At 60.2% G+C, this 66,299-nt stretch overlaps 9 protein-coding genes across 12 annotated transcripts; 2 read left to right on the forward strand and 7 right to left on the reverse strand.

Moving 5' to 3' along the window:
* Positions 1 to 1,442: 1,442 nt before the first annotated feature.
* On the reverse strand, positions 1,443 to 1,868 carry LOC137142824 (ribonuclease-like). Its single transcript, XM_067532290.1, has one exon. The coding sequence runs from the start codon at positions 1,866 to 1,868 to the stop codon at positions 1,443 to 1,445; it is 426 nt and encodes a 141-aa protein (XP_067388391.1).
* A 6,804-nt stretch (positions 1,869 to 8,672) lies between these two features.
* Positions 8,673 to 11,407, forward strand: LOC137142785 (HLA class II histocompatibility antigen, DP beta 1 chain-like). Its single transcript, XM_067532245.1, has 6 exons — positions 8,673 to 8,804; positions 8,934 to 9,209; positions 9,768 to 10,037; positions 10,141 to 10,428; positions 10,657 to 10,761; positions 11,119 to 11,407. The coding sequence occupies exons 1-6, from the start codon at positions 8,735 to 8,737 to the stop codon at positions 11,199 to 11,201; spliced, it is 1,092 nt and encodes a 363-aa protein (XP_067388346.1). The 5' UTR covers positions 8,673 to 8,734; the 3' UTR covers positions 11,202 to 11,407.
* A 364-nt stretch (positions 11,408 to 11,771) lies between these two features.
* Positions 11,772 to 14,249, reverse strand: LOC137142825 (mast cell protease 1A-like). The gene is made up of 5 exons (XM_067532291.1): positions 14,192 to 14,249; positions 13,582 to 13,738; positions 13,087 to 13,219; positions 12,594 to 12,857; positions 11,772 to 12,512 (listed from the first exon to the last, which is right to left on the reverse strand). Exons 1-5 carry the CDS (start codon positions 14,247 to 14,249, stop codon positions 12,342 to 12,344), a joined length of 783 nt encoding a protein of 260 aa, XP_067388392.1. The 3' UTR covers positions 11,772 to 12,341.
* Positions 14,250 to 31,091: 16,842 nt separating this feature from the next.
* Positions 31,092 to 34,625, reverse strand: SDR39U1 (short chain dehydrogenase/reductase family 39U member 1). Of its 4 annotated transcripts, none has more exons than XM_067532190.1 (6): positions 34,541 to 34,625; positions 33,921 to 34,027; positions 33,556 to 33,610; positions 32,719 to 32,836; positions 31,828 to 31,904; positions 31,092 to 31,533 (listed from the first exon to the last, which is right to left on the reverse strand). In XM_067532190.1, the coding sequence occupies exons 1-6, from the start codon at positions 34,623 to 34,625 to the stop codon at positions 31,118 to 31,120; spliced, it is 858 nt and encodes a 285-aa protein (XP_067388291.1). In that variant the 3' UTR covers positions 31,092 to 31,117. The 4 variants fall into 4 exon arrangements, with proteins under 4 accessions (XP_067388291.1, XP_067388289.1, XP_067388290.1 ...); XM_067532188.1 differs by having other exon boundaries at positions 31,771 to 31,904; positions 32,715 to 32,836; positions 33,528 to 33,610; positions 34,541 to 34,622; XM_067532189.1 differs by having other exon boundaries at positions 32,715 to 32,836; positions 33,528 to 33,610; positions 34,541 to 34,621.
* Positions 34,626 to 36,864: 2,239 nt separating this feature from the next.
* On the reverse strand, positions 36,865 to 37,317 carry LOC137142826 (ribonuclease-like). Its single transcript, XM_067532292.1, has one exon. The coding sequence runs from the start codon at positions 37,315 to 37,317 to the stop codon at positions 36,892 to 36,894; it is 426 nt and encodes a 141-aa protein (XP_067388393.1). The 3' UTR covers positions 36,865 to 36,891.
* Positions 37,318 to 45,755: 8,438 nt separating this feature from the next.
* Positions 45,756 to 47,478, reverse strand: LOC137142738 (ribonuclease-like). The gene is made up of 2 exons (XM_067532186.1): positions 47,338 to 47,478; positions 45,756 to 47,022 (listed from the first exon to the last, which is right to left on the reverse strand). The coding sequence occupies exon 2, from the start codon at positions 47,014 to 47,016 to the stop codon at positions 46,573 to 46,575; it is 444 nt and encodes a 147-aa protein (XP_067388287.1). The 5' UTR covers positions 47,017 to 47,022; positions 47,338 to 47,478; the 3' UTR covers positions 45,756 to 46,572.
* Positions 47,479 to 49,042: 1,564 nt separating this feature from the next.
* On the reverse strand, positions 49,043 to 49,520 carry LOC137142775 (ribonuclease-like). Its single transcript, XM_067532230.1, has one exon. The coding sequence runs from the start codon at positions 49,518 to 49,520 to the stop codon at positions 49,071 to 49,073; it is 450 nt and encodes a 149-aa protein (XP_067388331.1). The 3' UTR covers positions 49,043 to 49,070.
* An 11,506-nt stretch (positions 49,521 to 61,026) lies between these two features.
* On the forward strand, positions 61,027 to 61,573 carry LOC137142778 (ribonuclease-like). The gene has a single exon (XM_067532233.1). It carries the CDS (start codon positions 61,027 to 61,029, stop codon positions 61,462 to 61,464), a length of 438 nt encoding a protein of 145 aa, XP_067388334.1. The 3' UTR covers positions 61,465 to 61,573.
* A 3,969-nt stretch (positions 61,574 to 65,542) lies between these two features.
* Positions 65,543 to 65,959, reverse strand: LOC137142791 (ribonuclease-like). Its single transcript, XM_067532260.1, has one exon. It carries the CDS (start codon positions 65,957 to 65,959, stop codon positions 65,543 to 65,545), a length of 417 nt encoding a protein of 138 aa, XP_067388361.1.
* Positions 65,960 to 66,299: the final 340 nt, after the last annotated feature.

The raw sequence follows: 66,299 nt of genomic DNA on the forward strand, positions 1-66,299 counted from the left end.
GTCCCTGGACCGCCCCCCTGTGCCTCAGTTTCCCCACAAGGGGGAGAATGGTCGCGCGGCGCAAGGGGAAGGGAAGCCGGAGCATCACGCCCGCAGACCGCCCTGCGAAACCCCTCGGCTCACAGGGCCCAGCGAATTGTGGCAAGTTGTGGGGGGCTCTGCTCTCAGAGGGGAGCAGGGGTAGGTTGGCCTCGTTTTCCAGGTAGGGAAACTGAGGCATGAAGCTTTTTTTAAAGACAACCCCGCCAAAACCCAGGAACTAGCTGCAGGGCGGGGAAGGCAGCTCGTGGGCGAGGGAGGGCTGGTGTGCTTTCCAGGATGCGCCCCGCCCTGCACGGCCCACGGCGCTCATCCGGGTTGGCAAGGCTGCCGTGGGGCAGGTGAGCCCCACAGGCCCCATTGTTTTGGCCGTGCCAGGCCTGACGGCAGAGGTCGGCAGGCCATTGTCCTTCTCCAGGCACCGGAACCGGCGGCCGCCTCGCCCAGCCCGCTGGGGGGGGAGCGGACCCGAGTCAGCCGCTCCGGTTCCCGGCCAAGAGGCCGGCTCGGGAACGGGTCCCCGGCCCGGGCGAGGCAGTGGGTCAGGTGGCATGGGGGGGCCTGGCTGGTTGGGGACCGACTGGACTGAGGCTGGCTGGGAGGGTGGAGAATACAGCACAGCCCCTTCCCCGCCCCCTGCCCTCGGGGCAGAGCAGAGCCGGCAATGCCTAGGGGGGAAAGGCCCCCTGCCCCATTCCCCCACCCCCCTGAGCCGGCCAGACCCCCAGATCTGGGGCTGGAGCAGAGCTGGCGATCTCTAGGGGGGAAAGGCCCCGTGTCCCATTCCCCCACACCCCGAGCCTGCCAGACCCCCACCCAGAGGGAAGGCTTGACTCCAATGAAGCCACGCTGAATGGCACCGACAGGGGGCCTGGCCCCAGGACCCCACCGCGGCGGTGCACGTCTACACCAGGAGGGGTGACCAGCGGTCCCGATTTCATAGGGCCAGTCCCCACGTTTGGGGCTGTCTCTCACAGCGGCGCGTCCCGCTTTGCCCCGCTCGCTCCCTGGCCGGCCTGATCTGTCCCCCGGGCGGCGGGACGCGGCTCGGCCCGGGAACGGGGAGGAAAGAGGGGGCGTGCGGGAAACACAGACTCAGCCGCTTGGCGGAAGGGCAGGTTTATTGCAGAGGACGAGACACATGAGGCCCTGGCACTGGGTCCCCTCCCTGCCCCACGCCTTTTGCAGTGCGTCCCGTGGCTGGGCTGCCGGGGGGGGAGGCATGGACGTGGCCCGGGCAGTCCCTCGGCGTCTCTGGCGGGATGGGACGGGACGGGGGGCGCCGGGCGAGGCGCACCGCCGATTTCACCAGCCTCCGGGGCGTCTCCCCCGCCGGGCCCCGGAGAGCCACCCGAGCAGGGCTCAGTTCAGTTCGGGGCGGGGAGGGGGGGTCCCGGCCCCCCTCACATGATGTGACTCTCGTCGAAGTGCACGGGCCAGCCGGCCGGGTCGCAGCTCACCACGAGGAAGCGGTGGTTGGCGTGGGCCAGGTAGCTGCAGCGGCCCCACGGCGGGCCCCGCAGGCTGCAGGTGGTGACGGGGAACTGGGCCCGGCTGCGCCGCCGGCCCCAGTACTCCACCCCCCCGGCCCCGCAGACGGCCTGGATCTGGGGCTTGGGGGCGTGGATGAAGGTGTGGGTCTCTTTGCAGGGCCGGGCCAGGCCCCGGCGCTGCAGCATGGCCCCGCAGTAATCCCGCCCGGCCGGGCTCCGCGGGTGGTCGTGGTGCTGGCGCAGGAACTTCTCGTAGCCCGGGCCCTGGCCGCGGGCCGGCGGGGCCAGGCACCAGCCGAGCAGCAGCAGCCAGACCAGCGGGCGGGAGGCAGCCATGGCGGTCGGCCTGCGAGAGAGACACACGGTGACGAGGAGTCGAGCCCTATCCCGGCCCTGGGGGGCAGGCGGGGAAGGGGCAATTCCCTCCTTCCCGTCTGGGGAGTCTGCCCCCATCTCCCCTTCGCCCAGCCCAGCATCCTGCCCGGGCCCTGCTCTCCCTTTCCCTGCGGGCGCAGCTGGAGAAGTCATTGTGGAGTCACTCCAGATTTCGGTTAGAGAGAACAGAAGTTGGTGTCTAATCTGAATTAGTGCCGAGCCCGGAGCCCTGAGTCCTGTCCTCCGCCCGCCAGCCAGACACACGCCCCCGTGAGCTGGGGATAGAACCCAGGAGTCCTGGGTCCCACCCCGTACAGCCCCCCATCCCCTAAGGTCTGCACGGGGGAGGTAGGTCTGTATAGCTATGTCTCCCCCGGAAAATCCACGCCCCCGGCGCCGTGGCGGCGTCGACCCAACCCCGGTGCGGGCAGGGCGGGGTCAAGGGCCCCTCGGCGGGGCGGGCGGCCAAGGGGCAAACCCCCTCCAGCCGCATCTACACGTACATGCACCGCGCCGGTCGTGTGTAGACAGCCCGTCTCGGCCCTGGGGTGGAAACCAGGGACCGCCAGGCCCTGCCCCTGTCTGCAAAGGGGGGCCCAGGCCAGATTCTGTTCCCTGCACCCCCACCCCCCGGGGGGTCAATCCGCAGCCACCCGCCCTCTGCATTTCCCCCCGGCTGGGTCTGTTCCCGGCTTACCCCAGTTCTGGGACTCCCCTGGGAGAGGCGGATCCGGGGACTGAGCGGAGAATCTCTGGTTCCTTCCCCTCCGGCCCGGCTATATACAGCCCGGCTGCGGGAAGGGGCGGGGGGGACGCTCCTCCCACTCAGGGGCCAGGGAGATCCTGGGTGGGGCAGGGCGTCCTGGGTCACTGGGGCACTGGCCAGGGGAACCGCAGGGTAGCTGGAGACTCCAGGGGCCCCACAGCACCCTGCCATCCAGCACGACCCCAGAGCTGGGGCTGGAAGCCAGGAGTCCGGACTCCTGCCCCCGCTCCTGACCCACCAGACCCTGCGCTCCCGTCCCCAGCTGGGGACTAGACTCCCAGTCCCCCCCACCCAGTGCTAACCACTAGAACCCACTGCCCTCCCAGAGCCAGGGAGAGAACCCAGGAGTCCTAGCTCCCAGCCCCCCCACGCTCACCACTGGACCCCACTGCCCTCCCAGACCTGGGAACCCCAGGAGTCCTGGCTCCCAGCCCCCCCCACTCTCACCACTGGACCCCACTGCCCTCCCAGACCTGGGAACAGAACCCAGGAGTCCTGGCTCCCAGCCCCTCCCCGGCTCTAACCACTAGGCCTCACTGCCCTCCCGGAGCCAGGGAGAGAACCCAGGCATCCTGGCTCCCAGCCCCCCCCCGCTCTATCCACTGGACCCCCTTCCCCCCTTCCCAGAGCCGGGGAGAGAACCCAGGCGTCCGGGCTCCCTGTCACGTGGGTGCTTCCCCTGGGCCGGTTTGTTTGCCAAGGGACTGTCCTGATGAAAAGCCGCCGGCTCCCTGCTGGCTGTTATCTCGATGCCTGGGAGAGATAGCACAGACCCTGCCCACCTCGTGTGTGTCCCCCCCCCCCCGCCCTGCTCTGCCCCCTACACAGCACCTCGCTCCCCCGCTCGCCCCCCGGGCCCTACCCCACATCAGCCATGGGCTGCCCTCACTCGCAGATGGGGGGCCTGAGACCCTGCGTGCTCAGCTCCCATTCAAACCAGTGGACAGAGAATTTGGTTTGGGGGGCAGGGACTGGCAGCCAGGACGCCTGGGTTCTTTCCCCGGCTCTGGGAGGGGAATGGGGGTTATTGGAAGTGGGCCAGGTGCCCGGACTCCGGGGTTCTTTGACTGGCTCTGGGAGGGGAGTGGGGGCTAGTGGTGAGCGCAGGGGGGGCGGGGTGCTCGGACTCCTGGGTTCTCTTCCTGACTCTGGGAGGGGAGTGGGGGTTATTGGCAGTGGGCCGGGCGCCCGGACTCCTGGGTTCCCTTCCTGGCTCTGGGCAGGCGAGTGGGTCTGAAGGGTTTAAGCAGTGGGCCCTGGCCGCGGCAGAGAACGAGGCGCCGCGGCTGGAGCATGGCGGATGGGGGGGCCCGGCTGGCTCATAGACTAGAAGGTCAGAAGGGACCTGACCTGTCCTTGAGGTTTGTGCCTCAGTTTCCCCACCTGCGGGACCAGGAGAGCAAAGTACCAGGGAGCCGCCAAGGGGGGTGACCATGAGGAAGCCTCGGCCAGGGGCTGCTCTGACCCCGGAGGGCGAGGAGGCGGGGGGGGCGGGTGCCTCGGGGGGTCACGTGCGGGGCAGAGCAAAGATTCCCGGGCTGGCCCCCGCTGAGCCGTGATAAGCAGCTGCCAGGAGGACAAGGCCCATGTTTGCGGTGGCTCACGGGCTGCTATTGTTCCTCTGCGGCTGCTCCCCGTGACCCATTGCACAAGGGCGCGGGCGGGGACGCCGCGGGGAAACCCCGGAGGGCCCTGGGCCCAGGAGTGTCCACACAGAGGGGGCTGGGGGTTTGCCCCGGAAACCCCCCTGCAGCAAGTGGCACAGGGGCCAGTGGCGGCCGGGCCGCGGGCAGTGAGCAGCTACCCGGACGCCTGGGTTCTGTCCCAGTTCCGGGCGGGGAGTGGGGGGCCAGTGGGTTACAAAGGCAGAAAACTCTGCCCCCCTTCCTCCCTGCTCCCTGGGGCCGGCTCCTGGACTGGACCCAGAGTGTCCCAATCCCTTCAACCAAGGGGCCTTTCTGCCCTGAGGCCGGGGAGGGAAGGAGCCGGGTCCCCTGGCGGCAGCCGGTCCCCATGAGTTGGGCCCGGACTAGAACAAGCCCCCAGCCCGGCCCAGCTGCGTCCGCTTCCATGTCACACACCCCAGAGGGCAGAAATGCCCCTGCTCCTCCGCTGGCCTGAGCAACACCGGCGGGGACGAAATACCCTCCCTACGCTGCCTTGGCAGAGACCGCGCTGCTCTGTTTGCGGGAGGGCGATGTCACGGGGCCGGGGGGGGGCAGACGCTGCTACGGCCCCACGCGCTTATAAAGATTTCCCAGCTTCCGAGCCGGAAGGGGCCCTGGTGTGCGTCTCGTCTGACCTCCTGGGAGACCAGCTTGGAATCGGTACAGGTCGGTAAATCCCGATTGCACCCGGCGCACGCCCAGGGGAGCACATTTCCCTCGCGGTGAGGCCAAGCCAGCACAACGCCGCCTGAGGACGCTGCCGCGTCTGAGTGAAGGACAGCGGCTGTGCATCGGTTGACGTCAGACGGGCTGTGACGGGGTTTTGAGCTTTATATTTTAGCATGGCAGCGCCGCCTCGCGTTGAACAGTTCTGCGCCTTCTAATTCCCCGCCGGCGCCAAATTGGAAACCAATAGACGTTGAAAAGAACATGCGTAAGGCCCCGAATTTGGACCAGCGCTGAAAATTTAATTGGAGGAAAACCAGAAAAAATAAACTTAAAAAAAATATATGGCTCTCATCTGCTGAAATTACCACCAAAAAAAGATCAAACTCAAAGGCTACCAGGCCTGGAGAATGGCCCACAACTAATCCCTAAAGCAGCTCGTTAGAAAAACACCCAGGCTGGATTTCAGAATTGCCACTGATGGGGAATCCACCGTGACCGTTGGAGAACTGTTCCCATTACATTTTTACATGCCTTACAGCCAGTCTGAATTCGTCCACCTTCAGCTTCCGGCCAGTGGGTTGCATTAGCCCTTCCTCTGCTAGATCGAACAGCCCGTCAGTGATTGATTGGTCCCTGTGTAGGTCGTTACGGGTTGGGATCAGGGCACCCCTTGCGTCCGCACGGCTCAGCCCCGTATCGCTTCGCGGCACGTTGCAGGTCGCGATCCTGGGCTCTGTGCACGCTGGGGACTTTTTGTGTTAAACCCCCTGTTAATACGTGTTAATTTCGTGTTAATACCTCCCCAGAGTTGGGGACTCTCCCCATTTTACTGGGAGTCAATTGGTATTTGATGCTTTTCGGCGAGCCCCGGCTCCTGGTATCATGGGAAGATGCAAGAATCTCTGTGTTTGCTTGGCTGGTATTTAAAAGTAACTTTCCAGCCCTCGTGTCTGTGGGGGGGAAAAGCTCACAAATGGCTCGGGAAACACAAGGCAGATAAAAACAATCCGGCCTTGATTATTCTTATTCTCTGGCAGGGAAAAAACTGCAGGATCTGGAAGCAAAGCCGCGGATTTGGGGCGACACCCTGGGGCGTGGTTTTTTGAAGGTTTGGGGTCGGCCAGGCACGTGTGTGATTGAAGATCCCCTCCTCTTTCTTGCTAGGTTTTTATGACGTCAAACACCCCCACTGCTGGCCCAGCAGTCCCGCTGGTTCCCTTCCCTCGCCCTCTCCAGGTAAGCTGCCAGCGAGCTGGTTTTTAAAATAAAGGAACAATCGTGCGGAGCTAGAAATAAACCTGCTGTCGGCCGCTTCGCTGGCTAATCCAGCCCCGTCTCCATAGCATCTCACAGGCTTCACTCTAGGGAAGGAAGTGCTCTCACCCCCCATTACAGATGGGAAACTGAGGCACGGAGGAACGACGATCCTCCAGGCTATTTAGGCGCCTTACTCCCACTGGAATCCGTGGGCTTCGGGCGCCCCAGCTCCATTCCTGTCTCCATGTTGTCGGTTGTGATTGTGCGCTCGGCCCAAGCGCTGGTACAGCACCTAGCACCTCGAGCCCCTGCCCGTAAGCCATCCTCCAGAGGATGCTCGAAGTGCAAGACCGTCGCCGTGAGTTGAATCAACGGGGAGAGAGCTCAGCAGGCTGCGGCCGTCACACGGATTTCAGTTTCTCCGCCTCGGGCCGTTCAGCACCAACAGGGGAGGGGGCCCCTGGACCCCACTTCAGCAATCCTGATTTGCCCCAGCTGGGGCCAGGCGGTTACTTGCCTGTCATGGCAAGGGAGGCGTTGAATACCACTGGCCGTCCCTCCCCAGACAACGCCTCCAAAGGGCTGGAAACAGCGAGACTGCGGCTGGTTCCTGACTGGCGGCCAGCAGGGATGGCATGCGTGTTGCCCTCTAGTGGTCACTCCATGTACTGGACAACAGCCTGCTACTGCTGCCCGCCTGGACATTTACTGCCCCACCCCAGAGCTGGCTGCATCTCAGCACCAAGCGAGCTGTCCCAGGGCAGCGTTATAGGCAGCTGTTCCCCAGCTGCCCCACCCCAGAGCTGGCTGCATCTCAGCACTAGGCAAGCCATCCCCACACTTGGCTCCTCATGGGTTTAGATCTAGGGGGGTCAGATCTAGCCAGGTCCCGTGCCCACGCTCCTACAGGCCATGGCGTTACTAGGGTCCGTCCCCCCCAGCGCTTGCTGTGCGTGTTTCCCACCTGGGCTGGGGGGGACACTGTGCGCCCAGGGAGATACTGCAGCCCACGTGTCCCGGGACGGTGCTGGAGTGGGGGGCACCGTCTCTGTGGGCGCCTGGGGCGCTCCGGGAGAGGCAGGCTGGTCCCCCCCACTCACGCTCGACCCCCAGCCCCCTGTGTCTCAGTTGGATGGGGGCTCTCAGACCATCAGGGCCTTTCGCTTCTATTAAGGGCTTTCCTGAAGGGTCCCCGGCCTGTCCTCTAGCGCGAAGGGGGGGGAACCGATCCTTGGCGATGCTCCAAAGCACCCGTTGGCTGCCTTTGCCCAGGCTTCTCTGACGCAAAATTAAAAAAAAACCCATTCGGTTGCCCCACTGCTGTGCGGAAGGGACATTCATGCCGCCCCAACCAGCATCCTCCAACCCTGTCCCGAGCCGCCCGCCCCCGGAGGTCCCACCGCAGAGCCGGGCCTGGCCTCGTCCTGGCGGAAAACAGCAGGAAGCGGCTCGCAAGCGCCGGCTCGGCCTTTCAGGGGAAGCCCCGGCTCTCCGGCTGCCAGCCTCTCTCGCGCTTCGTCAGCAGGCGCCGGATCTGCCAGCAGCACTTCAGCTTTGAGCTTCATCTCGTGGGGGGGGCCTCCAACACGGACATCCCCATTGCCCGGTATAAACCCAGCCCCCCCAGTGCTGCGCCCTCCGGCTCGTCAGCTGAGCTCTCCCATGTCCCTGCTTGCCCGGCCCGTGATTATTTATCGAGGCCAGGTGCCGGTCCCGGAGATCTCCCCGCGGGCAGCCAGCCGGCTATCCGACAGGTTGGCCGGCTCCAGCAGCAGACCCTGCCAGTCCACGCGCTAGCATCTGGGCTTTAATGCCTTAACAGCGGGGGGGTTAACGCATTAACATCTGGGGCTTTAACGCTCTAACACCTGGGGGTTTAATGCCCTCACATCTGGGGCTTTAACGCCTTGACATCTGGGGCTTTAATGCCCTGACATCTGGGGGGTTAACGCTCTAACACCTGGGGGTTTAATGCCCTCACATCTGGCCTTCGTCACACGGCGAAGGGCTGAAATTCCTGGCAGAGACACTCGCCCACTGGCCCTTTCTGGCCCCCTCCGCCCCGGGCCTGGTGCGTGCCGTGTCCCGAAGCCGGCTGCACGAAGGAAACCCCCCCGGCTCCCCGCCGCTGCCACCCTTTCCCGCCCCGGAAAGCCGCTGGGCACGATGTGCTGCCGCAGGGCAGAAGTAGGGCAGGGGGCGGGCGCGCTGCGGTTCGTTCCTCCGCACGCAGCACGACAGCCAGGCCCTTCGACTCATCCCCGGCCCCTCAGCCCAGCCACGCCCGACGCCAGCCCCACCTCCCGCCCCCTCACAGGCGGGCGGGCGGGCGGCTCCGGGTCGGTTTGTGGGTCCGGGTTTCCTCGCAGGTGTTTCCTGTTGGAGCGGCAGAGAGCTGAGCGCAGGCAGGGCCGGGTCCCAGCCCCACGTCCCGCCCCGGAGAGCTGCCAGCCCCGCTCTGCTGCCTGATGGCTCCCGGGGCCCACCCGGCTCTGCTCGCTGCCTGGCTCTTCTCCCTCGGCGCCCTCGTCTCCCCGGGTGAGTGACGCCTGGGTCCCGTTCCCATCCCGCTCTCTCTCCCCCAGGGCTGGGAGCTGCAGGGCCCCCAGGGGTGCTGTCCCGGACGCCTGGGTCCCATTCCCATCCCGCTCTCTCTCCTTCCCGCAGAGGTTCACCACTTCACCCATTCCCAGATCATCTCGCCCCAGGCGGCCCCCGGCCTGCCCAAGCGCCAGAGCCTGCTGCAGGTCAACGACCTGGCGCTCTCGGCCTACGACAGCGGCAGCCGGCGGATGGCCCCGCGCAACGGCTACGCCCAGGCCGACCGGGAGAGCCACCAGTTCTGGAGCGTCAGCAGCGCCCGCTGCATGTTCTGGGACCCCTGGGTGGAGACCGAGTACCAGGCCCTGGTGCGGGCGGTGAACGCCAGCTCCCCGACGGCCGGTGAGTCCCGGGCCCCAGCACCCGCTTCGGGTGGCTCAAAGGAGGCAGGAGGGAGCTGGGAGCCAGGACTCCTGGGTTCCCTCCCCAGCTCTGGGAGGGGAGTGGGGACTAGTGGTTAGAGCAGGGGGGGCTGGGAGCCCGGACTCCTGGGTTCTCTCCCTGGCACGGGGAGGGCAGTGGGGTCTAGTAGTTAGAGCAGGGGGGGCTGGGAGCCCGGACTCCTGGGTTCTCTCCCCAGCTCTGGGAGGGGAGTGGGGACTAGTGGTTAGAGCAGGGGGGGCTGGGAGCCCGGACTCCTGGGTTCTCGCCCCAGCTCTGAGAGGAGAGTGGGGTCTAGTGGTTAGAGCAGGGGGATGCTGGGAGCTTGGACTCCTGGGTTCTCACCCCGGCTCTGAGAGGGGAGTGGGGGCTAGTGGTTAGAGCAGTGGGGGGCTGGGAGCCCAGATGCCTGGGTTCTATCTGAGCTCAGGGCAGGGGGGAGCTGGGAGCCCGGACGCCTGGGTTCCACGGAGGGGAGAATGTCGCTCCCTCTCTGCTCACGCCCCCTCCCGCCCCCAGAGCCCTACTACATGCAGGTCCAGCAACGCTGCGAGCTGGACGAGGCCAGTGGCGCCGTGCGGGCCGTCACCCGGTACGCCCTGAACGGGGAGGACGTGCTGCAGTACCGGGGGGAGCAGGACCGCTGGTTCTCGGTGCACCGGGCGGCCTGGCGCGTGGCCGAGCGCTGGAACCGCGAGCGGGAGACGCTGGCCGGCATCAACGCCCACACGCCCCAGCAGTGCGGGACCTTCCTCCGCATCACCGCGCCCTTCGCCGCGCGGACCACAGGTGACCCGGGGACCCCCACACCACCCTGCCCCTAACCCTGCCCCACCGGTGCCCCCCCTCTCCCCTGTGATGCTGACCCCTTTTCTCTCCCTCACCCCCCCAGCCCAGCCCACGGCGAGCGTCTCCCTCGTGCCGGGGGCCCGGGGCCGGCCACGACGCCTCGTCTGCCATGTGACGGGCTTCTACCCCCGCCACATCGAGGTGACCTGGAAGTGGGGGGGCCGGGGGGCCCGGGGGCAGCAGACGACCAGCGGGATCCGGCCCAACGGGGACCCCACCTTCCAGGTGCGGGTGGCCATCGAGCTGGGGCGGGGGGGCCCCGGCCCCACGGAGCTCGTCTGCGTGGTGAGACACGCCAGCCTGGGGGGCGCCCCCCTGAGGGTCAGCTGGGGTGAGTGCTGGGGGGCAGGGGCTGGGAATGGGGCACCCCCTACGGAGGGGCGGGGCGTGGGGGGGGGAGGGATGTGCAGCGGGGTGCTTTGGGGGGAGGGGACGGTGGGGGGGTTCTGGGGGGCTGTTTTGGGGGCTCTGAGGGGGAGGGGAAGGTGGGGGGGATGGGCACAGGGGTGGGGGGAACGAAGGGGGGGCCCCGGCTCAGTCTGTCTCGGCTCCTTTCCAGAACCCCAGGCCCGAGGCCTGGCCGGGTCCCTGGGCGCCCTCACCGGCTGCGTCCTGGCTGCGCTGGGAGCCGCCGTCCTGGGCTGGTACCTGAGGGGGAGGCCAGGTGAGTGGTGCCCCCCCTGGTGTCCCCCCAGTGCCCCCCACCCCGCCCCCAGGGCACAGTGTCCTGCAGTACCCCACCCTGCGCCCCCAGCCCCCCACCCCGCCCCTGCAGCACAGCACCCCCTATTACCCCCAGCGCCAGTAGCGCTGCACTGGGGTGGGGGGGGTCAGCCCTGCCTGGCAGGGGAGCCGCCCCCCCCCCCGGATGATTCCCCTGCAGCACCCTGGGTGTCCCAGCCCCGGACGGACCCCGCTCCCTGGGCTCTGTGCCCCCCACCCTATGGCTGTGACGCTCCCCATCGGGCGCCCCCCCACACCAGCCCCACTGAGTCGCTCCCCGCTTGGCCTCCCCCCGCAGGCCGCCTGGAGGGGCCGTACCTGGAGGCACAGACACAGCCCGGAGCCGGCGACGCTGCCCCACCAGAGCCAGGAAGCCGCTGAGCCGCGTGCCCGGAGCTGCCCCGCGGCTGGGTTGGAACCGCACGGACCAGCCTTTGGAGGGGGAGGGGCGTGGCTTTGGCCAAAAGGGGGTGCACACCTGCCGAGCCCCATCCTCCAAACACCTCTGTACCCCTTGGTGCCCGCCATCCTCCGGCCCCTCAGCCGCGTGCCGGGCGGGAATTTTGGGGTGGGGCCGCGTTCGATCCATGACCCATCAATACAACTGTAACTTTCACGGAGTTTTTTCCTGGCGCCGTTTCCTTGCCTTGGTTTGCTCGGGTGTCCCCCCGCCCGCCACGGCTGGCTCCGGATGGGGCTGGAGCGCAGGCCTCACCCCTGGGCCCCGACTTACCCCGCTTTGCTCCTGGGTCAGCCCACGCCCAGCCTCCGGCCAGTAACCAGCCCCTGGCCCGGTGCAGGCGCGCTTTCAACCAGCCACTCCTGGATACACCGCCCCCCGCGTCCTGCACGTTCACCTCCATCCGTTCCTCAGTTTACCAAAGGGATGGATGACCCACCAGCCCCGTCACGCTCGGCGAGCTCTCTGCAGACGCACACTGCACTGAAAAAACGCACGGCTCCGTTTATTGCTTTGAACGGAATCGCAGCCAGATGAACAAATCAAGGGACGAACCAGGCGTCGCAGGCTTGGTAACTCGCCCCCTGAGCGAAGATCAGGATTTCTCTCGCAACGAGGCGCCCTCCCCGTGGGCAGCGTCTCCGTCTTCCGGGTGGCTTGGGCGACGGCTTCCAGCAAGACGCCCCAGCTCTTAACAAGTTTACTCAACACCCCCTGGGCGCGGGCGACTGGCCCCGTCCAGCATGGGGCGTGATTTCTTCCATTGGAGCCAAGGTGCTCCCGGATGTCTAGGCCCTGAACGCCTGCCTCTGCGGGGCGGGAAACACAGCCCCGTGTCGGTCTGCGTCTATCGGACACGCAGCCGGGGTTGCTGGGGCGTAGTATGGGAGTTTTGTGTCGGCACACGCGTGTGACGCTGCAGGAAACGCGCTCGCACGCCAGTCCAGTTCGGTCTGCCCCCGGCGCTCCAGAAACGCCTTCCACGGCTCACTGTGCACCGGTCTGGAGCCCGATCTCAGCCTCCGGACCAGCCTCTCCCCCGGGGCTGCAGAAAACCCGGTTCAGGCCCGAGGCGAGGTTCCCAGCCCCGCCAGCCGCTGCATCGCCCTCCGTATCCAGGGGACGAAACGGGAGACCCTAGTGTACACTTCAGGCGAGATCCCGTTGGCTGGCCCCCAAGAGACGATGCCCTGGGGCACCCCGGCGCACACCAGGGGCCCCCCTGAATCGCCCTGCGAAACAAAACACGGCTCAGTGGCGTCGCGCTCCTGTGCTCTCCATTGGTGGGTGTCGAGGGCCGGCGGGATCTGTACCTTCAGCGAGGCCTTCTTGCCCCGGGGATCCCCCGCGCAGAGCATGGACGCCGGGTAATACGGCCGGGTCAAACTGCGTTCACACGTCTCGTTGGCCATCACCGCCAGGTCCACCTCCCGCAGCACGGCCGAGCTCTTGGGGGGATGGAAACGCATCCGGCCCCAGCCGGCCACCCAGCACCTGGCGCCCACCGGCACGGCCGGCCAGGGCGCGGGCAGACGGATGGGCTTCACCCAGGCAGTGAGCGCGGCCCTGGTTCTCAGCTGCCGGGGGCGGGAAGGGAACCAAAGGACCAAATTTAGCCCCAGCGAGAGCCAGCCACGCAAGGGGGATGCAAACAGACCCGCCCGCAATGGAGAGACCCAGGGCGGGGCGATGGGAGGGGGCGGTGCCTATAGCAGTGTGAGGTCACAGGGGGCGGGGCGATGGGAGGGGGCGGTGCCTGCGGCAGTGTGAGGTCACGGGGGGCGGGGCGATGGGAGGGGGCGGTACCTGCAGCAGCATGATGTCATTGTTTGTCGTCCTTTTGTCATACTGGGGGTGGGGGACCCGGCGTCTCGCTCTGATTCGCTGCCAGCTGGGCTCCCTCTTCCGAAGGTTGTGGGCCCCCAGCGTGACAGTGACCCTGCAGCGCGGGCACACGGGGACTGGCCGGGCCTGAGCGTGGGGTGCAGGCTGGGATCCTTTCCTGGATCCCCGGGCTCCCGCCAGCTGGGCCTGCTTTGGCAATGCCTGGCCCTGCCCCCCCACCAGTCCCCCGCCCACCCAAATCCTGCCGTGGTGCAAGGCACAGCGCATCTGGGGAAAGTCGGGGGCCAGGCTGCCTGGGACCCGCTATGGCTGGGCTGTCCCCCAGTGCATGGGATCCGTCTGATTCAGGGCCTGGGGATGGCCCGAGAGCGACGACGTCGCCCGGAATCGGGGCCCCGAGCCTGGCGCTGGAGGGCCGGGGGACAGGGGATGGAGGAGGGGGGGGTCCGTCCTTACCTCCCCTTCACGTTACAGTGAGCCGCCGTCACCACCACGTCCTCCCGCACCAGGAACCCCCCGCAGTGGTAGGCGGGGGCCCACCACGGTTTGATCGTCACGAAGGCCATGTAGGGTCTGGAGTGGGGCACAGCTTCCCGCCCCCCGACGATCCCCCCTGGCAGAGAGGCAGGGGCAGGGTGAAAAGTCCCCTCCTTGGGGGAAACGCGGGGCTCGGGGATTAACCCCCCCCATCCATCCCCTGTGGACGGGCGCAGGGGGGCCCCTGTGATGCCCAGCCAGCCGTGGGTCGCGTGGGCAGAAGTCACCCGCCTGGCTTTCTTGGCCACCACATTGCCGCTCTGGGCCTGCCAAGGGCCACATGGCCCACTGGGACGACCCGGGGCTCGTCCTTCTCCAGCGGCCAGACTAGCTGGTGGCCAACTGCAGCTGGGGTCAGCCCAGGAGGAGACGTCCCCGGCTGGAGGACGGAAGGACCCCACCCAGGTCCCCGCCAGCTCCCATGCCGCTCTGCGGAGGCCGGGGACACCACTGGGCCGGTGCCCAAAGATCCCAAGCCCTGTGGGGCTGCTCTCCTCCCCCTCCAGCCCCTGAGCCCCCCCGGACTCACCACCCCGAGCCCCGGGGGGCAGGAGAAAGGCCCCGGGCAGCAGGAACAGCAGCAGCATGGTCTCGGGGAGGGGATGGCGCTGCGGTCTCCGCTCGGCTCCGGGCTGCACAGATCTGCCGGCTGCAGGAAGGGGGGCAGGAAACCTCAGGGTGTCGTTTGCACCTGCGGGGCGGAAACCCCACCACGTGGGCTGGGGGGGGAGGGCAGCACGGGCCCCGCTGGGTCACAGACCCCCACAGCTGGGGACGCTCAGCCCCTGTAGCCCGGCCCGACCGTGGGCTGCCCATCCGGGTGCCAGGCACCGCTGGGGACCCCCCCGTGCTCCGGCGGCCATGCACAGCTGCTAACCACAACCTTAGCTCTCGCCCCAGCCCAGTGCCATTATGGGGGGGCTGGCCCCTTGGCCCTTCTCAGCTGCCCCAGGGCACGAGCCAGGGGAGCAAGGGAGGTCAGAGACCACAGCCCCCTCCCCCCCGGCTGTGACAGCCCCACTTCTTACAGGGCCCCCGATGCGAGGAAAAGTGTCTCTGATTCTCAGCCCCCCTCCGAGTCAGCCAGCCCCGCGCCCTGGGGGGCAGATCGGAGCCGGTGCCCCCTAGAGACAAGAGAGAGGAGACCTGGTTCTGCCATAGCGTGGGGAGGGGAACCCCGGAGATCCCGATGGACAGAGCGGGGCATGTGGGGCTAGAGAGAGAGCTAGATAGATAGATAGATAGACAGACAGACAGACAGGCGGGGTGTACAGGGATAGACGGATTGATAGATGAGGATGGCGATGGATGAAGGGGGATGGATCGATAGACGGGGTGTACGGGGATAGATAGATAGACAGACAGACAGACAGGCGGGGTGTACGGGGATAGATAGATGGGGATAAATAGGTGGGTTTTTCATGGCCAGAAGAGACTGTTCCAATCCTCTCCCACATTTACCGACCCCCCCCAGTGAGCCGCAGCGACCCCAGCCCTGCCCCCCAAGGAGGTTGCAGCATCCTGGGGGCTGGACTCACAATGGGGGAAAGTGCAGCAGAATCAGCTGGGGCAGGGGTGCAACCTGGCCACATCCTCCCCTCCCAGCCGGGCCCTGTACGGGTGAACTCCCGCCGGCCGACCCAGCAGCAGCTCCACGTGTCCAGGCTGAGGTTGAATTTTCAGTCCCAGCACCGCTCGGTTTTGGGGTGTTTTTTGGTCACTTCCTTTCGATTCACAGCCAGAAGCAAATGAACACGCTTGCTGCCCCCCGCACCCCTCGGTTCTGGGTTCGCTCACAGAAGCGGAGGTCCAGAGTCCAGCAGCAGGCAAGCGATGGCTTTATTGGGATCCTCCGGCAAGCATTAATTCCAGTTCTCCACATCAGTGAAACGTTTCCCCCCTACACTTCGTTTGACCTCAGTTCTTAGGGTGCATCTTAACCCCTCGTCTTCCGAACAATGTTACACGACAACCCGTTAACCCGCCCTCACGGCGTGTCACGTAATTCTCTGGCCAGTCGCGCCCCGCCACCGTCACCGATTACAGCAAGTCGCGGGCCAGACAGAGACAAGCAAAGACTCTTTTGCTTAGGCCAAGTCCAAGGCCTGAGAGCGTGGCAGGGCGAGACGGCCCATAGCCAGGCGGCCTGCGAGTTCGAGTCTTTGGCTTTATCCCCCCCCGTAACGAGCTAAGTGCTAAGAATATGCTTCAAAAAATCACCGGCCTTTACAGGCAGGCCTGAATATCTATCTTCTAACAGAGGCGGAGACGCGGCGGGGCGGGGCAGCTGAACCGAGTCCTCTCCTGGGCCATCGGGTCCCTTCCCACAGACCCTCTTCCTGAGGCCTGGGGTGTGCGTGTGCTGCTCGACCCCCAATCTTGCCATGGTCCCTTAGGAGGAGACAGGTAAAAGGAAAACCCCCAGCACTGCCCCCTGGCCCGGGGCCCCACAAACAGTGTTTCTGGGGTTCACAGTCTGTGTCACACGTCGCAGACCCAAGGTCCAGGCCCTGGCTGCGCTGCAGGGATGCAGAGTCAGACCCTGCTCTGCAGGTAGCCGCACACTCCCGGAGTCCCCTTCGCTCTGCACAGCTGCTCACCGCACCCGGCTCCAGACGGCTCCTGCCCCAGCTCGCTCTGCTCCGTGCAGCTGTGCTCGGCTCTCTGGGATGCCCCTCTGCTCCGCTGCTGTGGGTCGGGTCAGCTCGGCTCCATTCAGCTTTCTGTGCTCCTCTTCCAGCTGCTGGCTGCTCTGTCCCTAGCTCCCGTCAGTCTGCCCAGGCAGGCAGCTCCAGCTGACACGGGGGCTGGGATCCCCCCACCCTCCTGGCTCCCTCATTAGCCTGCCCGCCCTGTCAATCAGGCTGGCCTGAGCTGGCCTCTCTCCACTGGCCCTGGGCTATGTCCGCTCCAGAGATGGCCAACCAAAGAGACCCACTCAGTTTCAATGAGGGGCTAACAGACCCTTACACTAGTCATCTGACCAAGCTGCCACTTCTTGTAAGCTGCTTTTTTGTGTTTAGGTTCACCAAAGACTTTTTTGTTAAGCCAAGCTGGACGCCTGCCATATTTGCTATTCTTTCTGCACATCGGGATGGTTTGTTCCTGTGCCCTCAATAAGGTCTCTTTAAAAACCAGCCAGCTCTCTTGGACTCCTTTCCCCCTCATATTAGCCTCCCAGGGGATCCTGCCCATCAGTTCCCTGAGGGAGTCAAAGTCTGCTTTTCTGAAGTCCAGGGTCCATATCCTGCTGTTCTCCTTTCTTCCTTCTGTCAGGATCCTGACCTCGACCATCTCATAGCTATAGTTTTTTCGTCGCCAGATTGGGCAAATGTTTGGAGGTTTTCCGTCTGTGGTCATTTCTAGCTATAGTGCTGTTTGGTGGCCAGACAGGAGCCAACATTTTCCTTCCGGGGTCATTTCAATACACAGGGTTTTTTGGTGGGCCAAACTTCAGGAGTCTCTCAGCTGAGGGAGGTGTGCTGGCCAATTGTTTCTTCCCTCAGATGACAGCATTAAGAACACACTACGGTCCATCAAAGGGAGTGACGCAGCACTGTCTGACAGACGACTCAGCCTCTTTGTAGAAAGGTCAGACCGGCCAGTCCCACTCAGACACTCAGGGCATCCCAGCCTACACAGGTTGGGGGCAGTGGGGGGCACTCAAGTTGCTGAGAGCTTGGGTGCCAAACCATGCCCGGAAATGAAGCAGGAAATGAAGCAGGAAATGAAGGTGGCGTGGGGAGGGGTAGGTGTGGGGGGCTATGGAAGGAAGGGATCGAAGACGGGGTGGAAGGAAGAAGATGCACTTTCTTCTCAGATGTTTGTCCCACGCCCAGACCCTGTCACGTTTCCAAGCACCCTCCAAAGCCGAATTGTTGCCAATGACACTGATATTGCTGGGGCAGGTTTTCCTACAAGCCCTCCGAAAGATAGGGGGGCTGAAGACGTTCTGGTCAAGTTGCATGTCCAGCATCGGCCCAAGTTTTAAATAAACATTTCCAAAATGCAGCTGTGACGGGGGGGCTTCCCTCGCTGCAGGATGACACCTCCTCCTGACTGGTCTGAGGATTAGCTCTGCCAGGCCAACGCCTCTTCCAGCGGCCACATGCTCCAGGAACCGCAGCGTCCTCTTCGTGACTCAGCTCTCTGGCCAGGTCGCTGTGTGCTTTCCCGTCTCAGGGGATGTATCAACCCCCCCGCTCACCAGCAACCTCAGGCAAACACACAGGTGAGCTCCCCTGATTAGTGCTTTCCTCCCAGGCTAATTGGCTGATTGGGTCTACCTGGCCCAACTCGGCTCTTGCAGGGCCTGTGTGGGGAGTACCCCCCCTCCCAGAAGCCAACAATCCTAGGGCGCTTCCCAGGCGGACGCTGCCTCAAGAGGACACAGATTCACGAAGTGAAACCTTTTTTAGAGACAAGCAATCCCCCTGTTTATATGGGAAGTCAAAAGGCCCAGCCCGCTGCAGGTCATTCAGCGCAGGGCAGTGTGCATTGCCGGCCCAGCACGCCTGCTGCTTTACGGGAATGTTCATCAGCCCGCCTTCCGAGAACGTCGTGCATTTTAGTCTCCTTTCCTCTTCCCACCAACGGGCAGCCCGGCACCTACTGCTGCAGCATCCAGGGCTTACACCAGAGGGCGGGAATGGGACTGCGACATCCCAGTGAAGCCAGCCCCGCCTCACTTGGCCTCGCACATCTATCCTCGGCCTTCCCCCGCGGGTTATTTTCCCAGATATTGCTCAGCAAATCCTCACCTTCCTCTTCCGCTTTACAACTCTTTCCTCTGTGGCGTTCTATTTCGACGGACGGAAATATTGTATACCCAGCGAATCGCACAGGACAATAATTAAGCCATACAGCACCCCCGTCAGCCAAGTGAGTTTATGATACGCCTCACCCTTGTGACTGGGAAAGCCCTTTGTCTGGGGGAAAGCTTCCATGGGTGGCGCGGTCCCTAGCTGGCAGGCCTGGAACTCAGTCTGTCAGTGGGGCTGGTGCCTGACAGGTGGCGAAAGGGCTGTCCATTCCTCTGTAGACCTTCATCCCCAAACCCCATGAGGCTCTGTGGTTTTGCATATTCTTGAGACCCACTCGTGGCTGGGGCAAAGAGGAGGAGGAGTTAATGAGCTCGGAGCCGGGCTGATGTGCTGGGGTGTTTCTACCCACTGCTGATGCCAGCTGGGGTAAGAGCCCCAGGATCCAGAGGGCACCAGGGGGACCTTTGAACCCCCAAGATTCCAGATTCCAGAAAAAGAGACATTACCTCTTGGCCGAGACAAGCTAATTTCAACCTTGTTCCAAATCCATCCAACTTGGATTTCATTAACTGCAAATTCGGTGGAGCAGGGCCCATCTCTACATGTGTTTGTAGTGCTACTAACGAACCAGTAATAAATACAATCTTTGGGCTTCACCAGAAGATACAAATTTTGGTTAAATTTGATAAAGGTATTTTTGTCATTCAGTTCCTAGGGCTATCCAAGGCACCCGTCTCCGAAGCGGGGTCCACAATCAGCTGCTGAACAGAGTCATTACATTGATTAAATAGGAGGGCCCCAAAGTGACCTCTAATTTTGGAGTGTCCGGCTTTGGTTTCCTAAGAACTGATTTGCAGAAGGGCTTGGCTGAAATCAGTGCCTGGAGATGTCCAATATCAGGGGCCACTTTTACAAATGGAGGCCCCCCAGCTGACTGGCCTGCTGACCGGCCAGGTGAGTTTCATGTCCATGTATGGTCGTGTCCATATATGGGAGAAGCCAGTTCAAACCTATTATGATGCACAAGGAGTCTCACCTGTCAGTCTCTCCAGCAACGGCCCAGCTGTGCTTCAGCTGGCCAGCTCACTCCGAAGAACATCAGCCAATGTAAGAGGCTCGGGTTCAACCAAGTGGCTCTACCTGCGGCTGCGAGGCTGAGAAGAGACAATGGTCAGATACACACACCATCTCAGCCCATGCAGGCCAAGGAGGCCTCGGAGGAGACCACGGCCTAGCAGGAGGAGAAGACCCAGGAGGAGAAGGAGACGCGGAAGGAGAGGTAAATCCACTTGACTTTCGTGTTTCTCGAGGCCGTCTGAAGTTACTGAAAACGAAGCGGGGGAAGGCGCGTATGTCGCATGTGCCGACCAAGAGCAATTTGTCCCAAGCAATCGGAGCAGGGTTCAGCTCCGGGGTCTGCTGGCTGGCCCGCACTCATCCCCTTCTCTCTTCTCTCCCCAGTCAGACGCTTTTCCTACTACAGGAGGAGTCTGATTTTCTGAAGCTGTCGACTTCACCCTCTCTTCCCGTGCCTGCAGCATGAGAACGAGCAGCTGCCCCATCACAAAACAACTGACGGGAGAACCGGGCCACCTGGCAAGACCAAGAGAACCTGCAACAGGAGCCACTGATCAATAAATCAGCTCAATGCAATGCTTGCTGTGACTTTTGCCTTGTTGCCTATCTACAGGCTTTCCCCCTAGGTTTCTTTAGTAAACCCCTATAGACTTTCAGTGTTCAGATGAATCTTTATGGGGAATATGATTCAGGATTTGTTTTAATTCGAGGGCCATAGAAAATCCCTTGCAAGGAGAGACTTAAAGAGCTCAGTGCTGTAGTTTATCAACAAGGCGGTCAAGAGGGGTTTTGTTTACAGCATCGAAGAACTTTCATGGGGAGAACACAATCTGTCCTGGGGGGAAATTCCCTCCTGACCCCAAATACGGCGATCAGCTAAATGCTGAGCATGTGAGCAAGACTCACCAGCCAGACACCCAGAAAGAATTCACTGTTGTAACTCAGAACCCACCATCTAACATCCCTTCACTGGCCATTGGCATATCTACCACCAGCAGTCAAAGATCAGTCAATGGTCAAACGAGGCTGGCCCATCAGCCCATCCCCTCCATAAATGTGCTCTACAGAAGAGAGCAGACTAGGTGACTTAATCATCCCGCCTGGCCTGAATATCTGTGCACCTAGGAATTAACAGGTGCCCTCGGTCCTGCAAACGCTGCATTCCGACCGATCTGGTCCCCATGTATCTGATGGACCCCAAAGGGGATTCATCTAGTAACCCAGAAGGGCCTCCCCAGCTTCAGAAGAGGAGGGAGCTGGCAGGCATGTGCACAGAATTGAGCCCCACAATCACAGTTTAAAGGAACACCCTGGTCCAATTCCCTCCTCCTCGATGGATATAGCCAACTTGGGCCAATGAGTTCAGGACTGGGGCCTCTGTGGTGTGGGGAGGATAAATTCACTGCAGATTGTGAGGTGCTCAGATAGGGAGTTAATCTGCAGTAGCCGGAGATGGACCCATTTCATGGAACTCACACACTTGGCCCAGTGGAACTCAAAATATTCAGTTCATTTAAATGACTAGAACCGTGCTCCTGCAGGATCTTTGCACTGACAGAACTCGGAGGAACACGAAGGACAAATTTTGTTCCAAAATTCCCTGTTTGTTCTCAAGTATTTTTTTTTTTTTTTGTAACTTGGACATTTTAGCCGGTTCTGTGCGGGCCCGAGGAAGGCGACGGAATAACACTGGCACCAGGAGCAGGAAATGCAGCTACAAGTTTAATGGGGAGTCTGGCATTGCCCCTCGGCGAGGATGGCTCCTGGAGCTTGGGAGGTTCTTCCAGTGCCTTGACGGTGACGGCTCAGGGCCTGTCCACAAGCTCCTAGGCCGGGGAAGAGGAGGCGGTGCGGGTTATCTCTTTCTCCGATAGTAGTAGACCGTGCGCGTTGTGAACACTAGGGAGAGGAGACAGAGGGAATGAGGAACAGGGTGTTTTGGAGACTCAGCTCTCTGCCATTCTCAAGTTGATCGTTCACACTGGGGCCGGCAAGGAGTGACCGGACACCCAGCAGCAGCTCGCTGTGTCTAGTCTCTGTCCCAGCGAAGACAGCGACGACACGCTCAGTCAGGTTTCCACTTACCTCTCCGCCGCCGCCGCCTCCTCCCACGCTTGGTTCTCCTTCTGGGCCCCCCGTACCCCCCATAGCTCTTCCTCCGGTTCCTCCGGGTAGGAGGCACGCAGGGGCATCTTGCCATGGTCTTGCGGCTGGGGTGGTGTTAAAACTCCGGGGAAAGGAGCATCTCTCGGGGGCGCCGCCAGGCCGACCCTTTTCTGCTGCTGATCCGGAGCTGCTGAGGGGCGTCTCACTGGCCCCTATTTAAAGGGGCAGCTATGAACAAACAATGGCTGTAGCATCCCAGGTCAGCTCGAAATGACCATATAAGGCAGAGCCAATGTCTGGGCCCCATAGTCTGTGTTAGCTGCAGCCAGGGCAGGCGCGGTTGAGGCTTAGATTGTCCAGGATGAGCTGAAGAATCCACCACCCTTTCCACAGGCTCTCAGACACACAGCCCTGAGGCTGACATTTGACGCTGTGTATCTGTCTAGCGCCGGTATTTTTCTGGCCCCCATCATGGCAGCACCTGAGCACCTCAGTCTTTACCATATTTACCCTCCCAAGGCCCCTGTGAGGGATGTCAACTCAGCAACCAGCCACTCGCGGCCAGCCGACTCAGCTTCACGGGGCTCCGGCTGGGGGTTGTTTCACTGCTGTGTAGATGTCTGGGCTCAGGCTGGAGCCCGGGCTCTAGGACCCTGTGGGGTGGGATAGTCCCAGAGCTCAGGCTCCAGCCGGACTCTGGACGCCTACACCTTGATCCTTCTCGTGGCCACATCTCCTTGGCGGCTCACAGACATCCTGTGATCAATCACTATGCCCAGGTCTTTCTCCTCCTCTGTCGCTTCCAAATGATATGGCCCCAGCTTAGAGCAAAAATTCTTCTTGGTCCCTAAACGCATGGCCTTGCTCTTTGCACTAATACATTTCATCCCATTTCTATTACTCAGTTTACAAGGTCATCCAGATCTTCTTGTACGATATCCCGATCCTCCTCTGAGTTGGCAATACCTCCCAACTTTGGGTCATCTGTAAACGGTATTAGCACACTCCTACTTTTTGTGCCAAGGTCATTAATAAAAATGCTAAATAGAATTGGCCCCAAGACCGATCCCTGAGGAACTCCACTAGTAACCTCCCTCCAGCTTGACAGCTCACCTTTCAGTATGACCCACCGTAGTCTCCCCTTTAACCAGTTCCCTATCCACCTTTTAATTCTCATATTAATCCCCAATTTCTCCAATTTAACTAATAATTTCCTATGTGGAACTGTATCAAGCACCTCACTGAAATCCAGGTAAATTAGACTCACTGCATCCCTTTGTCTAAAAAATCAGTTTTCTTCTCAAAGAAGGAGCTCAGGTTGGTCTGGCACCATCTACCTTTTGTAAAACCAGGTTACATTTTCTCCCAATTACTGTCCACCTCGATGTCCTGAACTATTTTCTCTTTCAAAATCCATTCCAGTGCATACAATTGAGGCCAAACTAACAGAGCTGTAGTTTTCCAGATCACTTTTTCTCTTTCTTAAAAACAGGATCTATATTAGCAATTCTCCAGTCAGAGGGTATGACCCCTGAGTTTGCAGATTCATTAAAAATCCTTGCTATGGGACCTGCAATTTCATGTGCCAGTTCCTGTAATATTTGTGGACAGAGATTATCCGGGCCCCTTGATTTAGTCCCATTAAACTGTTTGATCTTGACTTCCATCTCAGAGGGGGTAATTTCTACCTCCATATCCTCGTCCCCATTAGCCCCCCTGCCACTACCCCTAAGCTCTTCATTAGCCTCATTAAAAACTGAGGCAATGTTTTTGTTTAGATGTTGGGCCATGCCTAGATAATCTTAAATCTCCACCCCATCCTCAGTGCTTAGCGGTCCCACTTCTTCTTTGTTTTCTTCCTATTTAAATGGCTGTAGAACCTTTTACTATTGGTTTTAATTCCCTTTCAAAGGCCCAGCTCTACTTGGCTTTTGGCAGTGTTCACTTTTCCCCTACACTCTCTGACGTCCCAGGAGCTTTCCTTGCTGATCTTTCCCATCTCCCACTCCTCGTAGGATTTCTGCTTTCTCTTAATCCCCTAACTGAGATGCTTGCTCACCCAGATTGGTCTGCAACCATCCCTATGAGTTTCTTCCCCTTGCTTGGGATGCAGGCTCCAGAGAGTTTCTGCAACTTGGACTTGAAGTCATTCCCAGACTCCGCCACATTCAGATCCTTGAGTTCTTCGGCCCAGGCCACTTCCCTGTACTCATTCCCCAATTTTTTTTAAGGTTCCCCATTTGAAATCAAGGACCTGAGCTGCAAACCTATTTTTGTTTATCCTTCCATTTAGTTTAAACTGAATTAGCTCATGATCACTCAAACCAAGGCTGTCCCCTACAACCAGTTCTTCTCTGGAGGTCCTCACTACCCACCAATACCAGATCTAAAATGGCATCTCCTCTTACCGGTTTGGTGACTATTTGGTGAAGAAATCTGTCAGCTGTCACGTCCAGGAACATCTAGGCCCTACCACTATTAGTAGCACTTGTCCTCTGATCTAGAGTATAGCTGGGAAATCAAAGTCTCCTATAATCACACAGTTCCCAGGCGGTCTCTATCCATACCCAGATCAGATCCTGGGGGACTGTAGCACCCTGAGGAGCCTCTGGTAGCTTTCTTCCCCAAACGGACTCTGTCTTATCCATTCCATCACTTTTAATTTCTTCACTGTCTATCTCATCATTAACATACAATGCTACGGCACTCCCTTTGCCTTGACTTCTGTCTTTCCTGAGCAGCACATACCCTTCCATACCTGTACTCCAGCCATGACTGCTATTCCACCAGGTTTCTTTTATCCCTGCAATATCTGGTTTCACTTCCTGCACCAGTAGCTCTAGTTCCTCCGTTTTGTTCCCCAGCTCCTTGCATCGGTGTGCAGACAGCTTAGTTGTTGCTGCTCCGCTTTGCCCAGATTCCTCACCCGATCGAGTGCAGTCATTCTACTGCCAGGATCGCCTACCTGACTGGTATCCACACGGTAACGTCCATTCTCCTAGCCTTGCTTTTCTTACCCCCTTGCGGCGTCCTGTCTTACTTGCTTTCTCTCCCTCTCAATGTTAAAATCGGACTTGGAGATTATATGATCATCTCCCAACCGTCCCCCCCGGATTCCTTGTTTAAAGCTCTTTTCAGCAGTTGTGCCAACCTCCATCCCAGAATCTACTTACCTCCCTACTCAGGTGGAGTCTATCCCAGGAGATCAGTCCTCTGTCCAGGAATGCCTCTCAGTGGCTACCGGAGAGATCTTGCAAAATAGCTGTACCTGGGAGGCAGTGTCTTGGCCAAGGATTTAGGGGTCACAGTGAAGGAGCAACTCACCATGAGCTCCTGTGTGCTGTAGTGGCAAAAAGGGCTAACCCACTGGATGTATAAACAGGGGAGTGGTTATCAATATTCATGGCCCCGGTGAGACGAACACTAGACTTCTGGTGTCCACATTGTGAAAAGGATGTTGAAAAGTTGGAGATGACAAAGAGAAGAAAGAGAGACATTACAAAAAGAAGAAAATGGCTTTACAGTGAGAGACTTAAAAAGCTCAATCTGTTTAAACTCATCAAAAATAGGGGCAAAAACAGTACTAAAAAGCTCTTTAATCTAGCAGAGAAAGGCCGAACAAGATCCAATGGCTGGAAATTATAGTCAGGCCAACTGAAGTTAGAAAGGATCACAAACGTTTCATTGGGAGGCTGATTCAGCATTTGAACAACCGACCAAAGGATGTGGTGGGTTCTGCAACCCTTGCTGCCTTCAAATCGAGCCCAGAAGGAATGTGAAAATGTTGTATCTGTGCGAGAGAAAGACACCCATTCCCAGGCTCCACTGCCAGAGAAAAACTGATGGGAGAAGAACACAAATCTTTTCAAACAGTTATTGAACCCATTCATTTCAATCACCTCCTTTGGATATTATCATTTCAAATTGTTTATTCATCATATTGGATAACAGAATGTAGCCGTATATAATAAAATATATATTCAGCAAAGCAGAACTATGAATACAATTACAGTACATGAATATATCATATTTAAATGATAAATTATTGTTATAATTATAACATAAAAGTCAAAATGATAAAGATGGAACAAAGCACGTCAACTCTATCGAAATGAAATGATTAAATATTTCCATAATGAAATTTTTCAGAATTTCTGTTTTACAGAAAAACTCAACGTTTCATTCCAATCCCCAGGAGAATCTCTATTTTATAGCATGCCCCATCCCGCAGCTTAGCACAAACTAGTGCTGTGTGCAGGCATAACGTTTTAATGATCCTTATGGAGCATTTCCCATATACTTTCAAAATTTCCATCGTTTCCTGTTGTGTCATTTCCTGCCGTTTTACAGCCATATATGGACAAACCCTCGGGCGCCATGGGCACCGCTGTGGCGGTGGGACTTGATGGCCATAGATGGTCAAACCTTGTGGGATGTTTCCTTATACGGACACGCGGCTCTGCACGTGATGTTCCGGCCATATCGGGACAGGCCCATTTAGTCCATCACAGGCGAGTGACACGGTGCTTGTGTGACATGCTGGCCAGCCTCTGTCTATAAAGGCTGGAGCTGCCAGTTCGACTCCCAAGCTCAGGGAATCCCACCAAGGCCAGGCTGGCAGCTGCCTCCTGCTGCTGAGAGCTTGGAAGCCAGAAGCCTCTCAGGGAATGGCGAGATACAGACGCAGCAGGAGCAGGAGCCGCTGCAGGAGACGACGAAGGGGAGGCCGCGGGGGTCGATATAGGAGACGGAGACGACATGGCAGAAGGAGATGAGGGCACAGAGGTCACACCGAAGGAGAAGGAGGAGGAGGAGGAGAAGTTCCTGAGCTCCTGATTTCATCCCAGTCTCCTGTGCACGTCGCTGACCTGCCGCTCTACAATCTCTGCTACATCCAGATGAACCAACCCTTCCATGAGAACACCCAGCGCTGGCCTCCCAAGATGTACAGAGCCTGCGGCCATTTGAACAATGTCACCTGTCAATAAACTTTGAAACGTCACGTCTGCCCTGGGGTCTTTGTGCGTCACTTAGGTCTGGAAGTATTGGATGTGTGCAGCAATCAGTGCGAATGGGTAACGGAACCGAGGTCCAAGGAGTTGGACACAGACGCACCCATTTCCTTTCCTACATTATCTCTGGTTTCTTTCCTTATACACAGTCCCAGTTTTTCATATGGAAATTTCTCTGCCTCTAGACCTGATTTCTAATCACAATTGGGCTGATTTTACACTGGAATTACTCTACAAGGTCTGAGTCACATTTTACTGACACAACAGGATGAGGGTAATAGACTCTAGTTACTCTGGATTTAAACCAGTGTGAGATCAGTGTGCTAAAACTTTGAAAATGTTGCCTTATAGTGATAGGATTACAAAATTGCCGCATCTGTCATAAAGAAAGACATCCACCCCCAAGCTTCGTTCCAAGACAAAGCCCTGGCTGGGATCATTTAGTTGGGGTTGGTCCTGCTTTGAGTAGGGGGTGGGACTAGATGACCTCTGGAGGTCCCTTCCAACTGTAATCTTCTATGAGTCTATCATTCTATGATAAGAGAAAAATCTGTTGGGTGGGGACGACAAATCTTTTGGAAAATCTGGCAAAATCCACTACAGATGAGACAAGGGATTTATTTTGTGATTATTCTTCATGGCAGAAACATTTAAAGGGTTGTAAAGAACCCAAGTTTGCAGTTTTGAGATATATGCATGTAAATATATAATCCCTTTGGAATTTAAACAAGAAATATTTGTCCCTAACAAACTCCCTTCTCGGGGGGCAGGCGCAGAGCCATGGCTCTCCCGGCCGACGAAGATGAATTCCTCCCGCGCACGGCCAGCTCCCCTCCGGCCCCGGGGGGCTGCCCTGCCCCCCGCCCCGACACCCTTTTGGACTTCCCTGCCTGGCCGGGCGAGGGCCCCACTCCCCAGGGGCCCCGCTCCCCCTGCGCTCACCAGCCTGTGCCCCAGGGGGCAGGAGAAAGGCTGCGGGGAGCAGCACCAGGACGATGAGCTGCATCCTCAGAGCCGGACGGGGATGGCACGGAGCCTCTGCCCCAGCCCTGGGTTATATGGACTGAGCGGGTCACCACCATCCTGCTGCCCAGAAACCCCCACCTGGACGGGCCAGGGGTGGAAATGCCCCTGGGGAAATCACAGCCGCTCCCATATCCCGGGCGGTGGGGGGGGGGCAGTTTCCTTCCTGTCCTGCGGATGTGGCTAACGCTTCCCCCGCACCTGGTCACAGGCGTCACGAACGTCCCAGGGCTTTTCTGCACCTGGATTCCCAGACCCATGGGCCGAGTGAGACCATCGTGACCTTCCACCCCTGGATGTCCCAGAGCCCCACGCAGCGACGCCGGCCCCTGCCCTGTGCTCTGGTGCGAGATCTCAGCGCCGTCTTGCCACCGTCCTGGCTGATTTGACGAAGCGCTGACCTCTCCAGCCCAGCGTCGCGTGGCACTGAGGCAAACCCCTGGCAAGCCAGACATAACCCACGGCCAGGCAGGCGGATCCGTTTAGAAGCATGGATGTCCACCTAAATCTATGTCAATTCGCAGAATCACAGGACTGGACCATCCCTGACAGGCGTCTGTCCAGCCTGCTCTCAGAAACCTCCCCCCATGGAGATCCCACAGCCTCCTCGGGTGATTTATTCCAGTGCTTAGCTGGGTAGGAACCTACCCCACAACTGGGGCCCATTGCCTCTCGTCCCGTCCTCGGAGGAGAACGTTTTTTTCTCCCTCCTCCTGGGAGCAGGCGGGATTCATTTTGAGGGGGGCAGTTCCCTCCTGGAGCCGTCGGCAGAGAGACGCCGAGCGCCATTCCAGATCCGTGCACAGGTGCTCGCCAGCCCTTCGAGGTCCCTGCCCGCCCACGGGTTGGCCCCGGCTCTCGCGGACTTGACTTCAAGGCTAGCAGGGGTTGGGAACCGGGCCGGACCCTGCGGGAGGCAGGATGCAGGTGTCACACAGGGTAGATAGGGAGGAGGGGGGGCATTTGTTATATCGTTTGACATCAGTGTGTCTAAACCACAATAATCCACGTGGGATAGGCCCTGGCAGGTGCTGTTACAGAGGTTGTGACGTGCTAGGTCAGATGACAACACTCATGTTCATGTGCGAGGTGTGAAATAGAAATTATGGATGTATTCAAGATGTCTATTTCACATTGGGCTGGCTGGGACACGCCCAGGTAGGATGGTGGCAGGACAATAACCTGCTTAATGGCCCATTAAGAGACTCCCAGAGGCAAGGGGCCCAGGAGAAACTAAAGGCAGACCTGAAGAGTCACCAGGATTGGCCCATGTGACTCTGGACTCCATTTTAGCTCCTGTAACGTTCCACAGGCCGCATGGCCGGAGATAAATGGTTTATACGATCAAACCCCAGAAACCATTTTGTCTGTGTTCCTGTCCAGCTACTGACACACACCTGCCTCTGGATCAATTCACTTGAACTGAACCCAAGGACTGAGACCCAGCCAGGTGTTGGATGTGAACCAGAGGGACTGTACATGCTGCAACTCCACAATTCTCCCAGAAACCTGCTGTATCTGGACTTCCAATCATTTGTATGTGTCTGATTTGCTTTGACCCTTGAACATTTCTCTCCTGGTTTATTTCTTTTACAATAAACCTTCAGTGTTAGTTACTGAAGGATTGGCTGGCAGTGTGGGATTCTGGGTAAAATCCAAACTCACATTGCTCTGGTGCTGTGGCTGACCCCGTGGGGTCAGAGGGAACCTTTGTAGTAAAGAGCAGAGAGTTTAAAGAACTGGTCTCTCTACTGGACCTGGTGCTGATTTGGGCGCCTGGAGCTGGAATGCAGTGAAGGGGCTGTGTGTGTTTGTGGACTGGCTTCTGTGGGGATTCAGAAGTGCAGTTTGTGGCTGGTTGGGAAGTCTGGCTTCAGTGCCACCCACCAGTGCTGGGAGAATCTGCTCTCCGTTTGCAGCTGCCCTGACCTTGGCATTATCAGGTGGCTGCCCTGGGCACGGGCGGGTCACAGCAGGAACGGCTGGACCAGTGATGCGTCCTGCCCGGTGAGTTTGACTCCTCCATTGGCGGGACCCCATGGATGGGGGTGTGGGCGTGTGGAGGGCTGAGCCCCGCCAAGGGCACAAAGGCTGATAAACCCCTGCTCTGACTACGTGTTTGGGGGAGGGGAGGGCCAGAGACACCCTGTGCATCACGGACACGCTAGTATCTGGTGATCCGAGACACCCCCCCGCACCCCCTCAGCTCACACGCAGGAGGGGGGGCCGGGATCAGGGCGTTTCGTCGCACCAGGCACTGATACCGATCGGTGTTACCCACAACACGTAAACAGGAGCACGGCCAGGAGGACTGTGCGTCCGTCTGCTTGTTTCACACCTGCTGATTTCACCGGGTGACCCCTGGTTCTTGGGTAACGAGGAGTAAACAACGCTTCTTCACTTACCAGAAGCGGGGGTCAGCTGAGGAAACGGGCAGCGGGGTTAAAGCCATCCTATGAGGGAGTGAATGCCACTTTCCCAGTCGCTTTCTCCACGCTGGTCCCGATTTCACAGCCCCGGAAGCTGTGCCAGCCCCTGTATCACTTTAGCTGCTCTTCTCTGCCCCTCTTCCACTTTGAGATGGGACCTGCAATCGGGCGCTAGCCCAGGGAGGGTTTATACAGCGGGATTATACTTAACCCTGCCCCGAGGACAGGGACTGGAGTGGATGCCCTTGCGAGGTCCTTCCCCGTTCCACCATCCTATTCAGCATTTTCTGTTTTCTCGGTCCCTTTCTTCCCGGGCCGTCCCATCCCAGTTGCTTTTTGACTGTGCTGCACGTTGAGCAAACCATCCACGACGCCTCCACGGTCTCTTTAAGTGGTAACAGCTCATCTAGACTCCCCGACGCCTGGGTCCCATTCCCCCTCCCCACCCTAGGACCTGTGGGATCCCCGAGGGGAGAACGGCTTGCACTGCCGTCCCGGACGCCTGGGTCCCATTCCCTGCCCTGCCCCCTCCCCGGCTGTGCTGGGAGCTGCAGGCACCTGGGGCAGCACAGAGTATATGGGGGCAGTGCCCCCCCCCCATCTCACAACAGCCCCCAATGTCGACTGAGTGACTCCTGCCCCCCAACTCCAGCGACTGACCCACCAGCAGTTTATTGCAAACTGGACAATCCTGTATACAAGGGGGGGTCCCCACAGCTGAAAACTACAACTCCCAGCATCCTCTGCTGCAGAACCCCCCACTGCACCGGGGGTGCCACCCTCCCCCCCACTGAGGGGGCATTGTGGGAAGGGGCCCTAGGGGGCCCAGAGGGGGGCATCCCTGCTAGACTAAGGGATTGGGGGGGCTAAGAATGAGGTGATACCCCCAGCAAGTGGCTTGGGGGGTACCCGGGGTAGGGGAGGATGGGGGGCAGTGGGGAGGGCTCATAAGGGACCCCCACAGTTTGGGCTATGCAGGGGCCGGAGACCAGGGGGGCTCTGCAGTGAGGTGACCCCCCAAAAGAGGGGAGTCTCTGGGGGGCCCTCAGGACACGACCTCCCTCAGGGCGGAGGGCAGGTCGTGGTACACGAAGCGGTAGCCGCTGGCCAGGGCCCATCTCGGCACCACCCGCTGGCCCTCCAGCAGCATGATGGCCCGCTCGGCCCCGAAGACGGCCCGCACCCCCCAGCCGGGCAGGGGTAGGAGGGCTGGGCGCCCCAGAGCCCGGCCCAGCTCCCGGGCGAAGTCGGCGTTGGAGGTGGCGGGCGAGGCCGGGGAGACGCCGTTGAGCACCCCGTCGACGGCCTCCGTCTCCAGGGCGTGGCACACCAGGCCGGCCGCGTCCCGCACGTGGACCCACGGGAAGGGCTGCTGGCCGGAGCCCACCGGGCCCCCCAGGCCCAGCCGGAACGGCCAGAGCATCTGGGACACGGCACCGCCGCCCTTCCCCAGCACCACCCCTGTGGGGAGAGGAGAGTCAGAGACAGCAGGCCATGGGGCCGGTACCCCACAGAGGGGAAAATACCCTGGCCCATTCCTCAGACCCCCGAGCCAGCCAGTGCCCAGCCATGGGGCCGGATCACAGCCGGCGCCCCCCCAAAGGAGAAAGGCCCCGTGCCCCATTCCCCTGCCATGGGGCCATATCACAGCTGCCCCCCGAGGAGAAAGGCCCCGTGCCCCGACGCACCGGATCTCACCACCACCTGGCGTGTCGCGTCCCCGGGGACCTTAGCCGCTGCCTCCCAGGCGCTCACCAGGCGCGAGAAGAAGTCGAAGTCGCCGCCGGGACTCTCCTCGGTGTACTCGGCCGTGGGGCTGGGGCGGTAATAGCCTGCCGGGCGAGGGGCAGGGGGCTGTAGTGCCGGCTGGCGCCCACCGCTCTGCACTGCGCGGATAACAGATCTCTTTCCCCTTCCTGCAGCAGTTGCACCCGGGGCAGGGGGGACTATTTTCCCCTCCCACGGTGGACATCATACGAGCCTGAGCTCTATTCGCTTACAATGTGGACTTATTCCACCCCCCTTTTGGTGGCGGAAGGACACAGTTTCATAGCAGGTTGTGTTTGGCTAGGGGACTATTTTTCCACCTCTTACCAACGGTGGAAGAACATCAAAGGTTGTGCTTTGTCCTTGCATTACAAGAGGAGGGACTATTTTTCTCCTCCTCTCAGCAGCGGAAGGATCACAACGGTTGATGAAAGGCTGTGCTGTGCCCCAGGCCAGCTTCCCTCTCTCCCGCGTAGCGGAAGAACATCAGTGCCATATAAGGCTGCACTTAGTCCCCTCCCCTCTAGTGCAAGAGGATTTGTCCATTCGCTGGTGGAAGGACACATTGTGAAACATGCGCTCAACCCAGAGCCTATTTTTCCTCTCTGAGCAGTGGCGGAAGCACACCCTTTCCACAAAACGCTGTCATCTGTCCTTTCATGAACAGGGACTCTTTTCTCTCAAGTGGCAGAAGCGCACCGTGTTTTCAAACGTGCGGTTGGGCTGCACCGTGGGACTATTTCTCCTCTCAGCAGCCCAGTAACCTCCAGAGCCGCACCCTGCCTTGTCACGGCCTGGGGACTATTTCCACCTTGGGGCGGGACACTATAGGAGAGGACGGTGTGAGCTGCACGTCAGCCACGCTCAGTAAATACCTACGCCGGTGACGAGGACCCAGACGCGGGGTGGCTGCTCGGCCTCAGCGATGGCCTTGGCCAAGGTCTTGGTGGTCTCCACCCGGCTGGCAACCACCACCTTGCGGAAGGCCTCATCCCACCTGTGGGGGGAGAGAGCACAAAGGGGTCATACCCAGCCCGCCCCAGTCTCCTCTGCCAGTCCCCACCCACCGGGCTGCTATTTATACCCCTCCGTGCGTCCCGCTAAACCTTCCCACTAGAAACGAGGGTCTTGGAGAAAGGTTCCTAGCGGAGGGATCACATTCTGACCAAGGGGGAGTCACCCATTCCCTTGCCCTCCCTCAGGCAGTACGGGAGGTGGCACAAATCACCCTGCCCCAGAGCAATGGGAGGCAGGGCCCCCCCTCCACACTCCCCAGACGCAGGTAGGGAAAGGGTCCCCGTCCCGGGGAGAACTGGGAGTCTCTGGGGGTGGCAGCTGGATGTCTGGAGGGTGCTGGTGACACTACGTGGGAGGCGCCCGGGTGGGTGCCCAGGGCAGCTGTGATGGGGCTGCTGGCTTTAGCCTCAGGAGTGGCCAAACTTTGGGCAATGCTATTTACACCCCCCATTTGCGCATTGCCATAATCCTTCCCTGGGAAACAAGCTCTCGAAGAAAGGTGCCTAGTGATGATTTCAACGCCCAATTCAACCCCCTCTTGTAGAATCAAACCCTCCAGTCCTTCCCCACCTCCACTGCATTATGGGTAATACAAGAGAACAGGGAGAGATTGAAGAGGTGCCACATGGGTTGTTACAGGGATTATCCTCCTCCGGCACCCCCCGGCGCACCTGCGAAAGGGGTTGAGGACATTCTCACCGGCCAGGTTCACCGCGGCATCACAAGGGGGCAGGCCAGAGCGGGACAGTTTGTCCTGGGGAGAGGGGACAGAAACGTTACCCCCAGGAGCTCATTTTTCCTCCCACTTGCTCTGGCTCAGCCCCCATTCCCCTGGATCAGCCCCTTCACCCACCCACGCCCCTGGTTAATCTCACCCCGCTCTGCTCCACTAAATCCAACCCCTTCCTGACCCCTGCAGGCTGTGCCCTGGAGCATGAGGGTGGATGGTTCTGACCTCACCGGGCAGAGTTGCAGCAGACCAGTAATCCCCAAGATGTTACGGGAACATCCCCATGGGCCACTGGGCTCCCCCCGTGGAGCCCCCGTGTCCCCCAGTCACCTACCCAGCTGATCCGGCCGGGCCCCTGGTGGCGGGAGACATGGGTCACCTCGTGCCCTCGGCTTCGCAACAGCTGGGTCAAGGCTCCGCCCACAAAGCCGGTCCCGCCTCCTGATTTAAACAGACAAGGTTGGAGAAGAGATTTGGGGGTGCTCTCTCACTCGACCTGCAGTCCCCTGCTGTCCCCCAGCTCTGCCGGTGCCTCTCACTCCCGACCTCCATAGCGACGCCCCCCCCAATGCCCCCTTGACATGCAGTGTCAGCCCCCCCCAGTGCCCCGCTTGCACCGCCCCCCCCCCCCCTGCAGGGGGGGCCTAGTGTTAGCCCCCCAATGCCCCGCTTGCACCAGGAAACCCAGCAAGGGGGGGGGGGCTAGTGTCAGCCCCCCCCCAGTGCCCCGCTTGCACCAGGAAACCCTGCAGGGGGGGGCCTAGTGTCAGCCCCGTCTCGCCCCCGCCGCGGGGCTCTCGGCTTCCAGACCCGATGCACGCCCGAGCCCAGGCGCTGTGGGGCCGCCGCAGCCGCACGAGCCGTGCAATTAACCCGGCGCTTAATTGCTGGGCCCCGCCCCCCGACCGCCCCCCGCCCGACTTCCCCCGGCCTGCAGCAGCGCCACGCGCTCACCCACTAGCACGCGCATGGCTCGGGCCGGCCGGGGCTGTGAGCGCGCATGAGCGGGGTGGTGCCCTCCCAGACCCGCCACACGCATGCGCAGCTTGGCGGGGCCCGGTGGGGGCGGGGGGAGGAGGGAGGCTGCGCTCCATTCCGGGCACCTCGCTCCAGCCCCTCCCGGTTAACCCCTTCGTGGCCAGTGGCCAGGCTCGGGGCCAGCCCCACCCCCCGCCCCCATGGGCAGCGTGGGGGGGGGGGTGGAGATCCGGGAAGGAGAGAGATGGGGTGGTGGGGGGGGGCAGGGGGGAGAGGGGTTAAAGGGGACATGCAGCAGGGAGGGATGGAGGGAGCTGGGGGGCAGGGAATGCGGGGCAATGGACGGAGGGACGGACAGAGGGGTGGGGGGGTGGAGGGACAGACTGACAGAGGGGTGAGGGGGACAGAGGGGGACAGAGGGACAGACGGGTGGGGGGGGGGTTGCAGTGTCCCCTTCCCAGCACGTGGCCCTCGGTGGTTATTCCCAGCGGCGCCGGGTCTCCTGTCTACACAAGGGACCTTGGCTCCCCCCCCCCGGCCAGGGCACCGGGACGTCCCTCGGTGAGCCCGGAGAGGCCGAGGCTCAGCCGTGTCTTGTCCCAGCCCGCCCAGCGCCCTGGCCCGGCCAAGGGGGCTGGGCTCCGGTTCTGACTCTGGCTCTTTGTCCTTATATCCCTCCCTTCCCCCACCCCCCACTACCGTTCCCCTCTTCTCCCCCCGGGTTCACTTGCCCCCGGGTTTCCTGCGGGCAGGTGTCGAGGATTCAGCCGCTGGCCCAGCCTAGCCTTGCCGGGGACGGGGCTGAGCCCTGGACGGAGCTTGCACGGACCCCCCTTTCTCCATCCGCAGGCCTGGGGTGGGCGGGGAGCGCGGCCTCCTTAGCCTGTCTCCAGACGCCTGGCTCAGACCCCCCGGTCCATCTAACCCCACAGCCCCTCTCCAGTGGGCCCCAGATGCTGCAGCAGGTCTGTGTGTGTGGGGGGGACACACACACACACCGCAGGGTGATATTTGCCCTGACCCGTTCCTGGACACCCCCACCATGGGAGCAAGCAGAGGCCCAGCGGCGTCCCCTGCCCCACAGCTGGTGCTGATCCTAGCTGGGCACCTGTGCCCCTTTCAGCTGTGCGGAGGGGGCTGGCTCAGCTGCGCTGGCTTTGTCTAGCCCAGCTGGAGGGGCGCGGAGGGGGCAGAAAGTGGGTGCTTTGTTTTGCTGCAATTCGATTGAGGACAAGGTGACGAGAGATTCAGTGCTTTCCTGCCAATTCCCTCAGTGTGCCCCCCCCCCCCCCCGAATCCCGCCCACAACACAGTACGTTTTACCGGCTCCTGCTCTTACGGCAGCGGGTCCTAGGGACCCCCGGGAGCCCAGACCGGCTGCAGGGCTCTCCACCACCGGCCCCCCTGTGGGAGCTCCCCGAGGGGCTGTGATGGGGGGCCCGGGAGCCTGCTCTGATTGGAAGGATGCCGCTGGTGTTGGAGGGAGGCTGGTTGAGAGGGGGAAAGAGGTGGGTGCTGAGACGTTGGGGTGCAGCTGAGGACACGGAGAGAAAAGTTTGGGGGGTCTGCGGGACCCCCTGACTGTGTGGGGTCGGGGCTGAGGAAATCTGGCTCTTAGCTCTCTGCTCCGGGCTCCCCAATCTCCCCCTTGCCCCAGAAGACACGAAGCTGGCAGCGAGGCAGGCTGGAGACTAGCCCCCGCCCCGTAGATTGGCAGCAACATGATCCCCGACGGCGCACGCCGAGGAGGAGCCGGGGCAGCCTGGTGCCCGGCGGGCGGGCCTTACACGCCCGGGACTGGTCACGCGCTTGCAGCCTGCGAGTTTCCGCATGGCCGGGGAGGGAGCCGGCTAATTCTGCGGCACGCAGCCCCCCCTCCCCGCCCCAGAGCACGTCCAGCCGGTCTGCAAGGGCCCGAAGTGCTTTATTGCAAGAAACAGCAGGAGAATCACGGCATCCAGGGCCCAGCCCAGGGCAAACGGCTCCCAACACCAAGCCCATCACCCCATGAGCAAGGGGAGAGAAGGGGGCGGCTGTCCTGGATCGTGGGCGCTGAGGGCAGGGGGCGGGTCGACTCTCGGAGCAGACGCAGGAGGGAGCGTGGGAATTTCCCGTCAGTCGCGGGGCCGGAGTTTCCCGCGTTCCCGATCCCCGTCGGTCCCCGTGGAAGCTGCGGCCGCCCCGGCGCTCTGCCCGCGAGGTCACTCGCCTGCAGGGGTCCTGACTGGGGCTCTGTTTCCTGGAGCCGGGTGACCCGGGCAGGGAGTGGATCCAGGAGGGGAGACCCGAGCCGTGGAAGGGTCTGTGGGGAGGGAAGCCGGCCGGCCCTAGAGGGCTCGGTCGTAGTGAACGGGAAGGCCCCCGACGCACGCCAGGCGGACCCGGCGGGTGGTCCTGCCGCCCCGGTAGTTGCAGGGCGGGCGGCTGGAGCCCCCGGCCAGCCGGCAGACGGTCAGGCGGTAACGGGAGTTGCTGTCGTGCAGGTTGCGGCCGGCCGGCCGCCCCGCCGGGCCGCAGATGGCCTGGAGCTGGCTGGCCGGGGCGTGGATGAAGGTGTTGGTGCGTTTGCAGGGGCTGGCCATGCCTCGGCGCTGCATCATCATGTTGCAGTAGGCGCGGTCGTTCCGGGCCCTGGTCTTGGGGTTGTCGACGTGCTGCCTCAGGAACTGCGGGTAGCTGGCCCCGTGGCCGAGCCGGGCCAGCCAGCCGGCCAGCAGCCCCAGGGCCAGCAGCAGCACGGGGCGGGGTCCCATCGTGGCGTCCGTCGCAGCGTCTACCTGCCGTGGGGGACACAGGAAGGTCGGACGGGAAGCCCCCCCCCCCGGGTCTTTCTCCCCCCCCCCCCAGTTTATAGCAGAGATTCCTCTCCTCACGCCCTCAGCGCATGACCTCGCACTGCGCACCGTTAAACATCATCCCATTTCCGTCACGCCGGACCCCAAGGTCGCCCCGTTCTCCCTGTCGCACAGTCCAGCCCCCCCTTCGCCGCCCAGCTCCGTGTCATCAGCCAGGTTCGTTAGCACCCCTCCCCCCGCTTTTTGGTGCCGATGAAAATATGAAATAAGCTCGGTCCCAAGACTGATCCCGGAGGAACATCTCCCTCCAGCCGCTCCGTCTCAGCTCCCCTTTCACCTGTTCCTAACCCTCCCGGCTGTCTGGCACGGATTCCTAACGTGGCTACTTTTAGTTAATAATTTCCCACCGCTGGCACCATGTCAAATGCTTTACTGAAGTCTGGATGGATTGGAGCTGCTGCCTGGGCTAACGAATCAGTTTTCTTCTCCAAGACAGACACAATCTACGCTGGGTTAACCCATCTGGTGTTACAGCCCCATCTCCGGTGACCTCTGTGTCTTTAATGATTGTGGCCTTCAGAATTTGTTCTAAACCATTCTGTGCTCCTGAGGTCGGACTAATGAGCTGGGAGCTGCCTGCATCACCTTTCTGCATTCCCCTTTCTTAAACATGGGCAGCACACCGACTGATCTCCAGCCGTACGGCCTCACACCAGGTTCGATAGGTTTATTAACAACCCTAGCTACCGGACTGGCAACCTCGTGTGCCGGAGATTAGCCGGTCCCCCTGATCTAAGCGGCTTAAACTCTCGGAGTTTCACTTCCACCCGGGACGTAGTCATTCCCAGTTCCGTACACTCCTCCCCATCCGCCATCCTGGCCGCGGCCCCGCATCCTACTTATCGAATCGGAGGCGAACTATTCATTGGCTTTTGGGCCGCGCCAGCCCTCCATTATTCCTGATTTTGACACTGTCTTCATCCGCCCTCCCTGCACGGCAGCCCCACCACTTCTCCTCTTGGTCTCTTTCTCCGCACATGGCTTGATCTGTTTTCAGCTGCTCCTTTGGCCAGTTCCCTCTTTATCCCTACACTTGCCATCCTCCAAGCTTTCTCAGCCCATCAATACCGTCCTCCATTCCCAACACCCTTTTCGAGTTGGCTAATCAGCCTGCTGGGGCTGGAGCCTTTCCCTATAGTCTTTCCCCTCCCTTTCTGGGGATGCAAATTCCCGATAATTTTGGCACCTTGGACTGAGTCCAACCTTTCTCCGTATTTAAGCCCTGAGCTTTTCAGTCCAGTTGACTTCACTCACTCACTTCATTTCTCAGTTTCTCCATTGAGAATATCCCGGCCCCGGGTGCAGTTGTTCTGCGATCTCTATCCCGGAAAACCAAGTCTCCCATAACCACACCCTTCTCTGTCGTATTTCTCTCTCTGTGAATATTACAGATCTGTCCGTCCTTCTACAGACCCAGCCACCGAATATGACCCCAGTAAAGCCTCTGTTACAAACCTTCCCCCCAGTGACTTTTTCACCCAAGCAGCTTCCGTTTTGCCCATACGATCGCTTCTAATCGGGCTGCCCTTCCACCTTGACCCGTGTTTCTCTCTCTCCTGCCCAGCCTCGCGTCCCCCTGTAAGTACCTGCCTTTGCTATCCCTGGACTAGCCAGTTTCACAGCCTGCACCGGGTCGTGCCAGTTCTTCCACCCCTGCGCGTGCAAACGTTTCGGCCTCGCCTGGTTTTCTAGCCAGACTGGGCAGAACATTTTGTCCACGCTCCTACCCTCGGGGGATCCTTAATATAGCTTCTTTCCCCTGATTTTCCTCTACCTGTGTGTTGGAACCGGGAGACACTATGTCCCGGTTTAATATTTTCCATCAATGCAGGGTGGGAATCTGCTTTATAGTACCCAAGCTGCCTCAGTTTCCATGATCTCCTCCCTTCCCCCATCCATCCCCCTGAGGCTCTTACCTTCTCCCCCAGCCGGAGAGATGGACCCAGCCGCTGAATCGCTAGCGGCTCCGAGCCCCGTTATATGGACCCCAGCAGGGCAGGGCAGAATGGGGTGGGCGGGAGGGGGCAGCTGACCGGGCAGCACCTGTGTCTACATTCCCAGAATCCGGCACCGCCGGGTCCCATTGTCCTCGCCCGTGAGCTGGAACGGGCTCCGAGGTCTCCAAGGCCTTGTGACCGAGGCCCTGCCCCGAACACCTGGGTTCTCTCCAGGCAGCCCGGCAGCTCCAGGTGGGACCGTTCCCAAGCTTCTTTCACGCCAACACGGCAAAATGGCCCCGGTTCGGAGGAGCGAGGCCGTGCCAGGGTCTAATTCGCTCGCCCAGATAAGATTGGTTATGTGCGTGCGTCGTCTTGGCACTGTGAGTGCCGGACGCGGGCGCTGGGTCTGCATCCAGAGGCTTGTGCCGTGCTACCGGACGACCCCCCTCCCCAGCAGATGAGGGTCAGCATTGGCGGCTCATCCGGGGCCATTGCCCATAGAGTGAGAGCCAGGGCAGGACATACAGGGACAGGCCCTGCGGTCCGGGGACCTACAAGGGCCTTTCCCTGCCCACGTGCCAATATGCCGTGAGCCTGTGTTTGGAACGAGCCCCCGGCAGACCAGAGGCTGTAAAAGGCAGCTGCACCGTCTCTTCCTTCTCGCTTCCCACCTCCGCATCAACGTGTCTGCCCCTGAAGCTGTGAACAAAGGACCGAGACCCAGGCAGGTGCTGGACGGACCCCAGAGGGGCCGGGCCAGCCTGCAAATCCGCCAGCCTGCCGGGAAGCTGCTCTATATTGGCTTCGAAACCCTCTGTATGGACCCGATGGCATCTCGTTTGTTTCTTTCCTTTTCTAATACCCCTTGAGGTTTAGTGACGGCGGGACAGGCTGGCAGCCTGGGGTTTTGGGGTCAGACCCAAACCGCTACCGGCCTGGGAAGGGGGCTGACCCTTTGGGGACGAGGAGAACATTTTATACAGCGGGGCAGCCTTTGAAATAATGCCCAGTGGTGAGTGGGAGCCGGAGCCTGAAATGCAATAAAGGGGGCTGGATATTACCTCCTTGAGGCTTTTTGATAACCAGCGTGGGGGGATCAGGAGCACTGGTCGGGGAATCTAACTTCAGCGTTAGCCCCCCGTTCTGGGAGAACCCGGTCTCCCTTTTGCAGCCTGCCCTTGGCATTTTCCAGTGGGGGACCCTAGGCATGAACGGGTCACGCCTCGCAAGGGACCAGAGGCTCAGGATTGCTGGGCAGCAGGGCTGGGTGAATTGCACGGAGCAGAGACACCGAGCCTGTGGGGGGAACATGGAAACGATGGGGCCAGGCCGTTTAGTGGGTCTTGTCTGAGCACCTGATAGCCGTGGAGGTATCCTGGACGCTCAAAGCCCTGCTTGTGGGGATGGGCCATCCAGCCTCCCCCGCACAGATTTCCCAGAGACGTCCCAGCTGCCAGCGTCTTTACAGCATGAGGTGATGTCTTTCACTGGGAGAAATTTGACAGGCCAGGGGTCAGGCTGGGTGGTTGTGGGGTCTCCCCTGGCCGTGAAATTGGGGAACCTCAGAGTCAGTCCCTCTGTTCAACCCCTTCCATCCTGGGAGAACAGAATTTCTGCATTGCCCTCAGCATCCTCATGCTAAAATGAAGATCATGACTGTCATCCAATCTCAGGCTTCAGGGCTTCAGGGGTCAGGAAGGACTCTCCCCCCTGATGCACAATTGTTTGATATCGTCTGGGTTTTTTTTGGCGGGACAGTGGTCCCAACTTCTTCTGAAGCATCGGGGACTGGCCGCAGCTGGAGACGGCACATCGGACGGGGTGGCCCAGTGTGCTGAGGTGGTCCAGGGACCCCTGGCTGGCAGGTGGGTGTTGCTCACATGCTCAGGGTCCGACCGATGGCCAGGTTTGGGGTGGGGAAGGAATTCTCCCCCCTCCCTCCCCAGCTCGGATTGGCAGAGACTTTGGGTTTTTTTTTTTTTTGCCTCCCTCTGCAGCGTGGAGCTTGGGTCAGCGGCTGGGATCGTCTGGCCTGTCTTGATTCCCTGCCGGGGGTCACTTTGCTCTCTCCTGACGTCTGCCTACGGTTCACACCACTTCAGACTCCTGAGGGCTGAAATGTTTTGCTCACGCTAAAGTCTTTAGCTGCAATACGGGGACACCAGGGTGAGGTTTACCAGCCGCTGTGTCCTACGGTTCGGGCTTGGCCTTTGAACCCTACAGCACCGGGAATTTCTGCTGGTCTGACGCCCCACGTGGACACTCTCAGTCCAGAACTAATGGGCCTTTCCTGGCTTTTGTTCACGTTGCTTCGGAAGTGACACGAGCTAAATCAGAAAAAAGCCCTCCCAGAATAAGAGTGGCCAGCCTGGGCGTTAGAACGGCCCGGCCACGCTGGTCGAATTGCCGACCCCGGAGCAGTCCCAGGCCCCAGCTGGGCTTGGATGAGCACAGAAGAGCGTCCAAGGCGGAGGCGGAGGCACACAGGGGCCTGACGCAAAACAGCAGGACACCGGGCACGGTTTTAGTCAGGCCACCAAAACACGGCGTTTGTTTGGCTATAATCTGGCCAGAGGATCTCAAAGTTTATTTGGAAGCAATTCTTCGATCTGGATTTAACGTTTACACTTGCTCCAAATGCTGGATTTTATTTGTGTCGATTTCCTTTTTCACAGTTGCGGGGAAATTAGGGGGGGGGGGGTCTAGGGTGACCAGACGTCCTGATTTTATAGGGACAGTCCTGATAGGTGGGGCTTTTTCTTATGTAGGCGCCTATCACCCCTCCTCATCCCGATGTTTCACACTTGCTCTCTGCTCTTCCGACCATGCGGGCGGGAGGGGCCTACCAGAATTTATTAATGCCACGAGTAATTAAGATTCAAAAGGCTACGCTGTATCCCCACCCAAACACAAGTTGTCAACATCACGTGTAAAAAGATACAGAGCAAATGTCCTTCAATCAAAGGCCCATATGTTCTCCGGCTGCATTTTTCTGACTTTGCCTGCCTGCAAACTGCGACTGGCGTCGCTGGAAATATTTTACATAGGGTGCGTCTGGGGGGAAGTCAACCATTCCTGACTTTTACTGGTGCAGAGCGACTCCTTCCCAGCCTAGCTGTGGTACAGCTCTGAACAACCGATGTCAGTAGGTGTCCAGAGTGCAAGGGTGAAAAACCAGGACGCTTTTTTTTTTTCAGAGTGGGAATAAAGTCACATATATAAGAAGACACCGATCTGGGGACGGGGAAGGGGCAGCTATACTGTATAACGGGCACTGGGGGCAGCAGAGGGCAAAGGGGGCGTTGCTGTCTTGCAGGTTCCCGCCCACACCACAACCGTCACTGAAAGCGGGCAGAGTTAAGGGTACAGGGCAGGGCTACATTTACTCGGTTGCACCGGTTTAATTTCTTTCTTTCTTTCTTTCTTTCTTTCTTTCTTTCCCTATACCCTCTATAAGTAAACAAGGGAAATGCAGTTGAGATGAAATTACTATACGGCATTTACACAACTGGTTGAAAGACCGTACTCAGAGAGTAGTTACCAGCGCTCCGCTGTCCGACTGGGAGAATGGATCGAATGGGGTCCCAGAGGGCTCTGCCCTGGGTCCGATGCTATTGAATATTTTCATTAAGGACTTGGACAATGGAATGAGGGGTATGCTGGCAAAACGGGCGGCTGACGCCACGCTGGGAGAGGTTGCAGGGACTTTGGGGGACAGGATTCGCATTCAAAAGGACCTTGACAAATTGGAGAATCGGTGTGAAGTCACCAAGGAGACTCTGAGTAAGGACAAGTGCGAGGTACGTAGGAAGGAAAAATTCAAAGGCACGAGTACCGACGGGGGTAGGGCTGGCCAGGTGGCAGCACGGCTGAAAAGGCTCTGGGGATCGCAAACCGAACGTGCCCACTGACGGCAGGACAGGAGGTCAGGGGCTTAATCTGCAGCAAGGGAGATTTAGTTTACACAGGAGGACAAACTGTCTAACTAGAAAGTGATTCAAGCTCTGGAACCGGTTTCCAAGGGAGGTTGTGGAGTCCCCGCCATTGGAGATTTTTCAGAACAGGCTGGAGAAGTTTCTGTCAGGGCGGATCTAGGTTTCCTTGATCCTGTAATATTGCCCCTCTCCATGACTTAAGGCCGCTCTCTGGTTTTTGGTTGGTTAGTGGCCAGTGGAGGATGAAAGGCCAGGAATTCCCCCATTAGACTGGCTAAGATTCCAGCTAGCCCAGAATCTCCTCTGAGCCCAGGGCCGGCCCCCTTCCCTGAGTTACTGATGTCCTCAAATCCTGGCTTAAAGACGTCAAGTCGCAGGGAACGAATCCACCATTGACACTAGTCTGAAGCTGTAAGTGACTCTGTGCCCCGTCCCCTGCAGCTCTGACCTTCTCACAGACTCTCCTGCCTTCCCAGTTCCCGGCACAAAGCCCTGAACCGAGTCGTTTGCAGAGCCCAGAGTCCCCTGAGCCTCCGGCCGCTCCAGGTTCTGTTATTTGGACCCGGCGGGTGGGCCGGCTACGTGACGGCCCGGACCCCCTGGCATCCGGGCGCAGCAGGAGGGAACCAACCGGGTGTCAAACAATCCTGTTCTTCATGCTCTCCCCGGCTGGAACCTCTCCAAGGTCCGTGTGCGGCCGGGGCTGGGGTCACAATGGACTCCCGGTTCCTGTGATCAACCCGTGACACCTGGCTTCGTTGCATCCAGCCTGGCAGCTCCAGGTGGTGTTAAATCCAGCCGTGCTGGGAAGGATGATCTGAGAATAACAACGAGGATTAAAATAACCTCACGATGAATTGCTGTTTTTAGCGCCCTGTTAAAGAATGGCGGAATACCATTGAGTTTGAAACATTTTGGGGTGTTTTCTCTTGATCTCAGCTACAACAGAGACCGCAAAAGTGCACCGTGCTCACTTTATATGGGATCGCAAATCTTGGCCCTGTCTAAAAGATAGAGAAAAGAAACAGTATTTTTTCACCTCCCACCAGTCCTGCAATGCAAGGGCTTCCTCCTGATAGCACAGCTTACCCGGCAGAGTGATACCACCAGCAATAAGATCAAGCCAACACTGGACGTGTCAGAGACTGGGCTGAAATTGAAATCGACGCATTTGAAAATGCAGAAAAACCTCCAACCCTATTTATAGCTCATTGAAATGGGTCTGGGGCTATTGTTTCAAGGGGCAGTTCCAGCTGCGCTAAGTCAGTTTTTTAATCGAGTCCATTTGTTCTGAGTTCATTGTCAGCGCCAATAAAAATCTTTCCATTAAATGGGGAATTCGTTAGTGATCTGGCAGCCCTCAAGCAGCTTCCTTAACACATGCAGAAAATTGACAGCTACCGCTCCAAAGAGAGTTAAAAAAAGACAAGGCCTTCTTCGTGTCCGTTTACAGGCGCTCTGAGAATCACTTACCTTTTAAAAGTCTTTTAAAAAAAAAAAAAAAAAGCGGCAATACTTTTAAATAGAAAAGAAACTGAGTTTCAACTGGCGTCCGCCCCCGGAAGAAATACCAGGCTAGCTGAGAGAATGAAAGGGACACAGGACAGAGCGGCGGCTTTATCTTGCACGCAGCTCTGAACATTTCCCGCTGCAAAGACAAAAGCCGCAGGGCCGTCGAGTCGGAGAAGATTTGCAGCCCTGTTGCCAGTACATTACCCGGCAGATCCGTAGATCCGCAGCCCAGAAGGGGCCGTTTGTGATCATCCAGTCTGAGTTCCCGTGTAACCCAGAACGTCCCCCGAGCACGTCCTAGAGCCGACTCTTGATTTAATAGTTGTCAGGGAGGGAGGATACGTAACGCCACGACCTTGGCTATGTTTTGCCAGTGATTAAACCCGCTCCCTTTGCCCCAGCATCGCCAGTGTAGGACTGCCCCTGAAGCCCCTGGAAATGCATTGTTCTGCAGGGAAACGCCCACAGCTTGGCACCTTCCCTGAAGAGCAGAAACTAAATCCTCACTCTTGGCCGCTGCAGAGTGGAAGGATCTGGGGTGCAGCCAGGTGTGGGAGAAAAGGGCTGGGGAAATGGCCACGCCCGTGGGACAGAGCCGGGCCTGGAGTCCCAGCTCCCCAAGCTAATGTGTACACCAAAGGCTTGCTCTCGGCTGATTCCCCAGCAGACAAATCTGATCCCGCTGGTCCTGGTGCCAGAAACGTTTCTCTCCCTGCCAGGAGACAACAGGAAACATCTGGCTCCGGCTAAAACCCCAACCGTATAAACAAGAGGCCGGGAGCGGAGCTTTCCCTGCATCCTTTCCCCCAGGCATTTCAGGCTGACAGCGCTTGTGTGACTTCCTGACACTCCCCTAGGCCACACAGAGAGCGTCCCCCCGCAAACACGCCCCACGCCGTGAGAGAGGGCGTGTGTGACTCAGGAGAAGAGATGCCAGGACTCAGCGCGATACATTTCTCTGATTATTTATTAACTTTCCCGCGTTGGTGCCTAGGCGAGCCAGTCCCCAGCCACAGCCGCGCTGTGCCAGGGGTTGTACAAACAGAAAAGCCAGACCCTACCCCAAAGCTCTTGTAGGATTTGAATGACAGTAGCTCTTGGAAACCTCGGCTGAGACTGAGGTGCCTCTGCATGCCAGCGGCCGCCCAAACACCCCCTAACAGCCGATCCCTGCCACCGAGAGCGTACATGCTAAATAGATGCGATGGCTAACGTATGGGGAAACTGAGGCACGGAGCCTTTAAGCGATTTGCGCAGGGTAAAACAAGCAGGTCAGAGGCAGAACGAGAAATAGGGCCCAGGTATCCGGAGTGACCGTCCTGTCCTTAAGCCAGCCGCATGTAAAGGGAAGGGGGCGGCTATAGCGTATAAAGGGGCGGGTGATTTTCTCCGAGCCGCCGGGCCCCATCTCCACGGATGGCCCCGGTGACCGAGCGTCTCCCGGGGGCCGGGCGCTGCCGGGGGCCGGCTCTGAGGGCAGCAGGGGAGGAACGAGACGGGCGTTTTCAGGGGAATGGAGGCCGCTGAGGGAGGGACCCCACATGGGGCGGGAAAAGGGTACACTTTACCGGGGCCCGGAGGCCCTGGGGGGGACCCAGCCCAGGCCACAACCCCCATCGGTACGTGTGTGGGAGGGGGCCCGTCTTACAACTTTGTACTGGGGCCCGAAATAATCATGCCACGGCCAATGCACCCCAGCTCCTAATTCCCTCCAGCTGCGGTGAAATCGCCAGCCTCCCGTCCCCTGCCCTGCCCTGCCCGTCCCCTTACAGCTGAGCTTTATAGTGCACGGGCATGCCGCCCACGCAGGCCACCCGGATCCGCCCGGTGCTGGTCCTGCCCCGGTAGCTGCAGGGGGGTCTCTGGGAGCCCCCCGTCACCCGGCAGGTGGTGAGCGGGAAGGGGCCGTTGCTGTCGTGGTAGTTCTCCGTGGCCGGGGTGCCCCCGGGGCCGCAGACGGCGTCCACCTGGGCGGGCGGCGCGTGGACGAAGGTGTTGGTGGGCTTGCAGGCGTCGGCCGTCAGGTTGCGCCGGGCCATCAGCAGGTCGCAGTAGCGCCGGGCGTCCGGGGCGCTGCTCCTGGGGAAGTCGACGTGCTGCCGGAGGAACTTCTCGTGGCGCGTCTCCCGCCGGCCCAGGGCCAGCCCGCAGGGCAGCAAAACCACCAGCAGCAGCAGCAGCAGCGCTGGGCGAGGGCCCGCCAAGGCCATGGCTGTCTGGAGGTGGAGGTCTAGTGGTTAGAGCAGGCGGGCTGGGAGCCAGGACGCCTGGGTTCTCTCCCCAGCTCAGGGAGAGGAGTGGGGTCTACTGGATGGAGGAGGGGAGCTAGGAGCCAGGACTCCTGGGTTCTATCTCCCGCTCGGGGAGGGGAGTCTAGTGGTTAGAGCAAGGGGCTGGGAGCCTGGGCTTTTCTTCAGCCCCATGCTGGTTGTTTTCAGCGCGCTCCCTGTGGCTCAGCGGCAATGCACTGCGCTCCCGCGTGGCCCGGTCTCCATGCACCCGCCGTCTCAACACCCCCATCCTCAACTCACCCCCAGTCCCGGTGCCTCGGTTTCCCTCGGAGCACGGGTCCAGCCGCCTGCGAAGCTGAGCGCGTCTGCGGCTCCGGCCCGTCAGGCGGGTGTTATGTATTGCGAAGGACGCAGCAGGGCGGGGACGGGCAGAGAAATCGCCTGGGCCGTGTTGCACAATCCGTGACCGTGGGAAACGCTGGGGCCCGGGGGAAAGCTACATCCTAAATAAACAGCCCTGCTAACGAGGGTCAAATTCTTGGCTCTGTTACTCCGCCATCTGGCTCTGGCTCTGTGCGAGGGGGTCCCACTGCAGCCAGCTCTGGGGTGGAACCGGCAAAGGGGGAACAAAAGCCCAGGTCAGGAATGTCGGGAGGAGCTGGGGGCTAGCCAGGACACTGGGGTTCATCTTTTGCGGTACGAGATTTAGGCTGAGCTTTGCCGAGGGGGTTTGGGAACCTGGCTCTCGTTTATTTTCCTCAGAACCCCGCAGCCCGCGCCCGTCCCCCTGGGGCAAGCTGGAAGGGAAGCGAGGCTGGGAAAGGGCTGTTCCCGAGGCCTTCTGTCACCGCGGCCAAGTGAGGTCCAGAGGGGAAATCAGTGTCCTGAGAAAGCCGGGAGAACCGGTCAGGGAACCGGGCCTCGCCCGGCGCCAAGAAACCCAGGCCAGCCGGCAGCCTCGGCGGCGGGGCGCCTCTCCTCAGACACCAGCTCTGGGGGGGAGCTGGCTGGCGGCGGGGGGCAAGAGGGGGGGCGTGGGTCCCCACTTTGGAGGGGCAGGGATCTGGGGCACGGCCAGCCCTGGGAAGCAGCCCTGGGGGGGTCAGGCCGGGGCTGGTGTTTGATGCCACTCAGGCGCTGTGGGGCAGGGAAGCAGAGTAGGGTGCGCCCCCCTCCCCCCCCCGGCAGTCAGCAGCAATGTTAATGCATGGGGTCTATGCATGCATGTGTGGCTGGGATGCCCCCCCCCTCCTTCCCCCCCGGGCCTGGTTTGCGAGTCTGACGGCCCTGAGTCAAGTCCTAGCTGTGGGGGGCGACCTTAGGAGCCCGGGCTCTGTCGCTCTGGGGTGAACGGGTGGGTCTGATAAACCCGGGCTTGGAACTCAGCCGTCATTGGAATCCGGGCCGCGTTGTCCCCCACCCAGAGCTGGGCGCATCCCGGCCGTCTGCCCCTGCCCGGTGCAAATGCAGTGGGTGCGGCCCTGCAAAGGGCGCTTCCGGGGTCTCCCTCCTGCGCCGGCTGCTCCCAGGGAGAGGGGAACGCAGGCCGAGCCCTGGGGAGATGATTCACCCGGGGAGAAACAGCCCCCGAGCCGGGAACCCCGCCCTGTTCAAAGGGCGTCTCCAGCCAGTCCCCCGTACTGCAGCCGGCTTGCAGCTCATGCCCCTTAGAGGGGAAAGGCCCTGTGTCCTGTCCCCTGCCCCAGCCAGCCCCCCCGATCTAGGGCTGGATGGGAGCCAGAGGGGAAAGACCCCACGTCCCGTTCCCTGCCGTCCAGTCCCGCGCCCTGCGGCCGGCTCAGCAGAGGGGCCCCATAGCCACCCCCACGACAATCCGGCCACGTCCCCCACCCCAAACCCGCGCCGAGCCGTGGGGCCATGGCAGAGTCCGGGGTTGTATCGCGGGCGTCCTGCCCCCAGCATCGCCCCCCGGCTTCACGCCCTTCAGCGCCGGTCCCGGCCCCGTCTTCTGCCCGCACGAGAGACGCCGGGGCCAGGCCCGGGAGCAAAGCCGGGGGGGCCCTGCCCTGGGCTCAGGGCAGGTAGGTCGGCTCCAAGCGCACGGGCAGGCGCCGGACGCAGGCCAGGCGGACCTGGGAGAGGCCGACGGTGGCTCTGTACTGGCAGTGCCCCGGGCGGGAGCCGGGCCGCACCCGGCAGGTGGTGACCGGGAAGGGCTCCGGGCTGTCGTACAGGTTGAGGCGGACGTGGGTCCCCCCGGGGCCGCAGACGGCCCGGAGCCGGGCGGCCGGCGCGTGGACGAAGGTGTTGTGGTGGGTGCAGGAGAGGCGGGTCAGGCCCCGGCGCTGCATCAGGAGGTCGCAGTAGAGCCGGTCGTTGGGGGCGCCGGTCTTGGGGAAGTCGACGTGGCGGGTCAGGAACTGCTGGTAGCTGGCGCCGTGGCTGAGCGGGGCCAGACCCACGGCCAGCAGCAGCAGGGCGAGGGGCAGCAGCGGGGCGGGGCGGGGTCCCCGCGGGGCCATGGCCGTGCCTGGCGCTGGATGGACCTGGAGACGGGGGGAGAGGGATGGAGACGGGGCCGGGAGCTGCCTTATCGGTGCAGAACCCTCCCTCGGGTGGGGCGACCCCCGGGCCCTGCGCTTTGGGGGCCCCACGCCGGGCTGGGCGGGAGCTGGGCGGGGGGGCCACACAGTGCGGTTTGCCCCGGGCCCCGCAGCCCCCCAGGGACATCCCTGCCTCCGTGGAACCACCCCACTCAGCCCCCCCAAGACTCCCCTTCCATTATCCCCCCACCCCACTCAGCCCCCCCCAAAACTCTCCCCCCCCCGCCATCCTACTCTGGCCCACACCTTCTCAGAACGGGAGAGTTATTCTTTGTATCCCACGGCGTGTAAACGCCACCACCGAGACCAGGGCCACCCCTTGCGCCGGGCGCTGCACGTATCCAGAGAGAAACTCTCACTGTCTGAGTGGGGAAAGCCGCCCTCGAGGGAGTTATTCTTCCCATGTTACCGAAGGGGAAACTGAGGCACGGGCCAGTGACAGCTCAGCTTTGCTGCTCCCACTCTAAAATCCAGGGAAGGAAACCCAGGTCTCCTAACCCCCCCCTGGGGGAACCTTGGCCACACCCCGGCCTGCCCCGAGCCCTCCGCACTCCCAGCTCCCCCAGCCCCTGCTTGCCTGCCACACCCGGGGCTAGAACCCAGGCGTCCTGACTCCAGATCTCCCTGGCTCTGGTCTCAGCTGGCCTGGGGTCGATGTGGAGTCACCCCCTGGCTGCAGTGGGGTCAGGGCCGGGTTCTGCTCCCAGCCCCCCCACCCCGGGGTCAATGCACAGCCACCCTCCCTCTGCATTTCCCCCCCTCCCGCTGGGTCCGTTCCCGGCTTACCCCGGTCCTGGGTCTCCCGTGGGATAGGCGGATCCGGCTGGGGCGGAGCAGACAGCGTCGCCTTCCCCTGTGGGTGTCGTTATATGGAGCCCGGCCAGGCAGCTGCGGGGCGGGGAGCTCCGCCCAGCAGGGGCCCCAGAGGTGCTGGGTGGGGCAGAGAGTGAGGCGGGAAGGGGGCACAGACCACCACACTGTGCCCCAGGTGACCCTGTCACCCTCAGCCCAACGCCATCCCCCAGCTGCAGGGAGAACCCAGGAGTCCGGACTGCGAGCCCCCCTGCTCTAACCACTAGACCCGCTCTGCTCCCGGGCCAGGCTGGAACCCAGGCGTCCTGGCTCCCGGCCCCTCTAAGCCCACAGTCCTGCTGCTCCAGTGAATCTACCACATTACGGGCGTCCTGGGTACCCCGTCACTGCAACCCCCCCCGCCAGTCCCTGCCCCAGTCCCTGCCCTGGTCCCCGGTCCCCCCCCTCCCCAGAGCCCCCGGGCCTGGGGAAAGGGCGAGGGCTGGAGGGCACCGGGGGGGGGGAGGGCAGGGACTGGCTGCTGGCACGGGCCTGGCCTTGGGGATCGGTGTTGTTTCTTCTGGGGCTGACCCCTGCCCACTGCTGGTGGGGGCTGGGAGCCAGGACTCCTGGGTTTTCTGCCTGGCTCTGGGAGGGCAGTGGGGTGTAGTGGTTAGAGCGGGGGTGGGCTGGGAACCAGGATGCCTGGGTTCTCTGCCTGGCTCTGGGAGGGGGCTGGGGTCTACTGTGTGTTTGTGAGGGTCTGAGACAACGTCCCATGGGGGTGACTCGCTACTCATCCCATCTGCGTGGGCTGCATGTCCCCTCGTTCCATGGCACGGCGGCTGACGACAGCTCGGGGTTCAGAACAGGGTCTCTTTAACCCTCCCCTCCCCTGAGCGCTGCAAACTCCGCACGGGCAGGCGGCTCGCCTGGAAATCTGCTGCGCCGCCAGGCGGGGCTCGCCAGGGGCCACCACCCACAGTTAGGGCAGTTTGAGGGAGGGGTTCCCCCCCCCGAACAAATCAGCCGCTTTCACGGTGCCTGGATTTTCCCATGTTGTACCGAGCCAGGGCTCGGACCTCGGCCGCCATCAGCACCCCAGGGCCCCGGGCCAGCTGCACCCCAGGGGGCCGGCTGCACCCTCGCCCTGTGGGGGAACGAAGCCCGGATACGACTGATGTGGCCATGACTGGGCTGGCTGGGCCCAACGGGATCCGGGGCGAGCCGAGCCAGCTGGGCCCAAGGGGATCGGGGGCAGGCTGGGCCAGCTGGGCCCAAGGGGATCGGGGGCAGGCTGGGCCAGCTGGATACACTGTCCAGTCTGATGCTGGGTTTCTTCTCTGGCACTGGCTATGGGGCCCTGCCAGACCCCCCTGCGCCGGCTCCTGTCCCATTCACCCTGCCGTGTCCCCCAGTCCTCAGGGGCTCGGGGCTTTGACACCCCACGGCCAGGGGCAGGCCCAGATCTGGCCCTAACGGGGCTGCCCCCGACCCTTCAGCCCAGACCGGCCCCAGCCCATCCCGGGCAGGGAGCGACGCCCCATGGCCCGTCCCGCGCTGCTCAGCCCCGCTGGCTCCCGGGTGTCGGTTGGTGGCTGGGAGGTGGCTGGATCCCTCCCTGCGGTGTGGGGCAGGCTGCTCTCCGCGGGCGGTGGGGAAACCTGCCCACACAGGGGAAGTTTCACAACCCAGGGCTAACGGGCCAGGACTCCACCGGCCGAGGGGATGTGCCAACGGCTGCATGTTCCCCTGCATTAACCGCCGCGCTCTGCCCCCCCGGGGCGTGGCGTTGTGGTGGGGGGGCAGGGGAGGCGATGGAGCCAGGATGCCAGGGGGAAGCCCCCTGTCAGGACCGGCCTAGGGTTACGGGGTCCTGCCCCAGCGCTGTGGGCCGGACTCGACGGCTTTTCAGCCCCACGCTTCTGCGGCTGCAGACCCCTCTGGGACAGAGCCCCATAGGTGGCCGTGGGGCATGGGGACCCTTCCAGCCCCCCGGGGGCTTCGGCTCCCAGCGGATGAGCCATTCCCTGGCAAACCTCAGGAGAAAGCTCTTTGCTTTCTGCTGAGCCGGGCCCGCGCAACGTCTGAGGCTCTGGAAACAAACCCAGTTCCCCATTCCCCAGCGGCCGCCGACCCGGCCAACCCGGGGCCACGCTGGGGCCTGGAGCCACGCTGGGGCCTGGAGCCCTCTTGTAGGGAATGGCCCTGTATCGCATTCCCCACCCCATGGCCCCCCACCAGCGTCGGCACTGGAGCCAGGTCCCCCTAAAGAGGAGCGGCCCCGGATTCCAGTCCCCAAATCCCAGAGCGAGTCAGGACTGGACTCGGCTCTGGGGCACTGCTCAGTAAAGGGGCCTGGCCCCTAAGCCCCTTCCCTGGTCCCTTCCCACAACTTAGCCACGGTCCCCAAAGAGCCCCAGGGTTTGAGATCTACAGACACACAGTTACCCTGCCCCCCGGCCCCCCCGAACGACGCCGACTCGCTCTGCACGGGCAGGGAAGGGTTTTATTGCAAGGGAGAGAAAACTCAGGGACAGCTTCCAGGGTGCAGCCTGGGACAATCTTCTCTGCACAATGTGCCCCTCATGGCCATGGGTGAGGGGCGGGGAGGGGCGGCTATGCTGAGGGATGGGCACTGGGGGAACCAGGTGCGTTTGGCTCCTGCCCAGACGGGCGGGTGAGGGGCTCAGGCTGGGGTTCTCAGAGCCAGCTGGGGGCTGGACGCCCCTTGTCGCTGGGAACCGGGCACCTGGCATGGGAAATCCTCCCTGCCGGGCTGTGGGAGAAGCGGAGACACCGAATGTCCCCGTGGAGACTCCCAGCAGGCGTTACCCAGGAGGGGCAGGGACGGGGCAGACAGAGGACGACCCGGGAGGGCCAGCGGGGATCAGGGGACGAAGACGTGGGTGGCTTCGCAGCGTGCGAAGGTCAGACCGCGGCGCCGCATCAGGCGGGCACAGGAGCCCCGGTTGCTGGGGGCGCTGGACCTGGTGAAGTCGACGTGCTGCCTTCGGAACCACCGCTCGCCGGCGCCTTTGCCGAGCCAGGCCAGCAGGACGAGGGGCAGCCAGAGCACGGGGCGGGGTCCCCTCAGGGCCATGGCCGTGTCCTTTGCTGCAGCAGGGAGAAGGATGGAGACAACGCAGGGTGGGGCTCTGCCTCCTGCATGGAACCCGATCCGGTTCCCATCATCCCCCCACCCCACTCTACCTTCCAGGATTCAGAGCTGCTCCTATTCACCCACGAAGCACTGACCCGGGGGCTGTAAACTGGTCACCCTCAGGAAGTGTCGGCTTGAGTGTAGACGCGGGTTTCTATCCGTCAGAGGAGAGACGATCTGGAGCAGCCTCCCCAGGGGAGCAGTGGGGGATAAAAAGCCGAGCTGTCTTCAAAACTGAGCTGGGTATGTTTACGGAGGGGCTGGTTCGATGGGAGAGATATGCCAATGGCCTGTGACGGGATGTCAGATGGGGAGGGGGGCTCTGAGTTACTACAGAGAATCCTTTGTGGGTGTCTGGCTGGAGAGTCTTGTCCACGTGCTCCGGGTTTAGCTGATCACCAGATTTGGGGTCAGGAAGGAATCTCCCCCCAGCGCAGACTGGCAGAGGCTCTGGGGAGTTTTCGCCTTCCTCTGCAGCACGGGGCATGGGTCACTTGCTGGTGGATTCTCTGTACCTTGAAGTCTTTAAGCTGTGATTTGAGGATGTTAGTGACTCCGGCAGAGGCCAGGGGCTGTCCCAGGAGTGGCTGGGTGCGGGTCTCTGGATGATCACGTTGGCCCCTTCCAGCTGTAAAGTCTGAGGCAATGAGTCCCTGGGGCCACACGGGGGCACTGGAGTCACATGGCCACCACTGAACAAGGTCCCACATCTTTTGGGGTGCTGGGGGTATAGAAGTGGGGTCTGCCCCCCTTACCTGCAATGCACCATCACTTGGCTGGTCAACCCCCTAGTGCAACATTCAAGTAGTCCCTTGGCCCTCGGGGGTGGGAATAGAAACCACAACCCTTTCCTCCCTGCTTTCACCAGCCCAAGCCTTTCCCGGGCTCAGAGATAGAACCCAGGACTCCTGGCTCACCGCCGCCCCGCTCTAACCACTAGACCCCACTCCCCTCCCCAAGCTGGGCTAGAACCCAGGACTCCTGGCTCGCCGCTGCCCCGCTCTAACCACTAGACACCACTCCCAGATTCAGAGCAGACCCCAGGCGCAGAGCTGGGGGAACAAGGGTGTTTTCTGGTTCCAAGCAACGGAAAATGGTTTCGTTGTAGGTCAAACCGGACCCCAGATGTTTCAAAACGTTGGTCAAAATAAAAAGTCGGCTGGGAAGGAAACGTTTCCGTTGGGCCTGACGGGAACCGTTTCTTTTCAGCTTGGGGCATTTGGACGAAGGCAGACCAGCCTGCGAGGGGAGTGGGGCGGAGGAAGCTCCTGTGTAACTTCCAGACCAGCGGTTGGAGCTGTGGGAAAACCCAGCGCCACCCCCACCCCTCTTGTCTGCTGGTCAAGGGGTTAGACCAGAGACGGATCAGCCTCACCATGCAGGACAATTCAGGTGAAAAAACTCAGGCAACTTTTGCCCTGCTGTACCCAGAGTCCTGGCTCCTATCCCCAGACCCTGCAGTCATCCCAGAGCAGAACTAGAACCCAGGACTTGTGGCTCTACCAGCACCCTGATACCCCCTCCCTGCCATCCCTGAGCAGAACCCGAACCCAGCACTCCTGGCCAGGAACCCCCAGCGACCCTGATTTCTCCAGCTGGAAACCAGGCGAACGGCAGCTGACTCTGAAATGGCCGTCTTGCCTGGATCTGGAGACCCTGACACCGCTGGCTCGGTCCCCTCACCTTGTCCCGGGGCTGCTATCCCAGCTCTGCCCCGGAAGATGGCTCCGGATCCCTGCCGAAGAAACAGCACCGTGTCCTTTCCCACACCCGGTTCCCTGCTTTTCTGGAGCCAGGGCCGCCACACACATTGCTAACACGCCACTGGCAAACACAGCTGGGGGCAGAGACGCTGGCTGGCACCAGGTTTCGTAAAGATTTGTTGTTGAGCTGTCTTCGCCCCTGATCTGCATGGGAGCCCAGACAAGACAGCACAGAGAAGAAATGTCCCCTGTTGTCCCACCCTATGCCCCCCAACACGGCTTTACCGGTGCCTGCAACTCAGATCAGGTCCCCCTTTCCACCAGGCGCTGCCCAGACCCCGACCGAGATCAGGGCCGGGGTTGTGCCAGTCATAGAGCAAGAGACAACCCCTGCCACGAAGAGCTTCCAGTGCACGTAGAGAAAGGAGGGGTGGGGAAACTGAGGCACAGGGCAGCCAAGTGACATGCCCAAGGTCACACAACAGGCCACAGCAGGATCAGGAAATCCTTTGCACTGGAAGTGACAGCTCTCCCACACGCCATGGGGAAAGCCAGCACTTCTTTGGCCATAAAACCCTCAGACCTGAAAACGTAGCTTGTAAACTGGCTATCTTGCTTTCTCTCTCCTGCCTGTCTTGGTTCATGCTGCGTTTTGACGAGGTGGATAAACACGGTGTGTCGGGCTGGGGCGATAATTACCCGAAGTCTTTCGTGACAAGCCGTAAATGGGTCAAATCCACTTGGGTCAGAAAGGCGAACAAACCACCTAGACCTTATCGAAGAGCAGGCCAGCCGGCTGGTGGAGGGAGAAGATTATCCCCAGAACAAACCCAGGAGGATGTTTGTGGTTCAAAGACAGTCCTGACTTGAAAGGAACATTCAAGGATCAAAAAGGCTGGCGCTGGAGGATCCTGATCAGAAGCCGTAAAACAAAGCCGTAAAAGTGGGACCTTCTCTCTTCTCAGCAAGAAACCTCCATTGACACCCTCTTATTGAAAGAAAACCCTTCTCTAAGCCCTTTAAAAGGCTTTATCCCTGCAGTTTTTAAGAAAGACACTGGTGCCTGCGGACAACATGGGTGACTTCTCCCTAACCCCTGTTTTCTCTCAACGGGGCAAGTTTTAAAGCTTCTCATCTCACTGCTGGGTAAGTGGTGAGATAATATCTGTGCCAGGGAATGTAATATTCTCACTCGCCTGCTGTCTAACAAAGCAGCCGCTGGGGTACAGACTTGCGGGAATTACTTAGGTGATGTCTACACTTAACACACCACAGCAGCTTGGCTTAGGCGATTCAGAGTCAGACAAGCCCTCTTGAAAGACGGGAGCCCGCTCTCCAAAGAGCATGACGCAGAAGAGACGCGATGGCGATTCACACGTCCCGACTGTCTTCAGGAATTAATCCTGTCGAAGAAGAATTTTGATGTGGAAAGTTTGGAGACTCATCACGCAGCCAGGGAAACAAAGGACAGTCAGAAAAGGGAGGAAAAAGTGGCAGGGAACATCCTTCCACTTCGACTCTTTGTCTGCTAGGTCTCAGCAGGAAAAGGTTTCAAGAGAGGGACACACACTATAAAAAGGAGGGACACACATACCCAAGGGGTCCTCTTTCTGTCTCCCTGCCAATCGCAGTCACTGCACCAGAAGCCACAAAGGAAGCATTCGTTGGACTGGAGAAGGGGTCCTAAGAAGCTAGGTCAGTAAAACGTCTGAAAGCACACGAAAAGGAAGCTTCCAAGTAGTGGAAGCTTGGTCAGATGACTAGGGAGGATTATAAAAACACTGCTCGAACATGCAGGAATGAAATCAGGAAGGCCAAAGCACAATTGGAGTTGCAGCTAGCAAGGGACGTGAAGGGGAACAAGAAGGGTTTCTATAGGTATGTTACCAACAAGAGGAAGATTAGGGAAAGTGTGGGCACCTCACAGAATGAGGGAGGCAACCTAGTGACAGAGGATGTGGAGAAAGCTGAGGTACTCAATGCCTTTTTTGCCTCTGTCTTCACAGACAAGATCAGCTCCCAGACTGCTGCACTGGGTGGCACAGAATGGGAAGGAGGTGAACATCCCGCAGTGCTGAAGGAACGGGTCCAAGACTATTTAGAAAGATTGGACATACACAAGTCCATGGGGCTGGATGCAATGCACCCGAGGGTGCTGAGGGAGTTGGCTGAGGTGATTTCAGAACCATTGGCTATTATCTTTGAAAGCTCGTGGCAATCGGGGGAGATCCTGATGATTGGAAAAAGCAAATCTAGTGCCCATCTTCAAAAAAGGGAGGAAAGAGGATCCAGGGAACTACAGACCGGTCAGCCTCAGTTCAATCCCTGGAAAAATCATGGAGCAGGTCCTCAGGGAATCCACTTGGAGGCACTTGGAGCAGAGGAAGGTGATCCAGAGCAGTCAGCACGGATTCACCAAGGGCAAAGGCAAGATAAAGGATTTGCACAGACGCATTTCAAAAGAAGCCGGCACAGAGGTTGTCGCAGCAAAAAGTCTGGGGGCTTCCGAGGGCAGCCAGCGACTCTTGTTGCTGGTCGCTCTGACAATTTGTCCTAAAATACTTAACGAACTTTAAGAAAAAAGAAATAAATCTGCACCGAGACACGTCCAAATCATTGTCATTTCTTTCTCTGGAGGGTTTGTTTGGGGTTTTTTGCGAACTCAGTAACAAAGATAATGTAAGCTGTCTCTATTCTTTACTGGCCCTAAACAGCAGAGAAACAGAAACCGGTTTTCTGCATGTGCTTGTCTTTTCTTGTTCTTTCTTTTGCTTTTTTGGGTTTTTTTTCAGACTGGCTCGCTGGTAAGTCTGCTGTTGTGACAAGAACTATTTGCATGTCTGTTGGTTCGTGTCGTTTTTCTGAGACGCAGCCTTGCTCACTGGCTGGGAGGCAGTGAAAAGCGTTATTAGCCAACGTACAAAGATCACTTTTCACGGCAGATTTCCCCAGCCCCGGCGAGCTGGGGGATGAATTAAGGCCTGAATGGGGAGGCAGCGGGGACCAGGGGCAATGCAGGGGAGTGGTGATCTGAAACCCCATAGCCAGAGATGGCCACCCCCACCCCTGCTGGCGGCCCCAGGGAAGGGGCCACTGCTTCGCCCTCTCCCCAATCACCTCCCAAGAGACTGTGGCCACAAGAAAACCTCCTGGTGGCCACGGGGGCTGCATTAAAGAACGGCCAAGCCACAGCCAGCTTCAAGCGTGTAAGCAGCAATCAAAGCTTGCACTCTTGAGAGGAACCAGGAGCGAGGGAGAAGTCACCCATCTCCTCTGCAAAACATTTCCCAGGCATTGGTGACTGGCCTTTCAGTGCGCTCAGAGAAGGGTTTACCTTCAATACGGAATTTGCCAGGGTTTAAATGGAGGCTTTTGGCTGTAAAGAGAGACGGGAAAAAGTCCCACTTTTATGGCTTCTGATAAGGACCCGCGGTGCCAGCCTTTTTGATCCTGAAGACAGAGCACTGGGACGGTCCTTTCAAGTCAGGACTGTCTTTAATCCACCACCATCCTCCTCGCTTCCTTCTGGAGATAATCTTTTCCCTCTGCAGACTGTTATCCGGCTCTTTGATAAGGTCCACGCGGTTTGTTTGCCTTTTGACCCAGGCAGGTTTAACACCTGCCATGTGCAGCGTGATTACAACGGGCCACGAAAGACTTCAAGTAATTATTGCCCAGGCCCGACACACCGTGTTTATCCACCTTGTCAAAACACAGCACAAAAGAAGACAGGCTGGAGAGATAAAGCAAGATAACCGTTTTACAAGCTACGTTTTCGAGTCTGTGTAAACACACTTGAGTGTCATAAAGAGGGTTTTATGGCCAAAGAAGTGCTGGCTTTCCCTGGGTGGTAGCATGGTGTGTGAGCGCTGTCACTTCAAGTGCAAAGGATTTCCCGATCCTGCTGACAGGCAGGGGGGCTCTGGGGGGAGCCTTCGATCTGGGTCTTCAGCACAGTCAGTCTGCAGAGAGGCTGCCTGGAGGAAGGCGAGGTGAGGGAGCAGCCTGTTTTCTCTCTCTCTGGTTTTGGATTAAAGGTCTGGAGTCTAAGAAATAAAGTAGCTACCTTCCAGCAATGGCATTGTACGTTTTTATCCAACTTCTCGGTGTGCAGGCTGTGAATGGGACAGAGCCAAATCTTCCTTGAATTTCTTCAATTCACACTCGCCAGGCATCCTGGATAAACATAGTTGTGGGTGTCTCTGTAGCTCAGAAAAGGCACAGGCAAGTCTGTAATGAGCTAACGTACTAAGAAAAAAATGAATACCCATTTCTGCAGCAGTACTGAGGCTTACCCCCTCCTTCTGCGCGATTCTCCTGCTGGGCTCTGGTTCCGAGGGAAATCTGCCGCTCGGGCTGCAATAAAATGTTTTAGTGCCATTGCAAACCGGCGTTGCGTGTGTTTGGAGTGGGGGAGAGGACGCCCAGGGCGGGACAAGCAGCCCGCTGTGCTACGCCCTGCACAAACACAGACCAAAGAGGCACCGGCTGGTCTCTGTCTCTCCGCAGAGCCGGGCGCCGGGTCTGATCTCTGCTGTTGGTGTTCGGGGGGCAGGCGCGCTTGGCTCTGAGCTCTGCGAGGAAAAGGAAAAACGCCTCCAGCTTGGTTGTCCCAGGTCAGCGGCTTGGATCAGGTGAGCCAGGACTTCTGGGCAGCGTCCGGCACCCCGGGGCCCTGATCTGTTCTGCCTCTCGGGGTACGCAGAGCGCCAGCAGCAAATTATGGGGAGATTAACGGGCTATGGCAGGTGGGAGACATTTCCTTTCCGTGCTGCAGGCCCAGCATCGCCCGCTCTGACTCTACCTGTGCTAGGTGCTGGACAAACGCAGCAAAGGTCCTAGCATATAAAAGCCCCCAGCAGAAAAAAGGGGCCGGGTGGTCGGGACAGGAGGCCAGAGACCGCGGTGATGGGTGTCAGTGGCGTGTTAGCGGCGTGCGTGGCGGCTGCTGGGTTGAAAGGCGGGCAGAAGCCGGGTGTGGAGGTAGGACAAGGGGCTGTGGGTCGGGAGTGAGGGGCACTGGTAAAGCCCTGTTGGGGGGCAGAGATGGGACAACAGGGGCTGTGGGTCGGGCGTGAGGGGCCCCGGCAGATCAGGGGCAGCTCCCTCACAACAAATCTTTATGAAACCTGGTGCCAGCCAGCGTCTCTGCCCCCAGCCGTGTTTGCCGGGCGGCTCCTTGTGTGTCTCCCGGCCCGGCTCCAGATAACGGGGCACCGGGGCGGGAGGAGGCTCAGCCGCTTTCCTCTCGGCAGGGATCCGGAGCCGTCTCTCCAGCAGGCGCCGCAGCCCCGGGACAAGGTGAGGGGACGAGCCAGCCGGCGTCGGGGTCTCCAGTATCCAGGCAGCAGACGGCCATTTCAGAGTCAGCTGCCGTTCGCCTGGTTTCAGGTGGAGAAATCGGGGCTGGGGGTTAGTGGCCAGGAGTGCTGGGTTCTAGTCCTGCTCTGGGATGGCAGCGGGTGAAAGTGGGGGGCTGGGAGCCCCGACTCCTGGGTTCTATCCCCAGCTAGGGGAGGGGAGTGGGGCCTAGTGGTTAGAGCAGTGGGGGCTGGGAGCCCGGACTCCTGGGTTCTGTCACTGAGCCTGGGAAAGGAATGGGGTGAAAGTGGCGGAAACAGGGAGGAAGCGCTGGTGGAGTCTATGGGGAGTAGATGGGGGGCAGCGTGGGGTGGCGGGAGGGGGGCTTGGCCAGAGGAGGTTCCATGGAGGAGGCAGCTCTCCACCCGTCTCCCGCCGTCTCCCCACTGCAGCCACAGACACGGCCATGGCCCCGAGGGGACCCCGCCCCGTGCTCATCCTGCTCCTGGTCCTGCTGGCCGCCGGCCTGGCCCAGCTCAGCGAAGGCGCCAGCTACCGGCAGTTCCTGACCCGCCACGTCGACTTCCCCAGGACCAGGGCCCCCACCAACCAGATCTACTGCAACACCCTGATGCAGCGCCGCGGCCTGACCCGGCCCGTCTGCAAACCCACCAACACCTTCGTCCACGCCCCGCCCGCCCAGCTCCAGGCTGTCTGCCACGGCGGCGGGAAACGCCTCCGCAAGAATCTCCATAACAGCATCACCCACTTCCACCTCACCGCCTGCCAGCTGACGTCCGTCTCCCCTCTGGGGCGCTGCGTCTACCAGGCCACCCTTCGGATCCACAGGATCCGCGTCGCCTGTGCCCAGGGGCTGCCCGTGCAGCTCGTCAGAGTCCTGTAGGGGCAAGGCCCTGGCCACGGGCTGGGCACAGGGGTCCCCTGCGTCCCCCCTTTCCCTCCTGGGCCGTCCTCTGTCGCGGGGGGGCTCTCCTGCCCCGGCCCTGGGCTGAGCTGGGTTCTGTTCTTGCTCCCCGCAATAAAACACCTCCTGCAAAGACGCACTGGCCGGGCGTGTGTTTGTGGGGGGTCGGGGCTGAGGAATTGGATTTCTCTGGCCGGCCGTCTCTCTCCTGCACCCCCCCATCTCTCCCAGGGGTGAAGGCGGCAGAAGGAAGAGGAGGTGCTGGACGCTGAGCTATGCAGCGTTTCTCCTCCGGAGGGCGCCGGCTGTGATCTGGGGTCTGCTTGGCTCTGGCAGGGGGGAGTGGGGGATGCAGGAGCATGTTTTTGCAGAGCAGCAGGTGCGACGCTGGCCTGGCTCAGTAGGGCTCTGGGCACGCGGCAGAGAGGGGGATCCGGGAGCAAAGAACTTTCATCTGAGGTCTGCCAGGAAATGGTTCGTTGCTTACAGATGAAGTCCCTGTGGGGCTGGAAGGATCCCCATGCCCCACGGCCACACATGAGGCCCTATCTGCAGCAGTGGCCTGGTTACCCAGCCCTCTCCTGGCCTGTCCACGTTCATATAAAGTCCCTGATTGCTTCCGTAGAAATAAAAGGCATGAAATCTGCCCCCCCAGACAGAGTTTCCCAACACTTCCATGTAGCCAGCCTGGGTTAGAGAAAACAATGACGCAAACGTGTTAACGGCATCAGAGATTTGTCAGGGCGCACAGGCCAGGAGCTGTGGAAGTCAGACACAGTGACAGGGAAATACATTTCAGATTCAGCGGGGCCAGCTTCATGAACCACAGCAGGTTCAAGCAAAGTTTCCCGCCGCAGAGAATCACAGAAGGTGAGGGTTGGAGGGGCTCTCAGGAGGTGTCTAGGCCCCTCCCGGCTCAAAGCAGGACCAACCCCGACTAAACCATTCCTCCGGCCTAAGTGCAGGACTCTGCACTTGTCCTTGTTGAACCTCCTCAGATTTCTTTTACCCCAATCCTCCAGTTTGTTTAGGTCACTCTGTATCCTATCCCTATCTTCCAGGGTATCTACCACTCCCCCCAGCTTAGTGTCATCCACAAACTTGCTGAGGGTGCAATCTACCCCATCCTCCAGATCATTGATGAACAAAACCGGCCCCAGGACCGACCCCTGGGGAACTCCGCTTGTGACCGGTTGCCAGCTAGACATGGAGCCATTGATCACTACTCGTTGAGCCCTATGCTCTAGCCAGTTCTCTATCCATTTTATAGTCCATTCATCCAACCCATACTTCTTTAACTTGCTGATAAGAATACTGTGAGAGACCGTATTAAAACGCTTTGCTAAAGTCAAGGTATATCACATCCACCGCCTTCCCTACATCCACAGAGCCAGTCACCTCATCATAGAAAGCAATCCGGTAGGTCAGGCTTCTAATATTACTGCTGTGTAAAATCATGCTATGCAACGGCTATGTAATATCACGGCTGTGTAATATCATGCTATGTGACGGCTGTGTAATATCACGCCTGTGTGAAAGGTGAGATGCTTTGTGTGTCAGGGAACCTAACATCCTGCGTCTAATCCAGAAGCCCTTGGAGTACAGACTATTGATCGCCTTGGGGGAATTATCTAGGATGTGTCTACACTTAAAAGGCTGCAGCAGCTCCACTTCGGTGATTCGGCTGCAGAGGAGCCCTCGGAAAGGCGAGCGCCTGCTCACCAAAGACCACGCTGGAGAAGAGACGCAACAGCTTGTTCAAACGTCACGACGGTCTTTAAGACGTAATGGTGTTGAAGAAGAACGTTGATATGGCAGAGTGGACATACCGGAGGCGGGTTTGGAAGGGGGTTAAATGAAGTGAATGGGAGAGCTCCGAACATGGACTGGATTTTATGGCTATAATTGTGGTTAAGAACGCCTTTCTGTGACGTGGGTGACTTTTCTCCAACGTGCTCCGTTATTGAGGTGGGCTTGACATGGGACGCCCCACACGGGGATGTGTGGTAAGATTATTAAGCCAAATTTGGGGTCACTTGATGCCGTGGTTCCTGAGATACAAACTCCTGGCGGGAAAAAGCTTTTCCTAAGGTTGCCTGATTCTAGCAATATTTTTAACAGGTTTAGGGATCAACCCCAAAGGGTCTTAATCCTTCATCCCCCAGTGTTCAGCAGCGACTCCCCCCTTTGGGGGGCAGTGGCAGAACATACCCCCGTGTCCACACCTTACACACGCCTGTAGTAATCTTCGCACAAAGCGTGCCTGGTGAGGTGTCGTCATTCGCAGGTCCTTGCTGTCCTGCTCCAACGTGTGCAGCAACGTTGCACGTGAAGGGATAAGAGCCCATTTTACGGAGCCATTAACGCACGTTTAACTCCAGACGGCGCTGGGCCCACAGGCCTGTCTCACACAGGACACTGTGCTTTGCTGAATTCGCATTTGAGCAGGAAACAGAGCCATCGAGCAGGCAGGGAACCAAAGACCAAAGAACCAACAGGTGGGGAAAAAGCGGCAGGGAACATCCTTCCACTTCGGCTCTTTGTCTGCTAGGTCTCTGTGGGGAATGGTTTCAAGAGGGGGACAGACACTAGGGCAGGTCCCTTCCAACCCTCATCTAATCCAGGCTGGTTGCATGGAAGAATTTGGGAATCTCCATTTGTGGGGGCAGGTTTCGTGCCTTTCATTTCTACGGAAACAATCACGGACTTTATATGAACTCGGACAGGCCAGGAGAGGGCTGGGCTGTATGAGCCGGGCGGTTCTGGAGTTAGGGCTGGGGCTGGGGTGGGCTGGGGTCACCCGGCGATATAACCCAGGCTGGTAGGAGCCACGGCGTGGCTGGCCGGCTGCAGCAGACACCCAGACATAGCTGGGCATGACTTGCATGCTGGCGGCTGTTTGTGAGGGGTGCAGGCCGGAGGCTACGGGAACAAAGCCGTGAAAAGGGCCCCGCGGGTTCAAGGGCAGGGGGTGACAGCTACTCATAAGTCTGGGTGTGTCACAGGGACCGGCGCTGGAAACGGGGCCCAGAAAGGAGATGTGGCAGGCCCCGTGTCCCGCAGCAGAACCGAGCATGGGACCCGCCGTGATTCCTTCGCTGGTGCCGGATACACGAGCCCTCACCACCTGTCCGGCTAGGGTTAAATTCTCCGCTTTCCAGGGGACATTTTTCTCATTACACCATCAGGTGAAAAACACCAGCGGGGGACAACGGCGTCTCTTCTGGCCTGACCCTCCCCGCGCACCACCCAGGAAAGGGAGCAGGGGAAAAGCGCCTTGAAAAGACCCTCCCAGAGCCCAGTGAAAACTGGACCCTCAGCCCCCGGCATTCAGAAGCAGGGCTGTGTGCGACGGATCCAGAAGGGGACACAGCTCCCCCCTACAGATATTCTCATCCCCCCCCTGGGCCGCGGCGAGCACCCCGGGCCGTGCCGCTGACTGTTCACTGCATGGCCCTGGCTGAGCCCCGGCCCCGTCTCTGCCTCAGTTTCCCACGCCTGTGGAATAGGGGTGAAGATCCTGGCCCGGTCTGTGTAAAGGGCTTGGAGGGGCCTGGGACGAGGCTGAGTGCGGCACTGCTATGGTGATGGCAGCTGTACGTGCTCTCCACATGTGGGATCAGTGGAGCAGGGGGTCACGGGCAGGGCTAGGAGAGGCCCAGCTCTGCCCCCCGGACTGCAGACTCCTTTGGGACAGAGCTTCACCCCTGGGAGGGCTGGGGGGTGCAGGAGAGAGAAGGCAGGAAATGCAATTCCTCAGCCCCGACCCCCCACAAACACACGCCCGGCCAGTGTGCCTTTGCAGGAAGCGTTTTATTGCGGGGAGCAAGAACAGAACCCAGCTGAAATCAGGGTTTGCAGCCCGAGAGCATCGTTTATCCACCTCCCGCCCGAGCTGGGAAGGGACGGCTGCGCTGTGGGGGCAGCGGAGGGGCGGGCGCATCATACAGCCGGCTACCGCGGGAGCAGAGCCCCTAATGTGCCGTGCCATCCCGGGGACCGGTGGGCCGGAGACCCCGCAGCCGTCGGTCAATCCCGGGGACCGGTCAGCGCCCGGCTAGATGCGCCTCTCGTAGCGGACGGGCCGGCCGTCACGGCATACCAGGCGGACGCGGGCCGTGGTGGAGATGCCCCGGTAGAGGCAGGGGCCCTTGGGCAGGCAGGTGCAGACGGTGAGCGGGAAGGCGGCCAGGCTCTCGCGGGTGACGGTCCCGTGGCTGGGCTCCCCGCCGCAGACGGCTCGCAGCCGGGCCTCGCTGGTGTGGAGGAAGGTGTTCCGGCCCCGGCACCGGAGGCTCCGCTGCCTCATCGTGGCGGTGCAGTACAGCCCGTCGTTCTCGGCCCCCGACTTGGGGAAGTCGAGGTGCCGCTTCAGGAAGGCGGCGTGCTGGGCGTCGGCCGTGGAAAGGGGGAGGCAGGCGGCCGCCAGGCAGAGCAGGAGTGCGAGAGCCAGGCGGGGTCCCTGGGGGGCCATGGCGGGGTCGGCCGTGGGTCTGTCTGCAGCGGAGAAGGGGGACTGTGGGACAGAGACACCATATGGAGCTGCTTCCCGCACGGAGCATCCTGGCACCAAACGCCCCCCGAAACCTGGCTTCTCCCATTATCCCCCCCTCTGCCCCCAAAGACCCCCGCTCTAACCACTATCCCCTACTCCCCTCCCAGAGCCCAGGCTAGAACCCAGGAGTCCTGGCTCCAGTCCAGGAGCAGAGCCTGACGACTAACGGGTGTCGGGACCCTTTCGCACCACTTGCCGTGTGTCTTTGTGTCGGGCCGGAGGGAGACACAATACCTGGAAACTTTCAACCCGCCAAAGC

Source organism: Emydura macquarii, unplaced genomic scaffold, assembly GCF_026122565.2.
Source record: "Emydura macquarii macquarii isolate MOO-44397 ecotype Brisbane River unplaced genomic scaffold, CSIRO-AGI_Emac_v2 contig_3249, whole genome shotgun sequence".
Lineage (NCBI taxonomy): Eukaryota > Metazoa > Chordata > Testudines > Chelidae > Emydura > Emydura macquarii.

Excerpts from the sequence above, each read along its gene's own strand:
- LOC137142824 (XM_067532290.1), bottom strand. The coding sequence starts at position 1,868 with ATGGCTGCCTCCCGCCCGCTGGTCTGGCTGCTGCTGCTCGGCTGGTGC.
- LOC137142785 (XM_067532245.1), top strand. The coding sequence starts at position 8,735 with ATGGCTCCCGGGGCCCACCCGGCTCTGCTCGCTGCCTGGCTCTTCTCC. Across the intron at positions 10,429-10,656 it reads CCCCCTGAGGGTCAGCTGGG|AACCCCAGGCCCGAGGCCTG; the intron begins GTGAGTGCTGGG and ends GCTCCTTTCCAG. Across the intron at positions 10,762-11,118 it reads GTACCTGAGGGGGAGGCCAG|GCCGCCTGGAGGGGCCGTAC; the intron begins GTGAGTGGTGCC and ends CTCCCCCCGCAG.
- LOC137142825 (XM_067532291.1), bottom strand. The coding sequence starts at position 14,249 with ATGCTGCTGCTGTTCCTGCTGCCCGGGGCCTTTCTCCTGCCCCCCGGG. Across the intron at positions 13,739-14,191 it reads GCCCCCCGGGGCTCGGGGTG|GGGGGATCGTCGGGGGGCGG; the intron begins GTGAGTCCGGGG and ends CCTCTCTGCCAG. Across the intron at positions 13,220-13,581 it reads CACTGTAACGTGAAGGGGAG|GGTCACTGTCACGCTGGGGG; the intron begins GTAAGGACGGAC and ends CCCGCGCTGCAG.
- SDR39U1 (XM_067532187.1), bottom strand. Across the intron at positions 31,905-32,714 it reads GGTCCTCGTCACCGGCGTAG|GCTATTACCGCCCCAGCCCC; the intron begins GTATTTACTGAG and ends CTCGCCCGGCAG. Across the intron at positions 31,534-31,760 it reads CCAGGTGGTGGTGAGATCCG|GGGTGGTGCTGGGGAAGGGC; the intron begins GTGCGTCGGGGC and ends CTCTCCCCACAG.
- LOC137142826 (XM_067532292.1), bottom strand. The coding sequence starts at position 37,317 with ATGGGACCCCGCCCCGTGCTGCTGCTGGCCCTGGGGCTGCTGGCCGGC.
- LOC137142738 (XM_067532186.1), bottom strand. The coding sequence starts at position 47,016 with ATGGCCTTGGCGGGCCCTCGCCCAGCGCTGCTGCTGCTGCTGCTGGTG.
- LOC137142775 (XM_067532230.1), bottom strand. The coding sequence starts at position 49,520 with ATGGCCCCGCGGGGACCCCGCCCCGCCCCGCTGCTGCCCCTCGCCCTG.
- LOC137142778 (XM_067532233.1), top strand. The coding sequence starts at position 61,027 with ATGGCCCCGAGGGGACCCCGCCCCGTGCTCATCCTGCTCCTGGTCCTG.
- LOC137142791 (XM_067532260.1), bottom strand. The coding sequence starts at position 65,959 with ATGGCCCCCCAGGGACCCCGCCTGGCTCTCGCACTCCTGCTCTGCCTG.